Source organism: Urocampus carinirostris, chromosome 4 (assembly GCF_059441175.1).
Source record: "Urocampus carinirostris isolate Australia breed hairy pipefish chromosome 4, RoL_Ucar_1.0, whole genome shotgun sequence".
NCBI classification, from domain to species: domain Eukaryota; kingdom Metazoa; phylum Chordata; class Actinopteri; order Syngnathiformes; family Syngnathidae; genus Urocampus; species Urocampus carinirostris.
The window spans coordinates 7197180-7265037 of NC_142352.1; the positions used below are offsets into that span (position 1 = coordinate 7197180).

Below are 67858 nucleotides of genomic sequence, written 5' to 3' on the forward strand. Positions count from 1 at the left end.
ACAAAATAGTAAAAAAATGCTTTCTGTATGCCGTCAGCCACGTGCTATACGCATTCATCTTTTTGGGCCAATAGCAGGCTTTGTTTTGCCGTTCAAGCCAATGCCAGCCTGTAAATGATAAAAAGGATCCTCCCCTTGACCTCCGAATAACTTTAGCCAATAGTAATCCATTCAAATGGTGATTGACACATTGGTTAGCCAATGAAACGCCGGTATATAAATCCCAGCATACACCGCGGACTACTTGGCGTTCGCGGGAAAATCTAGTCAGCGGCTGCAAGTTAGTTGCAAGACTTTGCGAATTAATATTGATCCATAAATAAGGCGCACTGTATTATAAGGCGCATGGTCAGCTTTTGAAAAAAAGAAAGGCTTTTAGGTGCGCCTTATAGTGCGGAAAATACGGTAATTCGTTTTCACCTTAACAATCGAAAACCTTTACTGACAGTCGACATTGACAGTGAAAGAACGCCTCCTAGTGACGCGTTTCACTACCTGCCCAACACTATCGTTACCAAACTATTTTGTCTTGTTTTTTTCTTTTCTTTTTTTGGGCAATTTTGTTTTATTTTGGTGTTTTACTTGGTGAAAAATACTTGATTAAACCACAATCAAATTCAGTTTAATACACACACTTGTTTTGGTATTAAAGGCGCTCGCGTGAGACTCGCATCCAATTGGCCAGTGCGGCGTATGAGCCGACAAAAAAAAATAAACATGTCGAACCCTTTAAAACGGTGCGCCAAATGGGTGTGAAAGAACGGTACAAAAATGAGCTTTTTATGCTTAGATGTCTAGATAGATAGATGTCTAGACAGATAGATGTCTAGATAGATGTCTAGATAGATAGATCGGTAGATGGATAGGTACATAGGTCGATAGGTAGATGTCTAGATAGATGTCTAGATAGATATCTAGATAGATTTGATAGACAGACAGACGGATCGAAAGATAGATAGATAGATAGATAGATAGATAGATAGATAGATAGATAGATAGATAGATAGATAGATAGATAGATAGATAGTTGTCTAGATGGATGGGTGTCTAAATAGATGTCTAGATGGATTGAAAGCTGGGTGTCTAGATAGATGTCTGGATCGATGTATAGATGGAAAAAAATTCTAGGTGTCTAGATAGATGTCTAGGTAGATGTCTAGATAGATAGATGTCTAGATAGATAGATAGATAGATAGATAGATAGATGGATAGGTGTCTAGATAGATGTCTAGATGGGTGTCTAGATAGATGTCTGCAACGATGGATAGATGGAATAATGTCTAGATATATAGATAGCTGTCTAGATAGATGGATGGGTGTCTAGATGGATAGAAAGCTGGGTGTTTATATAGATGTCTGGATCGATTTATAGATGGAAAAAATTCTGGATGTCTAGATAGATAGATAGCTGTCTAGATAGATGACTAGATGGATAGGTGTCTAGATAGATGTATCGGTAGATAGATAGATAGCTGGGTGTCTAGATAGATGTCTAGATGGATAGGTGACTAGAAAGATAGAAAACTGGGTTTCTAGATAGATGTCTGGATCGATGGATAAATATCTAGATGTCTATGGATGTCTAGTTGGATAGATAGCTGTCTAGACAGATGTCTAGATAGATGACTAGATTAATAGGTGTCTAGATAGATGACTAGATGGATAGTTGTCTAGATAAATGTCTAGATAGATAGATAGCTGTCTAGATAGATGACTAGATTAATAGGTGTCTAGATAGATGTCTAGATAGATGACTAGATGGATAGTTGTCTAGATAAATGTCTAGACAGATAGATAGCTGTCTAGATAGATGCCTAGATCGAAAGATGCCTAGATAGATGGATAGGTGTCTAGATAAATGTCTAGATGGACAGGTGTCTAGATAGATTGATGGGTGTCTAGATAGATGACTGGATTGAGGATAAATGGGAAAATATCCAGATGTCCAGATAGATGTTGAGATAGATGTCGAGACAGATCTATGTTAATCTGATTTTCTTCTCTCTGCCGTTACTTTATACAGATTGCAGTGACTTTTGTCATGGTTTTTGGGGTGGTCCTCTACCGGATCACCATCAAAACAGCCTTAGAAATCACCCGTACCAACAACCCCGACCTAAGGTACAATGTCCGAGCCACCGTGAAAACCACTGCCGCCATCATCAACCTCATCATCATCATCGTTTTAGATGAAATCTATGGCGCAGTAGCACGCTGGCTCACTGTACTCGGTAAGGAGAAAAATCACAAAGATATACTTCAAATCTCAGATGTATAGTTCTCATTAACTACACATATTCAATTCAAGTGACATGTTTTTTTTTCCCCTTCGATCTTTCGCAGAGGTTCCCAAAACCGACAAAAGCTTTGATGAGAGGCTCATCTTCAAGACTTTTATTTTGAAGTTTGCTAACGCGTTCACACCCATCGTTTATTTGGCCTTTTTTAGGGGAAGGTAAGAAATCACACCAACCATTCCTTAGTTTCTATTTTCTTTTTCGCTCGCAACTTTACTGTGCATATGACAATAAACACTTGGAATTGAGTTTAATTCAAAAATAGACACTCCATTCCATCCATTATCTGCACCGCTTATCACAGAAACAGCGAGTTCAGTCTGAAACAAGATATATAGCCGGAGTAGCTCACCGAAGTCCTTGTGTTCATAATAATGTGCAGCCGTGGTCCTCTTATATCCGTGAGTGTAGTAAATCCAGGAGAATAAAATATTTACAAATACAGTATAGTAAAAAATGCTTTCTGTATGCCGTCAGCCACGTGCTATACACATTCATCTTTTTCGGCCAATTGCAGGCTTTGTTTTGCCGTTTAAGCCAATGCCAGCCTGGAAATGATAAAAAGGATCCGCCTCTTGACCTCCGAATAACTTTAGCCAATAGTGATCGATTCAAATGATGATTGACACATTGGTTAGCCAATGAAACGCCAGTAAATAAATCCCAGCATACACCGTGGCGTTCGCGGGAAAATCTAGTTGGCGGCTGCAAGTTAGTTGCAAGACTGCGAATTAATATTGATCCATAAATAAGGTGCACTGTATTATAAGGCGCATGGTCAGCTTTTGAAAAAAATAAAGGCTTTTAGGTGCGCCTTATAGTGCGGAAAATACAGTAGTTTAACATGTGATATTGTACATGTGTTTCGTTATATCATATATATTGTTAATTAACATTTTGTTGTGAGATCCTGAGTTGCTCGACATGAATGAGGTTTATTATAATAAGTGTTCAAAAATGAAGTCGCTTGGACGTTCACTGTAGAAGGAAAAAATACATGCAAATATAATTAAGTAGAATAATACATTTTCTTTGATTGGCTGGCAACCAGTTCAGGGTGTCCCCTGCCCACTGCCCGAAGATTGCTGGGATGGGCTCCAGCACCCGGGTGACCATACTGAGGATAAGCGGTGCAGCTAATAAGATGAGATGAGAATACATTTTCTTATTCAAATTATGAATTCATTTTCTGTATTAAATTATTGTTGGTAAAATACTGATTAAAGGGATCACCACAAATCTGTCTTTTTTCATTTTCTTATTTTATACTTCCTTTTTTTCTCAACTTCTCTATACAACATAATAATTTGTAATATAATGCATCAAAGCAAGTGAGCCGTTGGAGAGCCGGCTCTCTTTAATGAGTTGAGCCGAAAAAGCCGGTTCTCTAAAAAGAGACGGACTTCCTATCACTACATAACTACCACATGAAATCTGAGGCTGCAGACGACTGCGCACAGTAGCATCAAACCGCTGGGTTCGTTTGCAATGAAAAAAAAAAACGATACCGAGATAGAGGCTACCGCGGCGAACTCGTTTGACTTGATTTGCCGTTTCTTGATAGTCGTGTTAACTGGATGGTACCCATAATTGACAAATTTGCCTTTTTCCGTACAGATTTTCTTGTACGTCGTACACATCTTAAAATGCATAATAAACGTACTTTGTACGGCAAAAACGTACATGTTGACAGGTATGTCCTCTACATCAAGGGTCGGAAACCTATGGCCCGCGAGCCATATATGGCTCCTTTCAATTGTACTCATGCAAATGTCATTTATTAGGGTTCCAATTTTGATAAGTGCACAGTCAAGTCCAGTGCTCGCATAGTAGATGTGCCGCTATTGGCCGGACTATAAAGAGCATGCATCCCACTAAAAAATCCAGTCAAGGTCTCACACCAATAGACACCATTTTGGCTGTATGTTGCTAAGGAATCCTTTGCAAAAAAGGTTCACTCCTGAGACAGTTTATAATGAAAAGCAACAGAAAAAACTGTAATCATCCAGAACCAAGCACACAGAGCAATTTGATTGGATGAGCAGTAGGGGTGGGCAGAGCTACGGATATAGCGCACTTCTCGCTGTCCAGCGGCGTCTGTACCGAAGGTAAATACGTCAGAATTCTCATTTGCAGTATTTTGTGACATTTTTACAAAAGAACTCTGCTCGCACCTTGTTTTAAAAATATTATTTATGAAAAAAAATTAAGGTCAAAATGTGTCACGACCAGCACACAGGGTAGAACCAATCGCGTAACGTTTTCTCACAATTGTATTGAAAGACAGAGGAATGGCAGCGCCACCGATTCGATGCTCACTGGCCGCGGGAAGCAAGTCGCTCTCGTACTCGGATTGTGATCCGAACACTGAAGTGGATCATCTGTAGCGATCAATGGCGGTGTCAGGGAGGGAAAATCGGGTCGGTAGACGGGAGTGGGAGAGAAAGGCGTGGTCGGGGTCGGAAACGAGTCGTAAGGCAGAACTGGAGAGTAGACGTAGTCAGGGACAAAAGGGGTCTTAAGCTGGGACGGCAGAGCAGACGTGGTCGGGATCAAAAACGGGTCATAACCGGAGACAGACGGGAGCAAAAACGGGACAGGTGGGAGTCAGGGTCGAAAAAGGCTTGCCTAGTATACACTGAGGTTCCCAGACGGACTGACAACAGGGGACAGACAGGACTGGGTTCAAAAAGTGACAGGGAGCCAATCAGAACCCACGGCAGTTGGTGCCACATGAGCGGGCACAGGTGATTCAAATCTGTAATCATGACAAAATGAGCCTCAACGAAGAAATTGCGAAAGGGAGGCAAATGTGGTACACAGGTGTACGACTATTTTCGGTTAGTTTGACTCGGCTATTTTCAGTAAGACACCGAATTCCGTCTCGCGCATAGAAACATTTTCTGCACATATTTTTTTGTCGAATACCAATTTGGTTGAGCATTGAGGCAGTTGAGGACCGGGGTACCACTTTACTTTTCAGTTGAACTACACCATAAAGATACATCAAAACGGTAAAAATAGTACGCACTGTCCCTTTAAGGCAGGGCAACCACTCAAAAAGCAGTAGGTGTCAATGTATGTGCTTAAAACATGTTCTTGTTTCCTAGGCTTGTTGGAAGGCCAGGGAAATACTTGTATGTTGTGGAATCATACAGAATGGAAGAGGTAGTGTGATGTTTTTATTCTTATTTTATTTTACATTTTAATTGTAATATTTTTTTTGATGAATCGTTGGACTCCACCTGAGCAAAATGTTTTGTTTTCCAGTGTGCCGACGCAGGTTGTCTCATGGAGTTATGTATCCAGTTGTGCATTACCATGCTTGGGAAGCAGCTCATTCAAAACAACCTGTTTGAGATTGGGATACCGTAAGTCACATGTGTCAAACAGGCGGCCCGCGGGCCAGATCAGGCCCACCAATGCCTTAAATCCGGCCCGCAAGACAACAGTGAGAGAAGCGCAAGAGGAAAATGAGCTGTAGTTTTCAATATTTCCACCGGATGTCACCAAAGCCAGTTAACACTTGCAAAACAATTGTGGTTGTATTTCTGCATTTCTCTCTGACTCACTTCTTTTTTATTGATTTCTCCCTCTTTTTCTTTCTCCTGTTCACTCTCTTTCTCTCTCTTTTCTCTATTTCCCTCTCACTCTCTAACTCTTTTTCTCTGTCTTGCTCTCTTTCCATTTTCTCTCTCTAATTTACACTTGAATTCTTTTTCTTTCTGTTTTTCTTTCTTTCTCTCCCTCTCTCTCTCTCTCTCTCTCTCTCTCACTTCACTTTGTCTCTTTTTCTCCTACTGACTCTTTTTCTTTCTGCCTTTTCACTTCTCTTATTCTTTTTATCTTTCTCTTTTTTCACTTTCTTTTTCTCTCTATACTCATTTCCCCCTTCTTCTCCATTCATATCTCTATTCTGCTCTCTCTATTTCTCTCACTGTTACTCTATCTCCCTCGTTCTCCTTATCTGTTTATCGCTCTCTCGTTTCCTCCCTCTCTTTCTCTGTCTTTTTCTCCCTCTCTCTTTCTCTTAAATTTACTAGTCCGGCCCCCGTGAGATTTTTTTATAGCATTTGTGGCCCCCAGCTAAAACGAGTTTGACACCCCTGCCGTAAGTGCTAAACCAAGGGTGTCAAACTCATTTGAACTCGGGGGCCACACGATAGAAAAAACATTCTGTCGGGGGCCGGACTAGTAGATTAAAGAGAAAGAAAAAGAGAGATTAAAAAAATGAGAGAAAGAGGAAGGGAAAATGAGAGAGGGCGGGACAAAGAAAGAAAAACAGAGTGATAAGTTGGTCGTTTTGGTTGTGATACTTCTCAGAATTCACTGTGTGAATATAACTTGTTTTTATATCCCTAAATATAAAAGCAATCTTTCACACACACACACAAATGAAGTAACGTTTCAATAATCAGTCTAATTGCATCTCTTGTACGTTTATCAGTCTTGTACTCTTTTATTTTGAAGTCGCATTTCCGGTGTATTTTTCCTGTTTCCTGTGTGAATAAAGTAGCTTCACACACGGGAGGAGTCAGTGCTGCCGAGGTCCTGGCCCGGACGGGCCACAGGACAGTGCTCTCCCGCTTGGGAATTTTATTTACCTTAATGCTTGTTTTTATTTGAATAATTTTGCCAACAAAGAGTTTATATATAAGTTTTAACTTTAACACAGAGAGTGGGAGAGAGCGTGAGAAACAAAAGAGATAAAAAGTCATGAGAGAGGGGGAAAAGAAAGGGAGTGGAAGAAAGAAATCCAAAGGGAAATAGAAAGACAGAAGGAGAGAAAAGAGAAAAGAAAGTGCAGAGGGTATAAAGGGAGAAAGAGAAAAGAGAGAAAATGAAAAAAGGAAGTTTAGAGCAAAAGAGGTTAAAAGACACAGAGAGAGAAAGAGACAAAGAGCAACAAAGGAAGAGAAAAAGAGAGACACAGAAAGTGAAAGAGACAGAGACAGAGTGGGGGGAAAGGGGTGGAAGAGAGAGAGAGAGAGACACGATAGAACAAACATTCTGTCGGGGGCCGGACTAGTAGATTAAAGAGAAAGAAAAAGAGGGTAAAGAAATAAGAGAAAGAGGGAGAGAAAAGGAGAGAGGGCGGGACAGAGAAAGAAAAAGAGAGGGAGAGAGTGTGAGAAACAAAAGATAAAAAGTCATGAGAGAGGGGGAAAAGAAAGGAAGAGGAAGAAAGAAATCCAAAGAAAAATAGAAAGACAGAAGGAGAGAAAAGAAAGTGCGAAGGGTAGGAAGAGAGAAAGAGAAACGAGAGAAAAGGAAAAAAGGGAAGTTAGAGCAAAAGAGGTTAAAAGACACAGAGAGAGAAAGAGACAAAGAGCAACAAAGTAAGAGAAAAAGAGAGACATAGAGAGTGAAAGAGACAGAGACAGCGTGGGAGAAAAGGGGTGGAAAAGAGAGAGAGAGAAAGAGAGAGAGAGAGAAATAAATACAAGTACAGTGTATTTGTGAGAGGCACCCGGCGTTGGCAACATCAAGTTGACATATTTCAACCTGCAGCTTGTTTTTCTCTTGCGCTTCTCTGAGTGTTGTCTCGCGGGCCGGATTCAATCCCTTCACGGGCCTGATCTGGAACAAATATCACTAACGACGAAAGAAGAACATAACCAACACTTATTACGACAGTGATTTATCACTGTGCAAGGTTGTAAGCCCGATTTAGAATTGTATGTCTTTCGATGAAGACAGAAGATGACGATGTTTATCTGCAAATAGACCAAAAAGTTGTGCCGAGGCGCAACACTGGCAGCCCCGAAGTTTTCCGGGATTTGCAGTGAACTGCCACGATTGATCCTGTCTGTCCCGTCCTGTCCGGTATCCTGCTCGTGTATCCAGTATCCGGTATCGATCCCGTCTGTCCCGTCCTGTCCGGTATCTTGCTCCAGTATCCAGTATCCGGTATCGATCCCGTCTGTCCCGTCCTGTCCGGTATCTTGCTCCAGTATCCAGTTTCCGGTATCGATCCCGTCTGTCCCGTCCTGTCCGGTATCTTGCTCGTGTATCCTGTATCTGGTATTGATTCCGTCTGTCCGGTATCCTGCTCGTATATTCAGTATCTGGTATCGATCCCGTCTGGCCCGTCCTGTCCGGTATCTTGCTCGTGTATCCTGTATCTGGTATTGATTCCGTCTGTCCGGTATCCTGCTCGTATATTCAGTATCCGGTATCGATCCCGTCTGTCACGTCCTGTCCGGTATCTCGCTCGTGCATCCTCCATCAGGTATCGATCCCGTCTATTCCGTCCTGTCCGGTATCTGCTCGTGTATCATGTATCCGTCTGTTCAGATTCTGACATTTAGTTTTATTTAAATTTAAAGAAAATGTATTCATATCCAGCCATGTTTTTAGGTTAATTAATTCACTATTAATATTTGTGACTAGATTAATATAATTATAGCTGGAATAGAAAATGTTAGTGTCATCTGGAAATATGACAAATTTTAATAGTTTGGAAACATATCGTTTCTATATAAATTGAAAAGCTTTGGACCCAGGACAGAACCCTGTGGTACTCCACAACAGATGCCCATGTATCCAAATGTCAACTCTCCCATTTTCACATATTGTTGCCTCAAAAAGCTTTGAATCCATCCCAAGGATACTGTCCTGATGCCATCTAGTTAACAAATATTATCAGTTAACCACTTTGTGAACCATAAACAGTGGTTTCCTAAATGTTGCATTTCATAGAAAGTCTGTTACAGTTTTGTGAAAGTGGGCGAGTGAAAATGGCATGCACAGACACTCATTAGGTGGTGCTAAAGCTCCTGTTCCAGTGCTGCACACAAAAAAAGTGCAATCAGCCACAATAGAGCAGAAGTACATGGGAATTTCATCGTTTTCTTATTTTTTTGTTTAGAAAGCTGAAAAAAATGCTCCGCAAGAGGAAGTCTGAGCTAAATCCACACCAAAAAGAAGAGCTGGCCAAAACGTTGCAACAACACGAGAGGGATCATCTTCTTGGACCTTTTGCTGGTCTTAACCCCGAGTACATGGAAATGAGTAAGTTGAGTTGGTGTAAAGTAGGCTTAAACGTATTTACTCAAGGTGTGTATTTCTAATCAGTTTGATGTTCCTTTTGGCATCTCTTGGTCTTCCTGTCTTTGTTTGAAGGTGTTGGTACTTTTCCAGGGGGGGTGGTCTTTGGTCTTTTGTCTCAACATATCAGTACTTTTCCATGTCTTGTGATCTCAATGAAACACAGAAGTAGACGGGGGATGAGCGAGATTGAGATCGAGATTTAAGCGAAAGAGTATGGAAAGATCTCATCCCCCCGGTTGCAAAGTCTTTGACTGGTGCATTTTCTTCTACGGTTAGCCGATATTTTTTAGCTCTCCCACACTTCAGTGGTCGTTTTAGACCCGACAGTTGGGGAAAACAAATCTTGATTAGATGACTTTAAAGGTATTCACAGATTCTGCAAAATGTGAGGAAATAATACATGGCTTTTACATGAAATCTGTAGATATATTGTCTGTGTAGTCCAATAATTTTCTGAGACAACGCAGCTTGTTTCGTCTTTGATTTCCTAAGCTGTGACGTTATGTGAAGATCGGAGGCACCCGAGAAAGCCACTCACCCTATTGGTTTACGTCATCATTAGTCAAAGCCAAGTTTTGGTAGATTTTGTGCAGGATACCTAGGAGTTGTGTTGCAGGTGGAGCTAACGGGGGCTAACCCGGACTGATTAATGAAAGGGGGCCGCAGACTTTGGGAAAAAACATTTTTGGCCGACCGAAATCATCCAGTGAGCAGCCAGGGTAACGGGAAACTAACTACGAATAACAGCTACGGCAATAAACGCGAACCTAGCTGAGAATAGACCAATGGACAGGCTATCTGGCTGCTAACGGAGGCTAACCGGGACCGATTGACGAAAGGTGGAAAAACGCGAGGCTGGCCAAACAAAAAACATGCACGATTAGGAATTTCTAGAGCTGAATAATTGTCACACAAATATTCAAGATTGATAAATAGAATATATATTATATAAGCCAATATGATAATATGAGCTTAAAATTACCTATACCGTACACCTTAACATAGAATAGAAATTCAATGGTCCAGAAAGTCAATAAATCATCCAGACACAACAAAAAAGTTACAAGCAAAACGCCTACCTAAAAGGAGGCGAATGTCACAAGCCAGAAACGGAGACAGGACCCAGTAGCGTTTGTTTACTCAGTTTTATTGATAAAGAGATCCGATGATCGACGGACACGGGTAGCAGGTGGCAGGAACGCCCAAGTGGCACTTCCGTGTCGAGCGAGGCTACTCGTAGGCAGCAGGGATACTGGTCGCTAGCCGGGACGGGAGAGCAAGGGCAGTATCAAGTCCAGAAAAGAGATTCACAACAGGTATCAGGCAGGAAACAGGGCAAAACAGGTCGATGGTCGGGATGGAAGAGCAGGGCAGAAACGGGTCCAGAAACAGGTCGGGAACAGGTACCAGGCAGGAGAAAACAGTGCAGGAAAATGTCGGAAGGTATGGAGCTTGCCTAGCTGGGAGCATAGGTTCGCAAACGGTCTGACGGCTTCCTTTTGGAAGCCGGGGGTTTAAAAAGAGTCTTTGAACCAATCAGCGCTCAGGGCTGTTGGCGCCAATTGGGCAGTCACGGGTGCCACGAATCAGCAATCATGACAGCGAAGGCAAAGAAGAAACACGTGCCGTAATGGCGGGGGGTAAACGCAGATTTTGGAGGTCGAAGCAAGCAACTTGGACCAAACAGTCACAAGAGGCTAAGCAAAGTTTCAACTTCTCCAAGCAGATTTGAGCCGTCTGCAATCGCTATTCACTACAGTCTGTTTCGGAGCTGCTTCCCACGTTGTGTTAACGGGATTCGCCATGTTGAAAGTGATATATTCCTTCAATGATGTCACAGCTCTAGAGGAAATAAGCCAGATAGGTCCAGTTTGTGGGAACATTTCTCCAGTTCCTAGCGCGTAGAATATTTTAAAACATATCTGCAAAATTCTGGGGAGGAACACTAAGTGCTTTTTGTGAATACATTTAAATGTGTAAGATTGCAAAAGTCAATGGTGAGAAGATATTCCAGTAGTGTGTTTCGGAGCAGCCCTTATTGCCTTGCCCCAAAACATGAAAACGAGATGCAGGGAGATCTTGGCGGGAGAAGGAGAGCCGTTTATTTATCTTCCTCAGAGTTCAAAACAGAGTTCTCATTCGTCTAAGAGACGATCAGCTTTTTATATCCTCAGACAACATCTCATGTTACTTAGCACGTCCCCTCGCGATGACGCACTTGTTTTTCCCTCAATGTCCATGCTTTTCGGGAATTGACAATGTTTTTTCCAGAATGTTTTCGTCCTCTTTCGATTTTCCAAAGTTACACAATTTCCAAGAAACTCGTTGGGGTCGGCCTGACATCCAAATTCCTGGTTGACCGCATGTTCCACGCCAAGCAGAATGTTATTACTTGGCAGCCCAAGGCGATTAATAATAACATTCGCTGAGATTTACACTCGGGAGAAACAAGCCTGGAATTTCCCGTTTTAAACTAATGTGATCTCCTTATGTCAAGCTCGACTCTAATAAACCACAAGTAGGGGGGGGGAAACAACAAACTTAATGACACAATGTATTTTCTTATCTAAACTTTCATTCGGCTTCACGGCTCTCATATCCAACATCCATTTTATGGAATGTCATGTAACATCCTCTGTTGCTGAATCTTTTTGTTTTTTAAAAATTTCCATTCAACAAAAGCCACTTTGTTTTTTGTAGTCATTCAGTACGGGATGGTGACACTTTTTGTGGCCTCGTTTCCGCTGGCTCCTCTCTTCGCTCTTCTGAATAATATCATCGAGATACGTCTGGATGCCAAAAAGTTTGTGATGGAACTCCGAAGGCCGATTGGCGTCAGAGCCAAAAACATTGGTAGGTATTCCTCCTCACACAACAGTAATAGAAGGGCCAGTATTCTTCGTGGCGCTTGCTTTTTTCATGTCATGTTTATTTTTGACACCTTTAATCACAATGAGTATCAAAGGGCTACACAGACCACAGATTATTGCAAACTACAGTCTATTATTACACCATCCCCTGATCTAAAACCTACATGATGGCAAGGAAAAACTCAAAAACATGTAAAATAAAGTGAAGTCATGTTTATTTTTGACGCCCTCAATCACAATGAGTCTCAAAGGGCTACACAGACCACAGATAATTGCAAACTACAGACTATTATTACACCATCCCCTGATCTAAAACCTACATGATGGCAAGGAAAAACTCAAAAACATGTCAAATCAAGTCATGTTTATTTTTGACGCCCTTAATCACAATGAGTATCAAAGGGCTACACAGACCACAGATTATTGCAAACTACAGACTATTATTACACCATCCCCTGATCTAAAACCTACATGATGGCAAGGAAAAACTCAAAAACATGTCAAATCAAGTCCAGTCATGTTTACTTTTGACGCCCTTAATTACAATGAGTCTCAAAGGGCTACACAACCACAGATCATTGCAAACTACAGACTATTATTACACCATCCCCTGATCTAAAACCTACATGAGGGCAAGGAAAAACTCAAAAACGTGTCAAATCAAGTCAAGTCATGTTTATTTTTGACACCCTTAATCACAATGAGTCTCAAAGGGCTACACAGACCACAGATCAGTGAAAACTACAGACTATCATTACACCATCCCCTGGTCTAAAACCTACATGATGGAAAGGAAAAACTCAAAAACATGTCAAATCAAGTCAAGTCATGTTTATTTTTGACGCCCTTAATCACAATGAGTCTCAAAGGGCTGCACAAACGACAGATTATTGCAAACTACAGACTAATATGTCACCATCCCCTGATCTAAAACCTACATGAGGGCAAGGAAAAACTCAAAAACATGTCAAATAAAGTCAAGTCATGTTTATTTTTGACGCCCTTAATCACAAGGAGACTCAAAGGGCTGCACAGACCACAGATTATTGCAAACCACAGACTATTATGACACATTCCCCTGATCTAAAACCTACACATGGGCAAGGAAAAACTCAAAACATGTCAGATCAAATCAAGTCATGTTTATTTGTGACGCCCTTAATCACAAGGAGTCTCAAAGGACTGCTCAGATCAAAGACTATTGCAAACTACAGACTAATATTTCACCATCCCCTGATCTAAAACCTACATGAGGGCAAAAAAAAAAAAAAAAAACCTCAGCATGAGGAAAATAAAAAAAACCTTGAGAAGTTACCTTAACAAATAATACAATAAAATATAAAAGAAAATATTATATATAACAAAATGTCAAAAAATACAATAAAAATGGTTGTGGGCCCACCATTTCTGACCCAAACGAGAAAAATTTCCACTTCTCAAGTGCATCCAATGAAAAGATTGGGCAGTTCTAACCGGAGATAATAAAATCGAATCACATTTTTTTAAAAAAATACAAAATGACCAGCAAAACTAAAACAACTTTAAATACAATATATCAGTGTCTGAAATAACGTCTGCCCGGACGCCCAGGGCGTGCATCTTTTATGTCGGGCGTGCAACTCACAAAACGTCTCCGCCCGGGTGGCCGACAACTTTCTCCAGAAAAAAAAAATCAAACGTTTTCTTTATTCCGATCACATCACAGAATGAAAAGAAAAAATGGTAGAAGCCAAAGGCTTATAAGAGACCCGTCCCCAAAATAATTTTGAATACTTCTTCAATCAATCACTTGAACAAATTGTCATATCTTATATCATAATAACAATCCTTTGTTAATATAATGGTGCTTTCAAAGGCGGTATGAGCTTAATAGAATAGAATAGAATTTATCTCTTCAACAATAATTATTCAATCATTGATGATCCGCACTATAAGGCCCTCCTAAAAGTCTTAATTTTTTTCAAAAGCTGACCATGCGCCTTATAATACAGTGCGCCTTATATATGGCTCAATGGTGTGTCGCAAAGTCTTGCAACTAATGCAACAGCCGCCGACTAGATTTTCCCCCGAAGGTGAAGTAGTCCGCGGTGTATGATGGGATTTATATACCGGCGTTTCATTGGCTAACCAATGTGTCAATCATCATTTGAATCAATCACTATTGGCTAAAGTTATCCGGAGGTAAAGGGGGCGGATCCTTTTTATCATTTACAGGCTCGGATAGGCTAAAGGGGCAAAACAAACCCTGCAATTGGCCGAAAAAGATGTGTCAATCATCAGTTGAATCAATCACTATTGGCTAAAGTTATTCGGAGGTAAAGGGGGCGGATCCTTTTTTATCATTTACGGGCTTGCATTGGCCGAAAAAGATGAATGTGAATAGCAAGTTTGGTTGGTTGTCTACGTCATAGAGAAAGCATGTTTTACTATTCTGTATTTGTAAATATTTTATTCTCCTGGATTTACTACACTCACGGATATAAGAGGACCATGGTTGCACATTATTATTGAACACAACGACTTTGGTGAGCTACTCCGGCTATATATTTTCCCAGTATCTTGTTTCAGAGTGATATTGATGTTTCTGTGATGGGTCTTTTTTTAAATTAAACTCAATTCCAAGTGTTTTTTGTCATATTCACAGTAAAGTTGCGAGCGAAAAAGAAAATAGAAACTAAGGAATCGTTGGCATTTTTTGAATCCTAGACTTTAACCTTCCGAATGATATTTGGAACGATGCATTTGAGTGACATCGTACGGACACCGCATCCGCACGTATTTGCTTCTTTGCAAGCTTTGGGAATGTTAAGGGGGTAATAAGTTGGACTGAACTATCTGACTGTTTTGTCGACGTTCCCATTGTAGCGCCTTATAATCCGGTGCGCCTTATCTATGGAAGATATAGGAACAAAAACTATTTTTTCGGGGTGCGCCCTATAACCCCATGCGCCTTATAGTGCGGAAAATACGGTAATTTATTGTGTAGAGCAAATAGACCCAGCACAGAAAGGACTTTCACATTCTTTGTTTCAAATAACTCAGAACCCTGGAATGGATAAACAGTTACCGGTCGTACCAATTCCTAGTGTACCATAATTAAATCTAATAATATGAAGTTTTGAATGTCATTAAAACATTCAATGGTGTGTATTGATGTTTTCATCGTAAGCAATTATGTTGATTGAGGGACATCCTCAAGTGCAGAACATTACGCAAATTTCTCACTTATTTGGCTTTCTAACAAGTTAGGCAATTTCAAACACCGTCGCCTGATACTGAGAGTATCAGATATCTGAGACCCTGCCCATAGAGGCATTTTTTGGTTTGGTATGAACAATTTTATTGACCATAGTAACATAATTATGTCAGACAGGACAAAAGGAAGACTGAGATCACTTGCGCTCGTTTCTTGGTTTTATTGTAAGGAACGAAATGACAAGGTGGGATTCTTCGATCCGTTGGTTGGCGGATTGACGGAACTTGACAGGCGGGTGAAGGCTTGGCGGGAATGGTCGCGGACAGGCGTAATCGTAGTGTTGTTGGCCGGGGCTGGAGAAGAAGGGCGTCGTAGTATTCGGAAGAGTGATCAGGAGTCAGACAGGCAGGGGAGGTCGTAGGCAAAATCGGAAACTGGTCGGCAACGGAGATCAAGCAGAAAAACAGGAGGCAGGCAAAGAGTCGGAGGTACGGGCTTTTTGAGCAGATGGCAACAGATCGCATAGTACAATCGGACAAAGTGTTACCGGAAGCTGGGGATTTAAATGTACAGGGTGCACCAATCAGCTGTCCTGGCTGTTGGCGCCAAATCCTGAACACAGGTGTTCCCGATCCGGGTGATTGTGACAGTTGCTGTTAAAAGTGTCGATAAAAACTCATATTGTTGGGATATGATATAATGAAATTGTGTGTTTAATTTCTGTTAAAAATGTCGGAAAAAATTGTTAAAACGTCACAAAATTGTGAATATGCTTAATTGCTGTTGAGATTGTCGAGAAAAATTGTTCAAACCTCACATTGTTTATTTGCTAAAAAACAAAAAAACGAAGCCAAGAAGTATTTAATTCCTGTTAAAAGTGTCGATAAAAACTCATATTGTTTGGATATGATATAATGAAATTGTGTGTTTAATTTCTGTTAAAAATGTCGGAAAAAATTGTTAAAACTTCACAAAATTGTGAATATGCTTAATTGCTGTTGAGATTGTCGAGAAAAATTGTTCAAACCTCACAGTTTATTTGCTAAAAAACAAAAAAAACAAGCCAAGAAGTATTTAATTCCTGTTAAAAGTGTCGATAAAAACTCATATTGTTGGGATATGATATAATGAAATTGTGTGTTTAATTTCTGTTAAAAATGTCGGAAAAAAATGTTAAAACGTCACGAAATTGTGAATATGCTTAATTGCTGTTGAGATTGTCGAGAAAAATTGTTCAAACCTCACATTGTTTATTTGCTAAAAACCAAAAAAAACAGGCCAAGAAGTATTTAATTCCTGTTAAAAGTGTCGATAAAAACTCATATTGTTGGGATATGATATAATGAAATTGTGTGTTTAATTGCTGTTAAAAATGTCGGAAAAAATTGTTAAAACGTCACAAAATTGTGAATATGCTTAATTGCTGTTGAGATTGTCGAGAAAAATTGTTCAAACCTCACAGTTTATTTGCTAAAAAACAAAAAAAACAAGCCAATAAGTATTTAATTCCTGTTAAAAGTGTCGATAAAAACTCATATTGTTGGGATATGATATAATGAATTTGTGTGTTTAATTTCTGTTAAAAATGTCGGAAAAAAATGTTAAAACGTCACGAAATTGTGAATATGCTTAATTGCTGTTGAGATTGTCGAGAAAAATTGTTCAAACCTCACATTGTTTATTTGCTAAAAACCAAAAAAACCAAGCCAAGAAGTATTTAATTCTTGTTAAAAGTGTCGATAAAAACTCATATTGTTTGGATATGATATAATGAAATTGTGTGTTTAATTTCTGTTAAAAATGTCGGAAAAAATTGTTAAAACGTCACAAAAATTGTGAATATGCTTAATTGCTGTTGAGATTGTCGAGAAAAATTGTTCAAACCTCACATTGTTTATTTGCTAAAAAACAAAAAAAACAAGCCAAGAAGTATTTAATTCCTGTTAAAAGTGTCGATAAAAACTCATATTGTTTGGATATGATATCATGAAATTGTGTGTTTAATTTCTGTTAAAAATGTCGGAAAAAATTGTTAAAACGTCACAAAATTGTGAATATGCTTAATTGCTGTTGAGATTGTCGAGAAAAATTGTTCAAACCTCACAGTTTATTTGCTAAAAAACAAAAAAAACAAGCCAAGAAGTATTTAATTCCTGTTAAAAGTGTCGATAAAAACTCATATTGTTGGGATATGATATAATGAAATTGTGTGTTTAATTTCTGTTAAAAATGTCGGAAAAAAATGTTAAAACGTCACGAAATTGTGAATATGCTTAATTGCTGTTGAGATTGTCGAGAAAAATTGTTCAAACCTCACATTGTTTATTTGCTAAAAACCAAAAAAAACAGGCCAAGAAGTATTTAATTCCTGTTAAAAGTGTCGATAAAAACTCATATTGTTGGGATATGATATAATGAAATTGTGTGTTTAATTGCTGTTAAAAATGTCGGAAAAAATTGTTAAAACGTCACAAAATTGTGAATATGCTTAATTGCTGTTGAGATTGTCGAGAAAAATTGTTCAAACCTCACAGTTTATTTGCTAAAAAACAAAAAAAACAAGCCAATAAGTATTTAATTCCTGTTAAAAGTGTCGATAAAAACTCATATTGTTGGGATATGATATAATGAAATTGTGTGTTTAATTTCTGTTAAAAATGTCGGAAAAAAATGTTAAAACGTCACGAAATTGTGAATATGCTTAATTGCTGTTGAGATTGTCGAGAAAAATTGTTCAAACCTCACATTGTTTATTTGCTAAAAACCAAAAAAACCAAGCCAAGAAGTATTTAATTCTTGTTAAAAGTGTCGATAAAAACTCATATTGTTTGGATATGATATAATGAAATTGTGTGTTTAATTTCTGTTAAAAATGTCGGAAAAAATTGTTAAAACGTCACAAAAATTGTGAATATGCTTAATTGCTGTTGAGATTGTCGAGAAAAATTGTTCAAACCTCACATTGTTTATTTGCTAAAAAACAAAAAAAACAAGCCAAGAAGTATTTAATTCCTGTTAAAAGTGTCGATAAAAACTCATATTGTTTGGATATGATATCATGAAATTGTGTGTTTAATTTCTGTTAAAAATGTCGGAAAAAATTGTTAAAACGTCACAAAATTGTGAATATGCTTAATTGCTGTTGAGATTGTCGAGAAAAATTGTTCAAACCTCACAGTTTATTTGCTAAAAACCAAAAAAAACAAGCCAAGAAGTATTTAATTTCTGTTAAAAGTGTCGATAAAAACTCATATTGTTGGGATATGAAAAACAGGGCTGATTAAAAACATTTCGCTGTTCTTAAAGGGACAGTGTAAAGTGGGCTTACACTAGATGCACAAAAAGTGTGTATCTCTAAACCAGATGGTATCACGTTTCTGTTTTGAATATTGTTACCGCCCAAAGGGGCGTTTCTTTCTTTCTCTGTCTTTGCTCTGCTGAAAAATAGTCTGTGTAATATAGTGTAATAATCTGTGAAGCCCTTTGAGACTCTTTGTGATTTAAGGCTATACAAATAAAAATGACTTGACTTGACCTGACTTGTAATTTCCAGATTTTCAGCGATCCAAAACTCCCATAATCTCCGGCGCTTCCCCTCTTTTTTTTCTATTATTGATTCTGTGTTAAAAAAAATGTGTGTCCTATTTCAAACGGCCTGGTACATTGATTCAATTTTCTTGGGATCGGTAATTCATATCAGAACTCAAATAACTCAACGTGATAACGTAATGTGATTTCGTTATCAGTGTAGGAATTTCTAGAATCTTTCAGAGAAATAAAACATTTAAGGTGGCACACAAGCAACACCTAGAGGCAAATATGTTTACCGATTACTGTAAAGAATAATTTGTTTCAATCCTAACGATTTTCAAAATTAAAGCTAGAAAAATCCCCAAATTTGCTACTTAGCATATAATCATATCAACTATTTCAAGCTAACCGTAGATTGGAGCCTGGGTGAATATGGGAGTTTATCACTGAAATTACAATAACATTACAATAGCATACCTAAAATAAACGTGCAGTTGTTTTTTTGAGTAAAAATCCTTGTTTTTTTTTTGTTCTAGGTATCTGGTACAACCTGTTGAGGGGCCTCAGTAAAGTGGCCGTCATCGTAAATGTGAGTTTTCAAGTCAGTCATCAGTTCTTCTTGCAAACGATCTTACTCGCTAACAATGGTGTCCATAGCATCTCATCCAAACGTTTGAAGACAGTGCTAAAATACAGTCTTCGCTTCCCAGGCCTTTGTGATTGCCTTCACATCTGACTTCATTCCACGGCTTGTGTACCAGTATATGTACAGTCCTGATGGCAGCATGCACGGCTTTACCAATCACACGCTCTCTTACTTCAATGTGAGTGACTTTGAGCCAGGAACAGACCCTTTGCATCCACTGCTCTTTGGCCAAAAAGTCAAAGTATGCAGGTAAGATTGTTTGCAGTTGGCCAAATATTCATAAAACCCATGCTGTCCATTCAACTCATAAACCCATGATCTTTTACCAGATGATCTTAGGAAATGTTTATGTGTCTGAATTAGGTATAAAGACTACAGAGAGCCTCCTTGGTCCAGCACGCCATATGATTTCTCCAAAGAGTTCTGGGCCATTCTTGCCATTCGCTTGGGTTTTGTCGTTCTCTTTCAGGTTTGTAATGACACTTTCATGGAAGTGGGTTGTGATCTCATGAGAAGGGGGTTAGGAAGTAGCCAAAAGTGTGTACCCCTAGTTTGGTTCTGTGAGGGAACAGATGGTGAAACTTACTGAAACATCAGTATCTGAGAGTAGCTTCACTTGTAGTTCCTTTATTTTATGTCAGGAGTTAAACTGCTGAAGTTAGGGTCTGGGTGAAATCGGGCCGAATGGGGTTTTCCTGAAAAACAGGGCTGATTAAAAACATTTCGCTGTTCTTAAAGGGACAGTGTAAAGTGGGCTTACACGAGTTCCACAAAAAGTGTGTATCTCTAAACCAGATGGTATCACGTTTCTGTTTCAAATATTGGTTTCTTTCTTTCTCTGTCTTTGCTCTGCCTAAATAAAAGCAGTTTGGTGGGGGAAGGGCCCCCCTGAGTTGGGAGCGCGCCCAAGGAGATGGACGTAAGTCCTCCTCTTCTGGCCCCTCCCCCTCTCCAACTGGCAGTTGTAAAAAAAAAGTCAAATGCTTGGTGTATCTTTTCTGGCGTCAGTCACTTGTAAATAGCTCTCCCACAACACAAAGAGGTCGATTGAGATCCCACAGACAGTATTTTATATTTGTCCAGTGGATGTTACTGTAATGTGTGGTGCAACCAAAAAAGAGACTAAAAACTACAGAGAAAGTACCGTAAATTCCGGACTATAAGCCGCTACTTTTTTCCCAAACTTGCAACCCTGCGGCTTATTCAGTGATGAGGCCAATTTATGTAATTTTTCTAACGGCCGCCAGTGGCGCTCGAGTACAAGAGGTAAGATTTAGACTGCAACTTCTTAGTTTGTGCACAAATTAATTTAACCGTAGACATATCCTCATCATGCAAATTGCAAAAAGAGAGGCAGTGCGATATAGAGGGAAACAGAGCTACCGCACGTAAACTTTACTTTGCGAGCGTAATGCCAGCGTGTTTTTAAATTAGGCAGCGTGGGACGACGTCCATATGACAAAGTCTCTTTCCCATACCGAAGAAAGACGTCTTCAATGACGTCAATTATAAGGAGGAAAATGAGGACGGTTAACCATGCATACTACAAGTACCGTATGCTTTCTTAACAGAGCTGTTTACTGTGTTGCGAGCGTGTTGCTAGTGGCGTTTTGCTACCCTTCACAGGCACGGTTTGGAATGAAAGTCATAATATTATTATTAAAGCTTTGAAAACTCTCGGTGTGCCGTCTTAATATGTATTTGCAACTATATATTTTTGTAATGTATTTATTTTAGAAACTTATTCTGATATGTTTTGTACGAGCAAATGAGAAAGAAGGGGCGGGGCAAACGCGGGCTGACAGGAAGTGAAGTAAAGGTGAGACGTGTTTGTGCACGCGGCCAACAATAGTGGATATATAGTTTTCCCACCCTTAATTTTGGAAATATACACTTTTTTCCTTGGATTACTTTCAACGGGCACCCGGACTCTGCAGGTCTGCATTAAATCTTAAGTACCGGTATCATTTTCCGTTCATTTTACCGGCCGTGTTTTTTGGACTGTATCGGGTATAGGTTAATTTCATGTTGGTATTTGTTTTTTTCAATGTGGGCGCATGCGGCTAATATACAGGTGCGGCTTGTGTATGTACAAAATCGGTTTTCCTCCCGAAATGTGGTGCGTGCGGCTTATAATCAGTTCGGAATTTACGGTAAGCATATTTTCTTCTATATTTTACCCTGCCTTTCACAAAAAGAGACAAAAAGAAGGGATTTTTTTTAAAGGAATTAAAACAGGACTAAAAAGAAAAGTAGGGGAAAAGAAAGCAACAAAGGAAAATGGAGAATAAGAGAATAAAGGAATTGATAGTAATATTCAATCCCTTCTCATTTTTCTTTCTCTACAGAATGTGGTAATGGTCATGAGCGACTTTGTGGATTGGTTGATCCCAGACATACCCAAGGACATCAGCCTCCAAATCCACAAGGAGAAGGTCCTCATGGTGGAGCTATTTATGAAAGAAGAGCGCGGAAGGACCATTAGATTACGGGAGCGTCACAAGCCGAACAGTTCCTCGGACCAGAACCTGTAACCCACGTACGGATTTTAGAACATTTTCTGTAAAAATTAATAAATAAACAGACGGACAGACAGACAGAGAGACAGACAGGGAATTTATACTGTGGGTGAACAACAAGATTCCTTTTGAGCCCACTTGCTTTTTGTACAACTCATTATTATTAAGTCAAAATCCTTTAAATGCGTTTCTAGCCTCTGAAAGTTCCAAAACGTAGGGGCAAGAATACCAAAGCAGCCTTGCAGTTTTCTTTGTTTTAAAATTATTACAATTATTTTGTATACCGCACATTATACTTTACCATGTCTTACGTTTTGTGGGCGTGTGGAAAAGGGAGCAGGAACTCAAACTTAGGATGGTATTTATTGACAAAACCAGGAACAAAGTAACAAACGAACAAGGGGGCACAAAACAATTGGCATGTACAAACAAAATCAGACCTGACAAAGTCCAAACCAGAAACAAAGAACGAAACCGGAAATGAAAAATGCAAGGAACAAAGTGAGAAACTAACAAGCGGGGACTAAACTACTGACACAATGTCCCAACAAGAAACTAGAAGCAAAAGGAGGATCTGGCATGGAAGTGAAAATACAAGGAACAAAGTAACAAACAAAAACAACTAACAGAAAGTCCAAACCAGAACCAGTAAACAAAAATCAAATCAGATGTAGCAATAACAATGGAAATTACACAATCCGAGGACGTGTGCAGTCCAAAATGTCATTATAAAGGGTCAGGATATATAGGGACAGGTGTGTAGTGATCGGACATACCTGTGCCTGGTTCTAAACCAGGTTGGCGCCCTCCGGTGGAAGGAGGCATACAACACCCCAAACACAATTTACGTATACGTTCATAAAATGAATACGATGTATTAATATTCAAAACCTGGCAGTATAAGTGGTCCGGGAGTTGTAAAATTTAGTTGTGTCCTCAAGGTTAAAAGTTAGCCAGAAGCAAAGCGATAAATTTAGGAGTCTCGATTGCAAAGACAAAAATACTTTCGACATAAACCTGCCAAAATATGCAATCATGTGGCCCAACAAATATGTCCCTCATGTTATACATAAATTAAGCCCCTAAAAAACAATAAGCTAAGCGGTTTGGCAGCTAGCTTGATCAAGCTTGGCTGCTGTCTTGGCAAAGTTCTCTGGATACTTGGTCAGGACCGGCCAGGATTTGGGGTCCAGTTTTTGTTAAAATATGCCCTTTTTCCTTCTGGCTGGCCAAATTCAGTCTGCCCTTGCAAGGTGAGCGACTACCAGCTCCTGGAGGGGCGGACCCCCTGTGGTGGAGTTGTCACGGCAACCTTTGATGCGCAAATGTAAGCTAACGCCCAAATCCCCAACCTCCCATTCCACCAGTATCAGTCAGATAACATATCTATGTGATTGCCTTAAAACACCATATTCACCTCACATGTCTTGAAATTGTTTGATCATTTTCTGAGATTCGGACCCAAACGTTGAATACTCTACATAGATATAGATTTACGTGCGAGTGGCTGGCTGTGTATCCTGCTACTGACTAGCAACAAGTGTCGGGTGTATTAAAAGTCAAATGAGATTGGCCCCAGGGCAGCACGGCGGCGCAGTGGTTAGCGCTTGTGCGGCACAGTTCATGTCATGGGAACCTGTCGTGGGTTCAAATCCAGCTCCAGACTTCCTGTGCGGAGTTTGTATGTTCTCCCCGTGCTTGCGTGGGTTTCCTACGGGCACTCCGGTTTCCTCCCACGTTCCAAAAACATGCATTTCAGGTGAATTGGCCGGTCCAAATTGTCCCTAGGTGTGAATGAGCGAATGAGTTGTCTGTCCCTGTGTGCCCTGCGATTGGCTGGCAACCAGTTCAGGGTGTCCCCTGCCAACTGCCCGGAGATGGCTGGGATGGGCTCCAGCCCCCCCGCGACCCTACTGAGGATAAGCGGTGTAGCTGATGAGATGAGATGAGATGAGATTGGCCCCTACCCCTAAAAAGATGACGACTGGTACAAGGGCGTAGTTTGGGTTTGAGCGGAGGGGACTTTTCCCCACCAATATCGTGCAATCATCGTTAAGTCCCCACCAATATTAGATGATCACTTGAAAAAAATGTGCTATGTCAGCATCGATATTGAGCAACTACTGATTGAAGCTGGTAATATTATTTTTGGGGAGACTGTAGAGCAGGGAATTACAGTAATCCAATTGAGATGATATAAGAGCATGCAGCAGCGTCTCCGTGTTGGGTGGAATATTTATGATAAACCCAATTTTAGTTATATATTTGATATGTGGAATAAAATTGAGCTCAGAGTAAGAAATAACACGTTTTTTAACACACTTTAAAGGTTTAAAATCGTATAGTTTTGGTCAAAGTTTCTCCCTCTGACTTTCAGGACCGATGATGGTTAAGCTGTAGGAAGTTCTCTGCCATCCATAACTTAAGATCGAAAATGTATTAATTAAAAGGGAATCTACAGGATTCGTGCCATCAGTGGACATGGGCCTAAAATGTCAATCATTACGTTCAGGTTGGGCAGGGCTTCTCTCTTACTGACTTTCTTTTCTTTTAATTATCCGCCATTGTTCTTCTTTGTCGGTCTGCCTTCAAGTGCCGCGTGTCTTCAAGACGTACTGCTATTGAGGTTCATAGTCCAATTCTCAACCTGTCAAAATGACGGACAGGCTGAAAATTTTCCCATCAATTCTTTAAAAAAAAGTCTGTCAAAAATGAAAAAGGTTAATGTAATTTCCGTAGACGCAGGAATATAAAAAATATCAATTTTTATACCAGGGGTCTCCAACATTATGCCCCACAGGCACCAGGACAGCTGAGGAATCCGCGGACCTGTTGTGAAAAAGGCTCACCAGTGCTGGGCCATTGTGATTTCCTATCCAAACAAATGTTTTAGTGGTTGACTGAGTGCATTTGACCGTACTTCCAATAATTAATTTCGTAATAACATAGTAATAACACAAGTTATTTTAGAAACGCATATAAAACTGGATGTGCTAATTAGTAAAAAAAAAAAAGGAGCTTATAGCTTGAAAAATGTTGGAGACGCCTGGTTTAAACAGTCTTGTTTAACTTAGATTCTGTTACAAAAGACAGGCTTTTGCGCCTTTGCTTTGGGCTCAGTCCCGCAGATCAAGTGATGGGTCAGGCTACAAAGTCGTCCGACCTTTTCTCGAAAAGTGTGTCTAGAAAATGGCGTTGACAGTGAATCTGCAACCAAATCCGTTTAGGTTCCTCCTTCAGCCATTGTTGCTTGACAAAAACCCTTTAAGTCAACATTGGTGCAATCTCCTTACGCCTTCTAGCAGGCCTTGTTGTCACCACTTTGAAATCTGATTGGCTAAACCAACAGCGTTATCGACACCCATGTTATGCTACAAGGGCCTTCAGAATCGTTTGTGAAGGCCTTAGGGAAGATTACTGACCCTGGAAATGAGTATTGGCTGAAATGTGATTGGTTGAATGCTTTTATATGAAAGTACACAAACGTCTGTCTAGAAAATGGCGTTGACGGTGAATCTGCAACCAAATCCGTTTAGGTTCCTCCTTCAGCCATTGTTGCTTGACAAAAACCCTTTAAGTCAACATTGGTGCAATCTCCTTACGCCTTCTAGCAGGCCTTGTTGTCACCACTTTGAAATCTGATTGGCTAAACCAACAGCGTTATCGACACCCATGTTATGCTACAAGGGCCTTCAGAATCGTTTGTGAAGGCCTTCGGGAAGATTACTGACCCTGGAAATGAGTATTGGCTGAAATGTGATTGGTTGAATGCTTTTATATGGAAGTACACAAACGTCTGTCTAGAAAATGGCGTTGACGGTGAATCTGCAACCAAATCCCCTTAGGTTCTTCCTTCAACCATTGTGGGTTGAAAAAAAAAACTTTTAAATCAACATTGGTGCAATCTCCTTACGCCTTCTAGCAGGCCTTGTTGTCACCACTTCGAAATCTGATTGGCTAAACCAACAGCGTTATCGACACCCATGTTATACTACAAGGGCCTTCAGAATGGTTTGTGAAGGCCTTCGGGAAGATTACTGACCCTGGAAATGAGTATTGGCTGAAATGTTATTGGTTGAATGCTTTTATATGAAAGTACACAAACGTCTGTCTAGAAAATGGCGTTGACGGTGAATCTGCAACCAAATCCTTTAGGTTCCTCCTTCAGCCATTGTTGCTTGACAAAAACCCTTTAAGTCAACATTGGTGCAATCTCCTTACGCCTTCTAGCAGGCCTTGTTGTCACCACTTCGAAATCTGATTGGCTAAACCAACAGCGTTATCGACACCCATGTTATACTACGAGGGCCTTCAGAATGGTTTGTGAAGGCCTTCGGGAAGATTACTGACCCTGGAAATGAGTATTGGCTGAAATGTGAATGGGTTGAATGCTTTTATATGAAAGTACACATCTGGAAGCAGAGCAACAAGAAGAAACCAACAGATAATTTACAACTGTTTAGGATAATAAGTATTCATGGATATTATATACTTCATATCACATGATTCGGTTGTGTTTTAGGGCAGCGGAGAAGGCCTTGGGTTTTATCTTCATAACAATTTGTCCCTGAAAAATTTTGATAGTTCTGCTGTCAATTGGAGAAAATACGGGTGCCTATTTTTGATGTTACTCTCCATTCAGTTTTTCGGTTAATTTAACTTTAAAACATGGATTTAAGTTGGATTGGGAACAGGTTCCAAGAATATTTGTGTCCACCATTTAAACATACTATTTGATATGTGGATCAGCCGAACTGGGATCAGTTTTTTAATTTTTTTACAAAGTTTTGTTTATTTTTACTTGTTCAATAGCCATAGCGTTACTAAAGGTAAAACTGTTACTGTTTAAATAAAGTTATGCGTCGTGTTTGTCCAATGAAAATATTCGAATGAATATGTGGGTGTGACTATTACTTTTTAAAGGGACAGTGTGGACAGTGTGTATTATCCCGTGTTTCCTCGTGGTAAAACAAGCTTGATTAAAATGAATGGTCTATATAGCGCTTTACAATGTGCTTCACACTTACTCATTCACACACACTCACACACTGATAGTGTCAGCCATGCAAGGCAGCTACCTGCTTATTGGGGGCATGAGGGATTCAGTGTCTTGCCCAAGGACATTTTGACATATAACTCGGAAGAGACGGGAATCGAACCTGCAATCTCTTGATCCTAAATCAGGCGCTTTATCCTCTGAGCTACTGCTGCCCCAATTCATTAATAAAAAACATTCATCTATTTTCTGCAAAATGAGGGTGGAAACCGGATTGCCCGGGGGAAACCTGCACAGGGAGAACATGCAAACTCTGCACAGGGAGGCCGGTAACTGGATTTGAAGCCCGGACTTCTGAATGAGGGGCCGTCACCTTAATCACTCGACCGCCGCGCCGCCTATTGTGTCATGGCGCCCAATTGGCCCTGCCCATGTGGCGCCAGCTGCGGCTCGTTGACGGATTGGCTTCCCTTCTATTTAAGCTCAGTGCTCTCACTCACCCTTTGTCGGTCCGTCAACAAACCTCTGCACCCGGAAGACGTGGGTTTTGACTCTGTCCGGTTTCCTGCTTATGTTTCCTGTCCGGTATCGTTCCCGTCTATTTTGTCCTGTTTAATATCGAGCTCCAGTTTCGTTCCCGTCTATTTTGCCCTGTTTGTTATCGATCTCCAGTGTCTGGTAGCGTTCCCGTCTCGTTTGTCCTATTTAATTTCGTTCTCCCGTGCCTGATATCAATCTGTCGGTCCCATCCTGTCCGGTATCTACCCCATCTGTCCGATATCTGCTCATGCAATTGGTATCGATCTCGTCGGCCTCTGGCTTCCTGTCGTTCCACGCCAGACTGCTGCCTTACGTCTTCCGGCCAACGATCGCCGAATCACTGGCGTTTTGGGTTAACGTGCATGACTGCCCCATTTCCCGTAAAATAAAGCTTGTGTGAGAAACGTCACGCATCTGGGTCCTCCTCCTGTTCCGGTTCATGACATATTGATTTAAATAATAAGCAATAATACATAGAAAATACTCTTAAGTCGAGAAATATGCATTCATTTCAAAGGAAGCTGACATAATTGTCCGCCATCTTGCTGCCACATGTACCCAAAACCGCAAAAAAAGCTAAACGGGGAAAAAAAAGAGGTGGTTTGTAATCTTCCTGGTGCTTTTTAGCATTGTTTATGGTTGTACTACACCATAAAGCGAAATCTAGTGGTCAAATAATACACACTGTCCCTTTAAGGAATGTGTGGTTTTTCTGTGGAATGAAAAGTATAGTCTATTCTTTGGTCTATTTTGTTACATCTTGACTTTTATAATGTTATATCTTTTCTGATATAAGAATGTTTTGCTGTTGTCCATTCAAAAACCTGCCTTGATGCTGTTTTTGTTTACCCCAGTGTCCCTAAAACAAGCTTTTATACATGGAAAAGAAATATTGGTCATGTAAACTTACTGTTGCAGAATCCATATGAATAAAACTGCCTTGCTCAATTTTCTTGTTATACTTCTTTTGAAATAGATTACTTTCTTTTGTTGAAGATAAGACCAATTTGTTGAATCGTCTCATACATGTTCAAAGAATGCAGGAATTAAAATGACATAAGAGGGAGTTCTTTTTTATTGATACACAATTTCAACAAGAGACTCAGCAAATCAAAGATATGCGTGTGTCTTTATAGTTTTCAACATAGCACGTGTACCCGGTTTGGCCCCGTCCCTTTTCATGCCTGAAGGCGTACATGCCCAGGGTTCCGTCCTTATTTGGAAGTGTTTTTAAGTTTATGCCAGTTTATGTCACCTTGCTCTTTGCCGTTATCCGTCGTCCTCCCTTAAGGAAGATTGTTTATACTAATTCGTCCGCCGAGACCTTCCCGAGATGTAAACAACATTTCTCCCTGTAAGCAATTCTTTCTACATTTCTTTCTAAATGTATGCAAATCTATTCTACAAATGCAAGTTTATTTTCTACAACACTTCTAATTTGTTTTGAAAGGACTACAATTAGAGCAAAATAGTCCCTGTTTGAAGCACTTCATTTCTTATTTAGTTTTGAAGTATTACTGTAGATTATTTTTAGTATTTCTCAAGTCGGATTTTTATTGAAGTTCTGTAGTTTTTTGTAGTCTTACTGCAGTTTTATTTTTGAAGAATCTCTGAAGTCATTTTTATGTAGTATTTCCATAGTAGTATTTTTTTAGTTTTTATGTAGTGCTTTTTATGTATTTCGAAAGTAGATTTTTTTGTTGTATATCCGTAGTATTTTCGTTGTATTTTTGTATTATTACAGTGGATTTACGATTTTAGTATTTTTGTAGTATTACTGTAGTATAGTTTTTGGGGGTATTTTGTATACCTCTAGTATTTCTGTAGTATTTTTGTAGTACAGTGTTACTGTAGTTTTATTTTTGTAGTATTTTTGGGATATTTCCATAGGAGAATTTTTGTAGTATCGCTATAGGTGTCATTTGCAGTATTTCTGTTGTAAACCTCTTTTAGTAGTTTTGTAGTAATGTATCGATTTTTTATATGATAGTATTAATAGTAGTAGGATTGTTGTAATATTACTGTAGTAAGATTTTTTCTAGTATTTTCTCTGTTGAATTTTGTAGTATTTCCATATAAGAATGTGTATCGTATTTCTGCAGTATTTTTGTAGTACAGTGTTACTGTACATTTATTTTTGTAGTATATTTGTGATATTTCCATAGGAACATTTTTGAAGTATCACAATAGGTGTCATTTGCAATATTTCTATTGTAAACCTCTTGAAGTAGTGTTTTTGTAGTAATATTTTTTCGAGTATCTTTTTATATTAACGTGTTATGTATTTGTATTTTTTTAGTATTTCAGTAGAAGGATAATTGATGTATTTCAGAAGGGCATGACTCCAGACGGGGCAGCACGGCGGCGCAGTGGTTAGCGCTTGTGCGGCACAGTTCATGTCTTGGGAACCTCCTGCGTGGGTTCAAATCCAGCTCCAGACTTCCTGTGCGGAGTTTGTATGTTCTCCCCGTGCTTGCGTGGATTTCCTCCAGGCACTCCGGTTTCCTCCCACGTTCCAAAAACATGCATTTCAGGTGAATTGGCCAGTCCAAATTGTCCCAAGGTGTGAATGAGCGAGCGAGCTGTCTGTCCCTGTGTGCCCTGCGATTGGCTGGCAACCAGTTCAGGGTGTCCCCCTGCCCACTGCCCAGAGATGCCCCCGCGACCCTAATGAGGATAAGCGATGTGGCTAATGAGATGAGATGAGATGACTCCAGACGCTGCATCGAGCCATCAGTCAGACTCACGTTCCATCCGACCCTCGCCCGAAAGAAAGAGCCCGAGATACTTGAATTCCAGGATTTTGCTCCCAACCTGGAAAGAGCATGCCACCGTCTTTCGGATGAGAAGATTGGTCTCGGAGTTGAAGGTGCTGATCTCCATCCAGGCCACTTCACACTGGGCTGTGGACTGCTTCAGTGAAGGTCATAGCTTGAGGAACCACATCATTTGCAATAAGCTCTGCTGAGGCCCAAAAACCAGACCCCTTCCTGCCTCAAGGCCAAAAACGGAAACAGGAACCACTCGCGTAACGTTTCTTACAGTTTTATTGGGAAGAAAGGAAAGGATTGCACACACAATCCGGTGATCGCTGGTCGCGAGAAACAGGTCGCTCTGAGCGCGGAAGTGGGATTTCCGTGGCGAGCGATGGTGGTGTCGGGAACGGAAAAAACGGATCGGTAGCCGGGATGGAAGAGCAAAAACGTGGTCGGGATCGGGAACAAGTCGAAAGCCAGGAGAGGAGAGTAGACGTGGTCGAGATCAAAAAGGGATTGTTATTCGGACGGGAGAACAGACGTGGTCGAGATCAAAACAGGTCGTAATTCGGGATGGGAGAGTAGACCTGGTCGAGATCAAAACAGATCGTAGCAGGAGACAAACAGGAGCAAAAAACAGGACAGGCGAAAAAGGGATAGCCGTGTAAAAACAGAAGTTCGTAGACGGACCGACAAAAGGGGACTGACAGGACAGAGTTTAAATACTGACAGGGAGCCAATCCGACAACAAGCTGCAGCTGGCGCCACATGGGCGGGGCCAATTGGGCGCCATGGCAACCGTGACATGTGTTGAGCAGGAGCTGGCCTCAAGACAATACATGTTTGTCACATGTTCAAGAGATGGCAGGTTTGATTCCCGGCTCCTCCGTGGTATATGTCGAAGTGTCCTTGGGCAAGACACTGAACCCCTAATGCCCCCAATAAGCAGGTCAACGCCTTGCATGGCTTCATGGCCGCTGTTGGTGTGTGAGTGTATGTGTGAATGGGTAAGTGTGAAGCACATTGTAAAGCGTTTTGGGAGGTTTTCATTGACTTGAAAAGTGCTATATAAATGAATAGAATAGAATAGAATATTCTACTTATTTTTTGAACTTTTTTTATAATAAACCTCTTTCATGTCGAGCAACTCAGTATCTCACAACAAAATGTTCATAAACAATATATATGATATAACGAAACACATGTACAATACAACATGTTAAACGACATAAATAAACACGTTTGAAAAAAAAATATATGGTGTAAGATTATTTTGTATTTTGTAAGGGAAAATATAACAGTTTGTAAGCTTGACAGGCATGTAGTTGTACCATAGATATTTCTATTTACTGTATTATTCTGTTAACGCTTTCAATTGAGTTATTTGATTTTATAAATTCTACCGTATTTGAGGAACTTTTTAATTTAGAATTTGAGGAGTGGAACGGTGACGAGAATACGTGATGATAGGGGGCGGTAATGCGCCAAAATAATGTTGGCAACCGCTATTACACCTGAAGGAGAAGAAGAACCCATTCACATTCGAAGTGAAAGTAAAACGGGTTCGATGACAGTTCCAGAACTCTCGAAGCGTAAAAAAATGGACTCGTCTTTATGTTTTAAGTCACTTTTACTGGATATATCCAACAATTTAAAAAATGGTAACCTAGTCAATCTGAAGTACTTGTGTACCGACAAAATTGGAAAAAGGGAGTTGGAAAAGATCGAGAGCGGACACGAACTGTTCCAGTCACTTACCGAGAAAGGTTTACTAAGTGAAAATAACACCGAGTTGCTGTCGAAGTTGCTCGAAACAATAAAACGACAGGACCTTTTGGACAAGTTGCGCAACTTTCAGCCATCGCCAAGATTTGCTGGACCACAACTTTCCGCAGAGGAAGAAGGTAAAGTTGCATTTTATAATAGTATCATTTTTAACCTGATGGGCGAAACCAACCCGTATTTGGGGGTGGTCAGGAGCACAAATTCAACCCAAACACCCCCTAAAAATATAGCATTCTTAAAACTATTTTCCTTATTAAAGGACAGGATGGACTAAAATGATGAAAAACGCTAGAAAAATAGTGTTTCAAAAAGGTACAACCAAATGTAACGGAGAGCAACGCAGCGTTGGAAATACAGTGGAACCTCGGTTCTCGAATCATAATCCGTTCCAGAACCCTGTTCGAAAACCGATTTGTTCGATCACCGAAATCGTTTTTCCCATTAAAAGTAATGTAAAATCGTTTTAATCCGTCCCAACACCCTGAATGTTTACCATGAACGTAAACATGAAGCTAACCAAGGCTAATCGTACGTTCGCTTTAGCGTAATCTTCCGTACGAAAGATTACGCTAACATGAACGTGTAAAAATTAAAAAAAATCGGGTCGTTTACACGTCATTTAGCACCCGGGTCTCCACAACAAGTGGTGGGCGGTTAAAGGATAAAGAAAGGAATTATGAATAGGATTTCTTACCTTTGTGGTGGTCTGCAGAAGCCATGCTCTATTCCCTCGAAAGAAGGGAAACTCGCACACCTTCTTCATTTTGCTATTATTTCTTTCTTAAATGCAATAGTTGTACGCACTACTCTTCTTTTTTCACTGGTAGCAACTTTGCTGCTTGCACCCACCTTCTTCGGAGGCATAATTAGAGAGAGAGAGAGAGAGAGAGAGAGAGAGAGAGAGAGAGAGAGAGAGAGAGAGAGAGAGAAAAGGGGGGATAAATAAAGAGTGCCTAATATAGAAAAAAGAGGGGGGAAAGAAACAAAGACAAATTAGAAGTGAAAGGGAGACAGTCCAAGGGATTGAGAAAAATAGTGGTGTGAAAAAGAAAGGGAAATTGAGAGTGAAAGAGAAGGTAAGAAAGATAGAGAGAAAAAGAGAGAAAGAAAAAAGAAGATAGAAGGACTGAAATAATAAAAGAGAGAGAAACAGAGAAAAGGAGAGGCAGAGAGAAAGAAAAGGGGAAAGGTATAGAGAGAGAATAATATATAAAAAAAGGGAAAAGGGAAAAGAAACAAAGAAAAATTAGAAGTGAAAGGGAGAGAGTCGAAGAGAGAGAACAAGAGTGAGTGTGAAAAAGGGAAAGCGAGAGAGTGAAAGAAAATGAAAGAAAAGCTAAGAAAGAAAGAGAGAAAAAGAAGATAGAAGGACTGAAATAATGAATAAAGAGAGAGCGAAACAGAGAAAGAAAGAGATAGAGAGACCGAAAGAGATAGAGCTTTAGTTTCTTTACAAGTCCCGTCTGGCTTTGGCGACACCTGGCGGACATATTTAAAAACGCAGCTCGTTTTTCTCTCTCGCTTCTCTCAGTGATGTCCGGCGGGCCGGATGTTTGACACCTGTGGTTTAGCCAATCAGAATGCAGAACACAATGCACAATGGAAATCCGCAAAGTAGCGAAACAGTAATACAGCAAGGGATTACCGTACTATTCTAAACTGACGTTATTTTCCAATTGAAAATATAAAAATGCACTTGTTCTTTTTAACTTTGGTGTGCTTTACAGCCAAACTGGACATCGCCGTAGGTGTTATTGCGGAAAACTTGGGGCGAAACTGGCGAAAATTCGGACGCATCTTGGGTTTGAGCGAAAGCAAGATCGATTCCGTCTCCACGAGGCATCCGAACGATCTGGAAGAAACGGCTAGAGAACTACTCAAGGAGTGGAGAAAGAGTCGAGGAGCCGAAGCCCGTTCGAACGTGTTGATCGATGCCCTCAGAGAGTGTCAACTCAATCTCACAGCCGATAAAGTGGAGGAGAGCTTGTAACGCATTTGATGTTTCCAGCTACATAAGTACTCATCAACACAGAAACAGTTTCAGATATGTATTCAAATACCGACATAACAGCAATTAAAATCGTTTTCACCATCGCAATTTTTCCAGAGATTGTGTTTAAAACAGTGAGTCGACGGAACAGTACCAAGGTCCACACCCCAGGCTGAGAAAATCCCCCACTGTGGAGAACATGGCAGTCCTCAGGTATCCTAGGCACTCTTTAAGGAAGATACAGTGGCTTGCGAAACTATTTGGCCCCTTAAACTTTGTGACCTTTTGCCACATTTCAGACTTCAAACATTAAGATATAAAACTGTAATTTATTTTATTGGATATTTTAAACTTTTTTAACAAATAAAAATCGAAAAAGTGGGTGTGCAAAAGGATTCAGCCCCTTTACTTTCAGTGCACAAAACTCTGTCCAGAAGTTCAGTGAGGATCTCTGAATGATTCAATGTTGATTTAAATGACTAACGATGATATTTGGAATCCACCTGTGTGTAATCAAGTAATTATGCATGTCAGGTTTTCAATGTAAATCTCTTGAATTTCTGTCTCAAGGTAATTAGCTTGTTTTTATATTACTAAATATAAAAACAATGTTTCTTATACACACACACACATAAAGTAACGTTTCAACAATGAGTGTAATTATATCTCTTGTACGTTTATCAATCTTGTATTCTTTTATTTTGAAGTCATGTTCTTGTGTGTACTGATTTCTCTGACGCAAAATAAACCACACCCTCTCTCTGTTTGGACTACATCCAGAACAGACGTAAGTTCTTTCTGCCATTCATCATGTAGAATTAAACTATATACATGTATTTTATCTGTGCAAATATAGCCACTAAATAGTCTTAATGTCAATCCCTGACAATGCACCTGCACTGTGATAGTCTCAGAGGTCCGTTTAAAGCGCAGAGAGCATCATGAAGAACGAGGAACACACCAGGCAGGTCCAAGATACTGTTCTGGAGAAGTTTAAATCTGGATTTGGAGACAAAAGAGATTTCACAAGCTTAAAACATCCCAAGGAGCACTGTGCAAGCAATGATAATAAAATGGAAGTAGTATTAGACCACAGCAAATCTACCAAGATCGGGCTGTCCCCCTAAACTTTCAGCTCAAACAAGGAGAAAACTGATCCGAGATGCAGCCATGAGGCCCATGATCACTCTGGCTGGAGTGCAGAGGTCTACAGCTGAGGTGGGAGAATCTGTCCATAGGACAACAATCAGTCGTATACTGCGCAAATCTGGCCTTTATGGGAGAGTGGCAAGAAGGAAGTCATTTCTTAAAAATATCCATAAAAATTGTCGTTTAAAGTTTGCCACAAGCCACCTGGGAGACACACCAAACATGTGGAAGAAGGTGCTCTGGTCAGATGAGACCAAAATCGAACTTTTTGGCAACAATGTGAGACGTTATGTTTGGCGTAAAAGCAGCACAGCTTATCACCCTCAACACACCATCCCCACTGTCAAACATGGTGGTGGCAGCATAGAATAGAATAGAAGATGCCTTTATTGTCATTGTTACAACATGGGATATATTGTAACAACGAAATTGGACGACTCCAGTTCCACATTTTACAGTGAGGATAATGAAACAAAGAGATAAAGGAACAAAGAACATGTTTTAACTGTCTTGTTGTAAAAAGGCTCTGCTTCCTCCGGAGGGGGGAGGGGGTGATGAGGGGGCTGAGGGACAAACAGAAATGGTGGATCCAACTGGATGTTTGATCTTACAGTACACACAGTCCAGTGTTTTTTCCCGAATCATGGTTTGGGCCTGCTTTTCTTCAGCAGGGACAGGGAAGATGGTTAAAATTGATGGGAAGATGGATGGAGCCAAATACAGGACCATTCTGGAAGAAAACCTGACGGAGTCCACAAAAGACCTGAGACTGGGACAGAGATTTGTCTTCCAACAAGACAATGATCCAAAACATAAAGCAAAAGCTACAATGGAATGGTTCAACAAAAAACATATCAGGGTGTTAAAATGGCCAAGTCAAAGTCTAGACCTCAATCCAATTGAGAATCTGTGGAAAGAACTGAAAACTGCTGTTCACAAACGCTTTCCATCCAACCTTACTGAGCTCGAGCTGTTTTGCAAGGAGGAATGGGCAAAAATATCATTTTCTCGATCTGCAAAACTGATAGAGACATACCCCAAGCGACTTGCAGCTGTAATCGTAGCAAAATGCGGCGCTACAAAGTATTAACTCAATGGGGCTGAATCCTTTTGCACACCCTCTTTTTTGTTTTTTATTTGTCAAAAAAAGTTTAAAATATCCAATAAAGTGTGTTCCACTTCATGATGGTATCCCACTTATTGTAAATTACAGTTTTATATCTTTGTTTGAAGTCTGAAATGTGGCAAAAGGTCACAAATTCAAGGGGACCAAATAGTTTCGCAGGCCACTGTCTAGAGAAAAATGTTTTTTGATTAAGCTGTATTGCTGTACTTGCCCAAGACACACCACAGGAAATTGTGCCCCTACGACCCTTGTGGTTAAGGGATCCAACCAACCAACCAATTGTTTTTTAGAAGAAAACAACATTTTGGAAAAAATTCAATCTGTTTTTAAGATCAACCACAATACTGCCCTTTTGAATTGTTGAAACGATATCAGGTACAATATGGATTCTAATAAACCTACAGGTCTGGTGCTACTGGATCATGGACCATATTTTATTTTGATAGACTCAGAAACCTAGTGGGCATCTCTCGTAACTGTTTCGAATTGGTTTTATTCCTACTTTACAGACTGTCATTTATTTGAGTGTGTATGGATGCGGGTTCCTCCAGAACCCATGAAGTTAAATGTGGGACTCCCCAAGGTTCAAATTTAATTTTAATAATTATTTTCTTTATCCTTTAACTGCTCACCACTTGTGGAGATGACGTGTAAACGACCCGATTTTTTTATTTTTTCTCGTTCTTGTTAGCATAATCTTTCGTACGGAAGATTACGCTAACGCGAACGTACGATTAGCCTGGGTTAGCTTCATGTTTACTTTCGTGGTAAACATTTAGGGTGTTGGAACGGATTAAAACAATATTACATTACTTTTAACGTGAAAAAACGACTTCGGTGATCGTACAAATCGGTTTTCGTACATAGAAATGGAACGGATTATGGTCGAGAACCGAGGTTCCACTGTACTACAGATACCCTTTAAAAATGCATTTTAGATATTTCATCATGGATGGGAGAAAACCTAAACAGAGGTCTTTGTCATCGGTCCTGAAAGTCAGAGAGGGAACTGTCTACCAAAACTATAAGCTTTTAAACCTTGTTAAAAATGTAGGCGTTATTTTTTACTCTGAGCTTGATCTTATTCCACATACCAAAAATATAACTAAAATTGGGTTTATCATAAAGATTCCGCCCATTTCTCTCTCTCAGGCGAACACGGAGATGCTGATGCATGCTCTCATATCGAAATGCTGTAATTCCCTGCTCTACAGTCTTCCTTCTTGATTTGATCCCGCTCTAATTTGTACCACTAACAGTGAGTGTGTTGTGTCTGGCAGTAGCTCAGGAGGTAGAGCGCTCGTCTTGGGATCAAGGGATCCCAGTTCGAATCCCGGCTCGTCCGTGTTACATGTCGAAGTGTCCTTGGGTAAGACACTGAACCCCTAATACCCCCAATAAGCAGGTTAGCGCCTTACATGGCTGCAAGGCCGCTATTGGGAAATGTGGAGCACATTGTAAAGCGCTTTGGGAAGTCTTTGACTTGAAAAGCGCTATATATCATTTCATTTGTGGTATTTCCAAAGTAAAGGTCAACATTCATGGACGTCTAGAACTTGCAAAAATAATCATTGAAAAGAATAATGCATCATAATAGTTTTGGGTTTGTACAGTCAACAGCAGACACTGCTATTTTTGTAACACACCCTTTTTTTTCCATAACTCGTGTGTCCCAATCCTCAGAGGTTTTTTTGTTTTCGCCACACAGACTTTGGCTAATGTTTACATGCTAACACTACGGCGCTAACTTATCGCAGTTCGGTTTAATCTTTTAAACCTTCACTGAGACGTTCATTTCCTCATCTCATCTCATTAGCTACACCGCTTATCCTCAGTAGGGTCGCGGGGGTGCTGGAGCCCATCCCAACAATCATCCGGCAGTGGGCAGGGGACACCCTGAACTGGTTGCCAGCCAATCGCAGGGCCAACTCACTCGCTCATTCACACCTAGGTACAATTTGAACCGGTCAATTAACCTGACATGCATGTTTTTGGAATGTGGGAGGAAACCGGAGTGCCCGGAGGAAACCCACGCAAGCACGGGGAGAACATACAAACTCCGCACAGGAAGTCCGGAGCTGGATTTGAACCCACGCAGGAGGTTCCCAAGACATCAACTGTGGCGCACATGCGCTAACCACTGCGCCGCCGTGCTGCCCACGTTCATTTCCTTTCGGCCCCAAAGTTGAATGACTGGTGCAAGGAGAATATAGTTTACTAATACTTTACTCTGCCAAAGATGCAAAAGTTGATCTTTTTCAAGGTCATGAAAATACTTGAATTTTGGGTGAAGTGCTTGAAAATGCTTGAAATGATATCCCATGTCGTGTTTACTCGACAGACCAAGCTTTTCAATCAAGAAAAAATTTAAATGTGCGTAAAAAGGACGCCAATGGTGGCCCCAGTCCTTGTTTTCAGGTGAAGCGTTACCGCCACGTACTGTCCAAGAGGACAGTTTTATCAGACTAGTAGCTCAGGCGGTCGAGCGTCTTGGGATCAAGAGGTCGTAGGTTCGACTCCCGACTCCTCCGTGTTAAATGTCGAAGTGTCCTTGGGCAAGACCCTGAATCCCTAATGCCCCCGATAGCAGGTAGTTGCCTTGCATGGCTGACGCTGCTATCGGTTAGTTAGTGTGTTAAAGGGAAAAGTGTGAAGCACATTGTAAAGCGCTTTGGGAGGTCTTCATTGACTTGAAAAGCGCTATTTAAATGCAGACCATTTCATTTGAATTATTTGCCCCATTGCACAGCCTTAGGAGCTTAGGAGCGTGCCTACCAGGGTTGGGTAGGTTTACTTTAACTTGATTACTTTCAATTACTTTTAGATTACTCCAATACGAAATGAAATGATCTGCATTTCTATAGCGCCTTTCAAGTCAAGACTTCCTAAAGCGCTTTACAGTGTGCTTCACATTTCCCAATAGCGGCCGTGCAGCCATGTAAGGCGCTAACCTGCTTATTGGGGGCATTAGGGGTTCAGTGTCTTACCCAAGGACACTTCAACATGTAACACGGAGGAGCCGGGATTCGAACTGCGATCTCTTGATCCCAAGACAAGCGCTCTACCTCCTGATCCACTGCCAATACCAAATATGCTAATAAAAGACAAAAGAAACTAAATATGAATAAAATGACAAAATTTTGTGCAGGCTTGGGGAGTAACGGAATACATGGAAAATGATAGGTTGGTCGTTTTGGTTGTAACATTTCTCAGAATTCACTGTGTGAATATAACTTGTTTTTATATTCCTAAATATAAAAGCAATCTTTCACACACACACACACACACATGAAGTAACGTTTCAATAATCAGTCTAATTGCATCTCTTGTACGTTTATCAGTCTTGTACTCTTTTATTTTGAAGTCGCATTTCCGGTGTATTTTTCTGTTTCCTGTGTGAATAAAGTAAACTACACACACGGTAGGGGCCAGTGCTCCACAGGACAGTGCTCTCTCGCTTGGGAAATGTATTTATCTTAATGCTTGTTTTTATTTGAGTAATTCTGCCAACATAGTGTTTATATAAGTTTTAACTTTAACAAACGGCAAAAATGATGTTGGCAAGCTATTTGGATTTATTTTCATTTTGTTTCTGTCGCATTTGATGTTCGTTTTGCCGGAGATCAACGAGATCAAAGCCAGGAAAGAAAGCTTACCACCTGTTGTGAGTCATCATTTTATTCATATTTAGTTTCTTTTGTCTTTTATTAGCATATTTGGTATTGGAGTCATCCAAAAGTAATTGAAAGTAATGTAGTTAAAGTAACCCTACCCAACCCTGATTTTATGTTAGTTTTGCCGGAGATCAAAGCCAGGAGAGAAAGCTTACCACGTGTTGTGAGTCCTCATTTTATTCATATTTAGTTTCTTTTGTCTTTTATTAGCATATTTGGTATTGGAGTCATCCAAAAGTAATTGAAAGTAATCCAGTTAAAGTAACCCTACCCAACCCTGATTTTATGTTAGTTTTGCCGGAGATCAAAGCCAGGAGAGAAAGCTTACCATGTGTTGAGAGTCTTCATTTGATTCATATTTAGTTTCTTTTGTCTTTTATTAGCATATTTGGTATTGGAGTCATCCAAAAGTCATTGAAAGTAATCCAGTTAAAGTAACCCTACCCAACCCTGATTTTATGTTAGTTTTGCCGGAGATCAAAGCCAGGAGAGAAAGCTTACCACGTGTTGTGAGTCCTCATTTTATTCATGTTTAGTTTCTTCTGTCTTTTATTAGCATATTTGGTATTGGAGTCATCCAAAAGTAATTGAAAGTAATCCAGTTAAAGTAACCCTACCCAACCCTGATTTTATGTTAGTTTTGCCGGAGATCAAAGCCAGGAAAGAAAGCTTACCATGTGTTGAGAGTCTTCATTTGATTCATATTTAGTTTCTTTTGTCTTTTATTAGCATATTTGGTATTGGAGTCATCCAAAAGTCATTGAAAGTAATCCAGTTAAAGTAACCCTACCCAACCCTGACTCTAAGTAAACCAAGTAGCCAAGTTGTAAGCAGAAAAACTTTTACCCCACAGCTGAATAAATCAATTTATTGTCCTTGGTGCAGTATTTTACAGTAAATCATTGTATCATTCGGTTAAGAATCAGTCTGGAAGCGCACGGCAATAATTGACTTGGCATTTCACGCAAACATGGCAACAAACATTTCTCTTTGGGATTTATAATGCGGACACGGGAGAAAAACAAGCAAGACAAGAGCAAAGATTCTAAAATAAAACTGGAATTGTCAATCAAACAAGGTCTGGAATATTTTGCTGACGTTCATTAAAGGTAGTTACTGCATCCGTATAGAATGTTGACCCTCCGTATGTCAACGGGGCTCATTCTGTTGGCTCTACCGATGGCCACGTTATTGTCGGGGATGGGCACTATTGTTGGTTGTCGGTTTCTGGAGAAGGCGAACCTGTTGCAAACACATACAAATGTTTTCATTGTATTTTTAACATGAATTGTCGAATGCAAAAAAATAATCGTCCTCTAGGACAGTGTTTCTGAACTGGTGGGTGGCGCAGCCATTTTCGGTGGGTCACACGCTTCTCTGTTATGATTACTGATGCGACTCAGCTATGCCCGCTCATTTGGCGCCAACTGCCGCGGGTTCTGATTGGCTCCCTGTCACTATTTCAATCCTCTGTTGTCGGTCCGTCTGCGAACCTCAGTGAATACAAGGCAAGCTTTTTTTTGACCCTGACTCCCACCTGTTCCGTTTTTGCTCCCGTCTGTCTCCGGCTACGACCTGTTTTGCTCCTGATCACGTCTGTTCTCCGGTCCCGGCTTACGATCTCTTTTTGTCCCCCGACTACGTTTACTCTCCCGTTCTGGCTTAAGACTCGCTTCTGATCCCGACCACGCCCTGCTCTCCCAGTCCCGGCTACCGACCCGTTTTTCCTTCCCTGACACCGCCACCGCTCGCTACGGAGGATCCACTTCCGCGTTCGGAGCACAATCAGAGTACGAGAGCGACTTGCGTCCAGCGTCCAGCGAACACCGGATCGTGGGCGCAGCCCTTTCAAATTCCTCCAATAAAACTTGTGAAAAACGTAACGCAATTGGGTCCTGTTTCCATTCTGGTCCTGACATTATCAATCCCCATTAAATGGGAATGATCAGTTAGCAACTTAATTAAAAATGCAAAATTACAAAAAATAGCATGGGACGGCACAGTGACACAGTTTACGAGGTCATGGGATCGGATTCTCCTGTGCGGAACTTGCATGTTCTTCCCGTGCTTGTGTTGGTTTCCTCCTGGGACTCCGGTTCCCGACCACATTCCAAAAACTCGCATGTCAGGTTAATTGGCCGTTCCAAATTGTCCCTAGGTGTGAATGAGCAGGTGAGTTGTCTGTCTCTGTGGCTGGCAACCAGTTCAGGGTGTCCCCTGCCCACTGCCCATGTATGGCTGGGATGGGCCCCAGCAGTCTCGCGACCGAGGATAAGCGGTACGTAGGAGGAAACCCACACAAGCACGGGGAGGACATGCAAACTCCGCACTGGAAGGCTGGTAGCTGGATTTGAACCCATGACTTCAGAACTGTGCCGCAGACGCGCTAAGGACTGTTCTGCCGTCCTGCCTTATATATTTGTGGATCTGTAAAATACATGATTCACACCGGAATTCTTCTTTAAATGGTACTGGATGAATTGAAAAAAAAAAGGACTTGAAAAGTGTTTGAGTTTGGCCATGAAAAAGATATACAAACCCTGGCACTGATCCATATATTGATATATTATTATATATATATATACCGGAGCCATATCCCCCCTAGTGGGAGGTGGCTAGAGTCAAGAACACATTGACATTTTTGAGGAGGGGATTCCCAGCCCCCTTGCTCAACCCAACTGATGTCTTGCAACATCTCATTGGGAGTCATTAGGAGTCTTACATATAATGAGTGTTCATTTTACCTGTGAAAAGTGATGGGTCCCGGGGACTCGCATGCTCAAAAATCTATGGGTCCCGACAGAGATCTATGGGTTCCCAAATTTTATTGTTATCGAGGTTGAAATTGTAAATTGGCAACAAATATATCATTTAAACCTATATTTTCATTCAGTTTTAATCATCACACTTAATTGGTTGTACAAAGCAGTTATCACTTGAGATTTTTCAGTTCACAAAATATTTTACATTATACAAAATAATATTGCTGAAATATTAGTCTATATATTCATGCAGTTTTAATCACTTCAGATTTTTCAGTTCATATATTTTTCGTGGTTTGCTGTCCCGCCACAGTTGTAATCCAAGGTCCAATTTTTTGGTAAGATGCACCTTCATAAGCTGGTGAGAACATGTAGCCTCCATTATCGTCCTCCTCATAGCGTACCCAGGAATATAATTTAGTCCATTTTAGCAGAAAAGTCCTTTTCTTGCTAGGAGTATTCTTTTGTTTATTTTTTTTCGTCGAATCGTTCGCTTCAACACGCATGTTTTCCTTGCCTTTGCGAACTTCTGAAGACTTTCTCCGCCGTTTTTTCGTGCCGGAATTATTGCCGTTGTTACCACTTTCTGTATCATGTTTCGACTTATTACTGACACTGAAAAAATGACCAATTTTTTATTGATTTGCACTTAATACCCACTGTTTACGGAGGCATACTTCCCTTTCACTCGACAACCGCCACAACAATGACGTCAACTCGAAGCGACGAGATCTCGTTTGCCGAGATCGGCGCGAGACCAAAACAACAATGGCGGATCTGCCTGACGAAAAGTTTGGAGTGCGGTAAATCTTTGTTAAAAAAAAACAAAACTATGCGTCCCCAGCAAAAATGATGCGTCTAGGGACGCGGGCAAACGAGAACACTGTATATTAATAATATTTGAAGTATGAATATAACCTTTCTCATTTCCCTATGCTGTTGATTACCTTCCATAGTGCATGACAGAGTTGTAGTCATATGGAGTTCCAAGATTTCTCGTATTGAGCCTTCTGAAATTGCCCTCAGTTCCTGAAAGGAAATTGTTTGGAATTAACGACTAATGTTTACGTTTCTATACCAAAATCAACATATGCACATTTCTCCACCTGGAATAATATTCTGCGTGAGGATTCTAACGTGTTGGTCCCTGTCCGACCGAGTCTGCTCATGGTTGAATCCCAGGGCATGGAGCATCTCATGTTGGATGATCTGTTGGAAGACACAGCCTCGGCGACTCAAAGACACCACTTGACCACGGCCGCGACGTCCAATAAATGAATAACACCTGCAAGAGAGGACAGAAGTTCGACAAATTTTCCTTTCCAGTGCAAACGTGTGAAGTTTCGGTCAAAAATAGGGTTGTTTATTTATATCCGCCTGTCCACAAGAGGGTGCTGTAACTAATCCTGTCACAATCACCCGGATCGGGAACACCTGTGTTCAGGATTTGGCGCCAACAGCCAGGACAGCTGATTGGCGCACCCTGTACATTTAAATCCCCAGCTTCCGAAAACACTTTGTCCGATTGTACTATGCGATCTGTTGCCATCTGCTCAGAAAGCCCGTACTTCCGACTCTTTGCCTGCCTCCTGTTTTTCTACCTGATCTCCGTTGCCGACCCGTTTCCGAATTTGCCTACGACCTGCCCTGCCCGCCTGACTCCTGATCTCTCTTCCGAACACAACGACGCCCTTCTTCTCCAGCCCCGACTAACAACACGACGACTACGCCGGTCCACGACCATTCCCGCCAAGCCTTCACCCGCCTGTCAAGTCTCGACAATCCGTCAAACAACGGATCGAAGATTCACGTCTTGTCATTCCTTCCTTCCAATAAAAACCAAGAAACCAGTGCAAGTGATCTCAGTTTTCCTTCCGTCCCGCCTGACAAATCCGGCTGTGGGAAGGAAGGCCAGTCACAGGGAAGAGACCCACAACCATTTCCACGCTTAGCCAAACTTTGGGACAATTTGGACTTGCCATTAAACCTGATATGTATGTTTTGGGAGGTGGGAGGAGACTGGAGTGTCTGGAGGGAAAGAAACACTCAGGAGTTTGCATGTTCTCCCCATGCCTAACAGGATGACCAGTGGCTGTCGTTAGGTCTATTACCTTAAAACTCGGAATAAAAAAACCTAATAAGAAAGACAAGCGACACCAATTCTCATGAGGAGATGCTTCACACTAAAAGCCTGATTCACATCTGACCAAAACCACAACAGCTCCCGTCTTTAATTGCAAAAGGTTGAGTCACAAAGTCGATGTGGGAAGAGAGTTTAACATAGTATAGCGTGTCGAGATGCCATAAAACATTAAACAGACCATCGTAAGAAAAAAAACATTAAACATCAAACAGGACAAACAAAAAGAAGCATGGCAATGCAGCAGCCTCTTTGGCGAATGGTTGAGTGGTTCACAAGGTGATAAAACTCTTTGAAGCAGGGAAAACATTTTACTCAAACCCTATATAATTAAGACAATTGTAATTTGAAGTTATATACTATTTTATACGCTGTTTTATTCCACTTATACTCAAAAATACTTGTCCTAAGTTTGACCTCAGCCTTGAGTGCATTTCTCGAGAAGGGTGTCTAAACCCCTTTGCTTTGGAATGTGTTGTTAGTTTCCGTCTGTACAGATAACAATGATTTATTACCTCGCCCACGATGGTAATTTACAAGGAAGAAAGATCCGATGTGTTTAACTCTTTGATTCGGCTAATAAATTAATATGAGGACTATAATCTGCGCAATAACTTCTCCGACTTTTGGGCATGCTCCAACTGTAACGTGAAGTGTCTTCGGAGTCAGATTTTCAGTTTAAGAAATGAACCTTACAAATTCTAACATTGAAGTAAATGAACGATAAATGCATTTACAATCATTCCATTGGACCACACGTGTCAAACAGGCGGCCCGCGGGCCAGATCAGGCCCGCTAAGGGATTGAATCAGGCCCGCGAGACAACACTGAGAAGCGCAAGAGAAAAACAAGCGGCAGGTTGAAATATGTCAACTTGATGTTGCCAAAGCCAAGTGCCTCTCACAAATATATTTTACTTGTATTTATTTTTATTTCTCTCTCATTCTCTCTTTCTCTTATTCTCTCTTTCTCTTTCTCTCTTTATATCTTTCTCTCTTTCTTTTTCCCTATCTTTCTCTCTCTCTCTCTCTCTCTCTCTCCACCCCTTTTCTCCCACTCTCTGTCTTTGTCTCTTTCTCTCCCTGTGTCTTTTTAACTTCTTTTGCTCCAACTTCCTTTTCTCTCTTTTCTCTTTCTGTCTTTGTACCCTTCGCGCTTTCTTTTCTCTCCTTCTGTCTTTCTATTTCTCTTTGGATTTCTTTCTTCCTCTCCCTTTCTTTTCACCCTCTCTCATTAATTTTTATCCTTTGCTTCTCACACTCTCCTCTTTCTTTTTCTTTCTTTGTCCCCCCCCTCTCTCCTTTTTCCCTCTCTCTTTCTCTTATTTCTTTATCCCTCTTTTTCTTTCTCTTCAATCTACTAGTCCGGCCCCAGAGATAATGTTTGTTCTATCGTGTGGCCCCTGAGTTTAAATGAGTTTGACACCCCTGCATTAGACGTACTAACCAGTCAGCCATCATACCGGCTCCAAATCAGTTAGTGGGAAGTCATGAATAACCATCAGGGTTTGTACAGGTGATTAACATCCTTTAAAATAATTTAATTTGAATGCGTTTTCAAGGGTTGAAAAGTGCTTAAATTTGGAGTGAAGTGCTTGTAAATGCATAAAATTGTTGCCATGTTTCTCAATAAGTTAGCTTAAAAATACGCAGATACTGCTCTCTGGTGGCTTCCCTTTGTCACTGCATTTCTTCCCTTGTGATGAATTGCAGCTGACATTGTTTGTACGGCATTGTCCAATGAGGTGTCATCTCCCCCTAGGGGTCACGCCCAAGAAGACAGGTGTATGTTACACCTGAACGGGGCACTTTGAAATGTGCATCAGGGGAAAGGATTTCGTATCAGTTACGGACATTTATTGTGGGCTATGCAAAAATTAAGGTAGCGTAATTTTAATGGGAAGAACTTCCTGCAACTGAAAATGTAAGCTCCATATTACTGTCTTTTTTAGTTTAGCTTTATGAGGAGGGATTTGTCTTGAAAAGAAATATATTCGCGATTCATTCAAGATCTCAAAATCATATGTCTTGATAAATGCAGACGGGAGATTAAAAATCACTTGTGTAAACCGGAAATATATTTGGCTCTGCAAAATCCAATTTTTTTCTTTTAATGGTACTAGAGAAATTTAAACTTGGCTGAAAAAGTTCTTAAAAAGGTCTTGAATTTGGCTAAAAAGAAAAAACATGCATTTCAGGGTAATTGGCCGGTCCAAATTGTCCCTAGGTGTGAATGAGCGAGTGAGTTGTCTGTCCCCGTGTGCCCTGCGATTGGCTGGCAACCAGTTCAGGGTGTCCCTTGCACACTGACCGATGATTGCTGGGATGGGCTCCAGCACATAAGCGGTGTAGCTGATGAGATGAGATGAGATGAGATATGATCAAATAGTTTGACTTAGCAAAACTGCTGTTACTGAACTAAATGACCTTGTGATAAAAAATCAATTGTTTTGATCTCAATCCTATTTTGCTTTTCAAACCTGCTTTTTTTGCACTCATTAAATGAGGCGTTTTACTCAAATTAGGAGAGCCGGTGTTAGCCAATTTTTGCCATTTTCACTCAATTTTGAAGGCCTACAGAAATTGTATTTTTCTAGCTAAATAGGCATAGGACATATCAAAAGAAAGCTTGAAACCTCATTACTCATTAGAATTGAAGTATGCTTCTAGCGTCTACCATTGTGTAGTAAACATCATTGGCTAAGTTTCTTGATAAAACTTGTTTCTGAGAAAACTTTTTGTGAAAGGACGCATTTCTAGCAGAACCTTCACTTGGTGCTAAACGCCCCAACACACACACTATTTCGGTCACCATGGGGATTGCATTCCTGCGGCTGTACACGAAACGTCATCCCTCTCTGCCCCTGACAATGACGAAGGGAATTTGTCTTTTTTTTTTTAAATGAAAAAGGCGCTTTTGAAGCCTTGATTGTCTATAGTTAAGTGTCCTTTGGCAAGACACTGATCTCCTAATTCCCCCAATATGCACATACTCACCTTGCATGCCTGACTCTGCTAACTGTGTTTGTGAGAGTGGGTAAAATATGGGGTGTATTGTGAACCGCTTTGGGGGTCCTCAGTGACTGGTAAATCGCTCTATATATGCAGTGCATTTACGATTTTACTTACACTACACCTACGTGTACACACACTCATGTGCAGGATATAGGACGCAACACTAGGAAGTTGTGTGACAGTTGCCATGGCGCCCAATTGGCCCACCCTGTGGGCGCCAGCTGAATCTCGTTGACAGATTGGCTCCCTGTCAGTATTTAAACGCTGTCCTGACAGTCGCCTTTTGTCGGTCCGTCTGCGTTTTTACACAGCAAGCCCTTTTTTTGCCTTTCCTGTGTTTTTGCTCTTGTTTTTATCCCGCTACGATCTGTTTGATATCAACTTTTTCCGTTCCCGACACCGCCATCGCTCGCCACGGAAGTCCCACTTCCGCGGCTGAGCAACCTACTCCCTGTGACTGATGAGTGTGTGCTCCTTTCACTTTTCCCTAATAAAACTGTGAGTAACGTTACGCGAGTGGGTCCTGTTTCCTGTTCTGGTCCTGACAAGTCTGGCCTCCTCTATGTGAGAACAAAGATCTGATCAAAGCCACTTCTGCCATCTCATGGTGATTCATCATACTGAAATCATTCCCAGTGGCTTGATACTTACCGGTGAAACCCTTTAGGATAGTTTTTTTTTTTTTTTTTAATAAATCCTTCAGGGACAAAGCTTTTGAACATATGTTGTGACATTGATTTAGTTTCTGACACTTTAAGGTGATGATATTGGTGTTTGAATGGCTTTTTCCATACCCTGAGCGGGACTGGACGTCCACAAAGTCCCTCTGTCTGTTCAACGGGGTGAAACGAATGCAAGTGGATTCCGCAAAAGACCGCAGACCCTGAACGATGGTCTCTCTTTCTCTTGTAGCTTGAATAAAAAATCAAAAGACATACAGTGGTTTCATGAGAATGAGAATACCAAAAGTAGGAAAGGAATCCAAATTCATGAAAAGTAAGGGTGGGCGATGCCGGGATTTTTGGTATCGATCCGATCTGAGTTACAGATAGTATCGTTACCGGTCTGATACCGATACCTTTTGCTTGGAAAGCTCATGATCACCCCGCGATCCTTGTGAGGATCAACAGAAAATGGATGGATGGATGTTATGATCATTGAATAATTCCACCCTACACCCGTTGATTTACTTTAACAGTATAAAAAAAACATTTATTTTACAACTCACACCTTGCTTAATGTTCGGTGTCAGGTTGGGAAGAGCGAAGGGGAATGAATTTGGGTGAATGTGAGTGTGTTCTTGATTCCAACCACCTTCCATTAGGGGGTAATGGCTTGGATAGATAGATGGCTGGATGGATAGATAGATAGACAGATAGATAGATAGATAGATAGATAGATAGATAGATAGGTCTAGAAAGATAGATAGGTAGGTTTAGATAGATAGATAGATAGATAGATAGATAGGTAGGTTTAGATAGATAGATTGATAGATAGGTAGATAGATAGGTACATAGATAGATAGATAGATAGATAGATAGATAGTTAGAGGAAGGGAGGGAGGCATAGATAGATAGATAGATAGATAGATAGGTAGATCTAGATAGGTAGATCTAGATAGATAGATAGATAGATAGGTAGATCTTAATAGGTAGGTAAGTAGACAGGCCTAGATAGATAGATGTCTAGATAGATAGATAGATAGATAGATAGATAGATAGGTGGAACTAGATAAATAGATAGATACATAGATCAATAAATAGGTAGGTAGGTATGTAGGTCTAGATAGATAGGTAGGTCTAGATAGGTAGGTAGGTAGGACTAGATAGATAGGTAGCTAGGTAGGTCTACATAGTTAGATAGATAGGTAGGTCTAGATAAGTAGGTAGGTAGGTAGGACTAGATAGATAGATAGGTCTAGATATATAGATAGGTCTGGATATAAAGATAGGTATGTAGGTCTAGTAAGAGATAGGTCTAGACAGATAGATGGGTAAGTCTAAATAGATAGATAGGTCTTATTAGACAGATAGATTGATAGATATGTAGGTAGAACTAGATAAATAGATCGATAGATGGATAGATAGATAGATAACTGATTCAGAACAAAGGTCAAGACAGTCAAACCCCAAAAAGCAGCAATTTAAAAAAATATATATTTAATATAACACTCTTAATAAAACAATTAAAAAACCTTCCATCGCACAATATTTGGAAAATAAAGTCAAAGTGCAAATAGTGTAAACAACAGAAAGGGACAATGGCAGGTGTCATTTGTGTGGTATAGTGGTCTGCTACTGTGGCAACACCACAAATTTACATGATCACATAAAAAAGTTCCTCCTGCAGAGAGCAACCATATATGTGAAGATGTTATTGTTCCTAAACAAAAACCTGTTAATCAAAGGGGTTTTGTTCGTTACATTGCTGATTTCTTTTTTGGTTCGACTCTCTTGTTTGTTGCTCTAGAACAGTTGTAGTAGTTTTCATACTGCTAAAGGTTTTAACATTGTTTTATTTAGAGTAAGGGTCTCCAACGTGGTGCGCACGGGCAACAGGGTGCCCATATGGGCAGCTTAGGTGTCCGCAGAGCTATTCTTAAAATAGCTAACCAGTGCTGAGTCATTGTGATTTTCTGGTGAAATGATTTCTTTAGTGGTTGACTGAGTCTATTTAACCCTACTTCCGATAATTAACGTGGTAATAACATAGTAACAACGTAGTAATAACACGTTATTTTAAAACTGCATAACAAACTTGGTGGCCTTTGTACTAAAAAGTAACAAAAAATATCTCTCAGCTCAAAAAAGGTTTAAGATTCCTGGTTCACACTATTTGCACCTTCTGACTTTGTTTTCAAAATATTGTGCCATAGTTGACGAGTTGATATAGTTATATTTGTATTTTCTTTACATTTCTCCTATTTTATTTGACTTTTTTTGGCTTTTGTTTTGAAACAGTTGTAGTAGAAATAGTCCTATTTGTTTTTTCATACAGGTAAGGTTTGAATTATTCTATTACACAAAAAAGGTTTAAGTATAAGCTAACTTAAGGGAAGAGAGGTTCAATTATTCAATGATTGTGACGTCTCCAAGCAAAAAGTATCGGATCGGTATCGATCGATACCACCATGTCATGATTACTGATGCGAGGCACCTGTGCCCGCTCCTTTGGCGCCAACTGCCTCGGACTCTGATTGGCTCCCCGTCACTATTTAAACCCCCGTCTTTCTGTCACCTGTTGTCGGTCCGTCTGCGAACCTCAGCTTACGCTAGGCAAGCTTTTCGACTCTGACTCACTCCTGTTCTGGCTCCCATCTGTTTCCCGGCTTCGACCCATTTTTTGATCTCGACCACGTTTTTTTGCTCCCCGGCTACTGACCTGTTTTTTCCGCTCTTGACACCGCCACGGAAATACCACTTCCGCGTTCAGAGCAATCTGCTCCCCGCGACCGGCGATCACCGGATCGTGTGTGCAGTCCTTTCCCTTCTTCCCAATAAAACTAAGAGAAACATACGCAAGTGGGTCCTGTCTCTGTTCTGGTCCTGACACACCGAGAATCGGACCGATACTAAAATTCCCAGTATCGCCCACCACTAGGTGTTGCTTGTAGCCAGGGTTGGGTAGGGTTACTTTAACTGGATTACTTTTGGATGACTCCAATACCAAATATGCTAATAAAAGACAAAAGAAACTAAATAGGAATCAAATGACTAAATTTTGTGCAGGCTTGGGGAGTAACGGAATACATGGAAAGCCAATCTGTTAATGAGCCGCAGCTGGCGCCACGCGGGCGGGGCCAATCGAGCTCCATGGCAACCATGACATGAAAAGACTAGAGACTATTATGACACCATCCCCTGATCTAAAACCTACACGAGGGCAAGGAAAAACTCAAAAACCTCAACATGAGGAAAATAAAATAATACACTGATATTGTCACAACCAGGGTTGGGTAGGGTTACTTTATCTTGATTACTTTCAATTACTTTTGGATTACTCCAAATATGCTAATAAAAGACAAAAGAAACTAAATATGAATAGAATTATTAAATTTTGTGCAGGCTTGGGGAGTAACGGAACACATGGAACGGCAAAAATGATGTTGGCAAGCTGTTTGGATTTATTTTCATTTTGTTTCTGTCGCATATTATGTTAGTTTTGCCGGAGATCAAAGAGATCAAAGCCAGGAGAGAAAGCTTACCACGTGTTGTGAGTCATCATTTTATTCATATTTAGTTTCTTTTGTCTTTTATTAGCATATTTGGTATTGGAGTCATCCAAAAGTAATTGAAAGTAATCCAGTTAAAGTAACCCTACCCAATCCTAGATCAAAGCCAGGAGAGAAAGCTTACCACGTTTTGTGAGTCATCATTTTATTCCTATTTAGTTTCTTTTATCTTCTATTAGCATATTTGGTATCGGAGTCATCCAAAAGTAATTGAAAGTAATCCAGTTAAAGTAACCCTACCCAACCTTGGATCAAAGCCAGGAGAGAAAGCTTACCACGTGTTGTGAGTCATCATTTTATTCATATTTAGTTTATTTTGTCTTTTATTAGCATATTTGGTATTGGAGTCATCCAAAAGTCATTGAAAGTAATCCAGTTAAAGTAACCCTACCCAACCCTGGATCAAAGCCAGGAGAGAAAGCTTACCACGTGTTGTGAGTCATCATTTTATTCCTATTTAGTTTCTTTTGTCTTTTATTAGCATATTTGGTATCGGAGTAATCCAAAAGTAATTGAAAGTAATCCAGTTAAAGTAACCCTACCCAACCCTAGATCAAAGCCAGGAGAGAAAGCTTACCACGTGTTGTGAGTCATCATTTTATTCATATTTAGTTTCTTTTGTCTTTTTTTAGCATATTTGGTATTGGAGTCATCCAAAAGTCATTGAAAGTAATCCAGTTAAAGTAACCCTACCCAATCCTAGATCAAAGCCAGGAGAGAAAGCTTACCACGTTTTGTGAGTCATCATTTTATTCCTATTTAGTTTCTTTTATCTTCTATTAGCATATTTGGTATCGGAGTCATCCAAAAGTAATTGAAAGTAATCCAGTTAAAGTAACCCTACCCAACCCTGGATCAAAGCCAGGAGAGAAAGCTTACCACGTGTTGTGAGTCATCATTTTATTCATAGTTTCTTTTGTCTTTTATTAGCATATTTGCTATTGGAGTCATCCAAAAGTCATTGAAAGTAATCCAGTTAAAGTAACCCTACCCAACCCTGGATCAAAGCCAGGAGAGAAAGCTTACCACGTGTTGTGAGTCATCATTTTATTCCTATTTAGTTTCTTTTGTCTTTTATTAGCATATTTGGTATCGGAGTAATCCAAAAGTAATTGAAAGTAATCCAGTTAAAGTAACCCTACCCAACCCTAGATCAAAGCCAGGAGAGAAAGCTTACCACGTGTTGTGAGTCATCATTTTATTCATATTTAGTTTCTTTTGTCTTTTTTTAGCATATTTGGTATTGGAGTCATCCAAAAGTCATTGAAAGTAATCCAGTTAAAGTAACCCTACCCAATCCTAGATCAAAGCCAGGAGAGAAAGCTTACCACGTTTTGTGAGTCATCATTTTATTCCTATTTAGTTTCTTTTATCTTCTATTAGCATATTTGGTATCGGAGTCATCCAAAAGTAATTGAAAGTAATCCAGTTAAAGTAACCCTACCCAACCCTGGATCAAAGCCAGGAGAGAAAGCTTACCACGTGTTGTGAGTCATCATTTTATTCCTATTTAGTTTCTTTTGTCTTTTATTAGCATATTTGGTATTGGAGTCATCCAAAAGTCATTGAAAGTAATCCAGTTAAAGTAACCCTACCCAACCCTGGATCAAAGACAGGAGAGAAAGCTTACCACGTGTTGTGAGTCATCATTTTATTCATATTTAGTTTCTTTTGTCTTTTATTAGCATATTTGGTCTTGGAGTCATCCAAAAGTCATTGAAAGTAATCCAGTTAAAGTAACCCTACCCAACCCTGCTTGTAGCAATTCAAATTAGCATCTTTCTGCTTTTTTCCACTGAATGAATAGTACAACAAGGTCACGTTTTTTGTAAGAAAATTATTTTCAGTAGTCTCTAGAAATTCTGTACAGGTAAAGGAATATAACATTTTTGGAAAAATAGACGATTACTTACAGTAGTCTGCAGAAATTCTGTACGGCACATAGACAAGGCCGTCTGTTGCTTTCGGCCACAGGCACCTATCTACTGTGCATTGATCGGCGTTCTGCAGTCCACTTGGTACAGCAATGTCTCCAAACATCACGAGAGGTTCGTCTGGGTAAGAACCTGGGGAAACCCATTTTATTTATTATCATCATTGGAAATTTTTACGTTTGATGCTTAAAAAATATGGCAGAAAAGTCATATCATTCAAGTCACTGAATAATTTCTTTGTACAGTATGTTTAGCAGTTGCGTGTGCGGCACAGTTCTAAGGTCTTGGGAACCTCCTGCGTGGGTTCAAATCCAGCTCCAGACTTCCTGTGCGGAGTTTGTATGTTCTCCCCGTGCTTGCGTGGGTTTCTCCGGGCACTCCGGTTTCCTCCCACGTTCCAAAAACATGCATTTCAGGTGAATTGGCCGGTCCAAATTGTCCCTAGGTGCGTAACACTCCACTTATTGAAACATAAATATTTTGTTTGTTTGTTGTACATGATTCAATTGTTTGTTTGTTTGTACATGATTCAAATTGAATCGTTTCTCCGGCGCCGTCACGAATGGCAGCCACTCCAGCAGCTCCCGTGTTATTTTCGATTGTTCTCAGTTATTTTCGATTGTTCTCAGCTTAGGGATGCTGCTGGAAAAGTGAATTTCCCTTCGGGGATGAATAAAGTATCTATCTATCTATCTATCTATCTATCTATCTATGAGCGAGTGAGTTGTCTGTCCCCGTGTGCCCTGCGATTGGCTGGCAACCAGTTCAGGGTGTCCCCTGCCCAATGCCCGATGATTGCTGGGATGGGCTCCAGCACCCCCGCAACCCTACTGAGGATATGGCAACCAGTTCAGGGTGTCCCCTGCCCAATGCCCGATATTTGCTGGGATGGGCTCCAGCACCCCCGCGACCCTACTGAGGATAAGCGGTGTAGTTAATGAGATGAGATGAGAAGTTATGTTATGTTTAGTAGAACATCACTAACACAATGAGAAGAAGTATGTCAAAAAAGGCCGTGGCTTACTGGGAAGACATCCTCCGGTCTGGTGAGACAACCATTGATTTATCTGGCTCAGATGGTGTGAGGCATGTGTGGCGGCAACCAGGTGAGGAGTACAAAGATGTTTGTGTCAAGCATGGTGTTGGGAATATCATGGTTTGGGGCTGCATGAGTGCAACTCGAATTGGGGAGTTGCATTAAGGGAAACATGAACTCAAGCATGTGCTGTAAAATTCTAGAGCAGGGTCCCCTCCCTCCAGAAACAAGGTCGCAGGGAAATGGTCCAGCTTGACATTGACCCCAAATACACTTCTAAGTTGACCAAAGTTTTTCTAAAGGGGATAAGAGTGAACGGGATGGAGCATATCTCCAAATCTAAACTCAACAATATCTTTTGGGCAACTTCAAGCGGAAGGCGGAGAAGCACAAGATGTTAAATATCCAAAGGCAATTGTTGAAGCTCTGGTGAAATCCATGGCCTGGAGGATTAAGGTGGTTCAGCAAAAGCATGGTGGCCACACAAAATGTTGACCTTCAGGAACTTTCACTCTAGGGTTGAAGGATTTTATACATTTGACTATAAAGGATTTTGTACGATCGAATACAAACTACATTTAATGCAAAAGATATTCACTGGCAGGGCTGTGGTGCGAGGTCAGTGCAACCTAGTGGAGAATATTGTTTACAGGAATGGCGGGAACCCACTCCGCGGGTTTTGACTATCACTGGACTTTCTGGAAACCCAACCCCGTGATAAACGGGGGATTACTGTCACGGGACCGGACCAGATCGGAGGCAGGAGGCAGAAAGGATGAACTCAATCGCGTAACGACCAGTTACTTTTATTTAGCGAAATAAAAGTTGTCCAACACTCAGGGACAAAACAAAAACAGGCTTACAGGCAAACAGGAACTCAGACAAGGAATACTCACAAAACAGGCTTTTACTCAGAACGGGCAAACACAGGTTTCATCAAGTCAAACAGAACAGATTAATGCAGAACAGAAAACGCAATGAACCAGCAACCGGCAATCCCCAAAACCCGCCTTTAAGAAGCACACATGCAAATTAGACGATCTGCTACAGCCGGTGCCCAGGGGGCGGGGCCAGCCGGTCGCCACGGCGACCATGCTGGACATGACAATTACTGTAAACCCGATCAACTTCTCATAAAATTCACACTGAATAAAAAATGGACAAAACAAAACAATAAAGCAGACCTTATCCGACTAAATCCTTAGTTAAAAAGAAAACTTTAATAAACATACCAACATTGACATTTGCCTTCTCAAGCAGCGTAGAGACACTGTATTCTTCATCCTCAATGGTGTTGGCATCTTTGAGAGGAAACATACTCTGTTTATTACTTATTATAATTATTTTTAATTGCATGTATTGTTTTCTTTTATCAGAACCATACTCGTCTTACCTGTATGTCTGTCAGTTTTTCCGACATGACCCTGAAAGTACAAACATTCATGGCTTCAAATAATAACTGTACCTTTAAGAGATCTTATAGCCTTCGTTGGGAGGCCAAGGCATAAGCGAGCTAAGCGGCTGCGCAGGGCCTAGCAACCACTAGGGGGCCCCCAAGAGTTTTGGTCCCCATTGTCACTTTGTGTGTACACTCTAAAATTTTTCTTCAGAAATACAACAAAAATACTACACAATAACTACAAAACTAAATATCAAACATAGTGCTTGAAACATGGACCTCATATATTATTTTGCTTTTATTTTGAAAATAAGAAATAGTATAGAATTACTATCAAAATACTACTACAGTAATACTATATTACAAAATACTACTACATAATTATTTACTACAAAAAGAAATATGAGAAAAATACTACAAAAAAATCCACAAATATACTACTAAAATACTGCTTTGGAAATACATCAATTATACTTGTACTGAAGTACTAAAAAAATATCAATACATAATACTATAATTAAAAAAACTACTAGAGAAATATTACCACAAAAATACCCTACCTGCTACAAGATGTTTTCAATAGAAATACTACAAAAATCTACCTCTAGTCATACTACAAAAATTCTATGGAAATATCACAAAAATACTACAAAATAACTACAAAACTAAATATCAAATATAGTGCTTGAAACATGGACCTCATATATTATTTTGCTTTTATTCTGAAAATAAGAAATAGTATAGAATTACTATCAAAATACTACTACAGTAATACTATATTACAAAATACTATTACAGAATTATTTACTACAAAAAGAAATATAACAAAAATACTACAAAAAATCCACAAATATACTACTAAAATACTGCTTTGGAAATACATCAATTATACTTGTACTGAAGTACTAAAAAAATATCAATACATAATACTATAATGTGAAAAACTACTAGAGAAATATTACCACAAAAATACTTCTACAAGATGTTTACAATAGAAATACTACAAAAATCTACCTCTAGTTATACTACAAAAAAATTCTATGGAAATATCACAAAAATACTACAAAAATAAAAGTACAGTAACACCGTACTACAAAAATACTACAGAAATATAACAGATAGACAACAAACATTCTTATATGGAAATAATACAGAATACAGCAGAGATAGTACAAAAATATTAAAAAAAATAATACTATAGTAATGCAACAAAAATACTATGATCATAAAACTACTGTCTTAATACAAAAATACTATGAAAATACTACGGATATACAACAATAATCTACTTTCGAAATACAACAAAAGTACTAAAGAAATACTAAAAAGAACTACTATGGAAATACTACATACAAATGACTTCAGAAATACTACAGAAATCTAAAACTACTGTAATAATACAAAATACTATGTAAAGAATACAGATATACAATAATAATCTACTTTCGAAATGCAACAAAAGTACTAGATAAATACTAAAAACAACTACTATGGAAATACTACATACAAATGACTTCAGAAATACGACAAAAATAATACCAAAATAAAACTACAGTAACACGACACAAAAACTACAGAACTTCAATAAAAATCCGACTTGGGAAATACTAAAAGAAATAATCCAAAAATACCGTCCATTTTATTTACAGGGTTCGTACAGGTGCTTGAAATCCTTGAAAATGCTTACATTTTACCACTGTGTTTTCAAAGCTTGGAAAGTGTTTACATTTGGGGTAAAGTGCTTGTAAATGCCTGAAATCGTTGCCATGTTTCTCCAAAAGTCTGCTTAAAAATGACGCCTTGCCATTGCATTTCTTCAACGGCAACTGGCGTTAGTTTGTATGGCATTTTCCCCCCTTACAGGTCACGCCTAGGGGATAGTCGCATGCTACACCTCAACAGAGCACTGTGAAATGAGTATTGGTGTAACAAGCATTTCCCAGGGGGAAATGGTGAGGAAGGATAATGGATTCTGATTTTGTAATAAAAAAAATAAAATAAAAAAGACATTACATACATAAAAAAGCAAATATTTATCAAACAATCCTTAAATAGTAAATCAAAATTCACTAGATGCATAAAAATGGGAAATATTTATCCAGAGACCAATAATATAAAATACTAGTAAAATAAAGACTTATTTTCTTATACAGTAAATCACACAATTAAATAGAAAATGTAGTTTTAGAAAGAAAACAAACTCAAAATTTGTGCTAGGAAAGTTAGAACCACTTACTTTGATGGTGAAGGTTTGGGTGGAGGAAAGAAGGACGCTCAGTGCTGCAAGGTGGAAGATCATGACTGTTGCTCCGCGAAGCAATTTTGAACGCGCGTGCCAACGGAGTTGCTTGAACTTATATACGGGAAAGGCAACCTCTTGTTTTGCATATAAGGCGCATCTATGGGGCTCAGATTGGTTTACACGTTGGCTTTTCATGTCTGACGCCACCTGGCGGTTTTCTAGGGTACTGCAGCCTCAAATTAAAAATATATTGCGCCAATATAAATAAATGGGGCTCACAGTGGTTTACACACTTTCCCTTCATGTCTGACCCCACCTGGCGGTTTTCTAGGGTACTACAGTCTTAAATTTAAAATGTTTTGTGCCAATACAACTAATGATTGGTTTACGCATTGTCCCTTCATGTCATGCCACCTGCCGGTTTTCTAGGGTACTGCAGCCTCAAATTAAAAATACATTGGACCAATATAAATGAATGGGGCTCACAATGATTTACACACTGTCCCTTCATGTCTGACCCCACCTGGCGGTTTTCTAGGGTACTGCAGCCTCAAATTAAAAATGCTTTGTGCCAATATAAATAAATGGGGCTCATACTGGTTTACACACTGTCCCTTCATGTATGAGGGCACCTGGTGGTTTTCTAGGGTACTACAGTCTTAAATTTAAAATGTTTTGTGCCAATACAAACTAATGATTGGTTTACACATTGTCCCTTCATGTCATGCCACCTGGCGGTTTTCTAGGGTACTGCAGCCTCAAATTAAAAATACATTGCGCCAATATAAATAAATGGGGCTCACAATGGTTTACACACTGTCCCTTCATGTCTGACCCCACCAGGCGGTTTTCTAGGGTACTGCAGCCTCAAATTTAAAATACATCGGACCAATATAAATGAATGGAGCTCACCATGGTTTACACACTGTCCCTTCATGTCTGACCCCACCTGGCGGTTTTCTCGGGTACTGTAGCCTCTAATTAAAAATGTTCTCGCCAGTATAAATAGATATGGCTCACACTGGTTTACACACTGTCCCTTCATGTCTGAGGCCACCTGGCGGTTTTCTAGTGTACTGCACCTCAAATTAAAAATACATTGCGCCAGTATAAATGAATGGGGCTCACAATGATTTACACACTGCCCCTTCATGTCTGAGGCAGGCCAGCTAGGAAGAGGTGCTAGAAGCGTGCCTGTCAGTTTAACACTCAGGCATCAACTAATCTTCAATTAGACAGAGGGAAAGAACAAGAGAAGTAGAGAGTACGAGGGAAAAAAGAAAGATAATATTGGAGAGAGAAAGGAAGGGACAAAAAAGAGGGCGAGAAAGGGAGTAAATAGACTGAAAGAGAGAAAGAAAGAGACTGAGAAAGAGAGGGAGAGAGAGAGAGAGAGACAAAGTAAAAGAGAAGGAGCGAAAATAAGAAATTAAAGAAGAGAGAAATAGAGGGAGAGAGAGAGAGACAGAGAGAACACAAGAGGGAAAAAAGAGAAAACACAGAAGTAGAGAGGGAAAAAAAGAAAGAGAAGAAAGAGGGAGATGGAAAAACAGAGAGAGAGAGAGAGAGACATAATGAGAAAGAGAATGGGATCACAAAAGTGAGAGAGAGAAAAGGAAAAGAGAGCGAGAGCAAGAGAGAAGAAAAATGCAAAAAAGGAGAGAGAGAGAGAGAGAGAGAGACAATGAAAAGACAGAAAAAGACAGATCAAGAGAGAAAAAGAGAGAGAGAAAGAGTGAAAGAGGACAGAGACAGATAAAATAGAGAGAGAAAAAGTAACAGAGAGGGATAAAGAGAGAATTAAAACCAGCAACAGTGTGTTTGAGAGTGGTGCCTGGCTATGGCAACATCAAGCGGACATTATTGAAAACAGCGGCTCGTTTTCATCTTGCGCTTCTTTGGGCGGCGTCTCGCGGGCCGGATTTAATCTGTCGGCGAGCCTGATTCGGCCCGCGGGATGCATATTTGTCACCCGTGAGGTAGATCGACCTACTCATCAACAAATACTATGATTTCTTTCCCTTCTTTGATGAGTCAAGGTCGTCAAAATGACAAATGCATGTGATGAAGGCATTTCTAGCATAATGGTGCTATTGTAGTACACAACATGAGTTTTAGTGTCTGGAATTCAACAAATAATGTTTGCAAGCCAGTCATGGTCATTTATCTCTTGTGCTGCTGAAATGTTTAGCAAGACAATCTGCCGTTACTCCTTTTACAGGAACACGTTTGTGAAATATTCTGAGCTTCCGAACATAGACACGTCTAGCTTGGTTTCAAAAGAAGAAAAAAACAAAAGTGCAGTAATCCCCCGTTTATCACGGGTGTTGTGATTTATTGATTTTTTTCATACTCTATTCTAGCTTGAAACAAATAACGAACCCTTTTTGCAGTCTCAACATTTGTTTAACAAATAAATTTACTGTAAAAATGTGTTTTTTTTAATATAGTTTCACAAATGAAAATGTAAATGGTCTGCATTTAGAGTGGCTTGCGAAACTATTTGTCCCCCTTGAACGTTGTGACCTTCTGCCACATTTCAGACTTCAAACATCAAGATATAAAACTGTCATTTCTTGTGAAGAATCAACGATAAGTGGGACACAACCATGAAGTGGAACACACTTTATTGGATTTTTTAAAACTTTATTGACAAATAAAAAACGAAAATGTGTTTGTGCAAAATGATTCAGCCCCTTTACTTTAAGTGCAGCAAACTCTGTCCAGAAGTTCAGTGAGGATCTCTGAACGATTCAATGTTGATCTAAATGACTAACAATGACAAATGGAATCCACCTGTGTGTAATCAAGTCTCTGTATAAATGCACCTGCACTGCGATAGTCTCAGAGGTCTGTTTAAAGCGCAGAGAGCATCATGAAGAACGAGGAACACACCAGGCAGGTCTGAGATACTATTGTGAAGAAATTTAAAGCTGGATTACAATACAAAAATATTTCCCGAGCTTTAAACATCCCAAGGAGCACTGTGCAAGCAATAACAGTGGAATGGAAGGAGTATCAGACCACTGCAAATCTACCAAGATCAAGCCGTCCCCCTAAACTTTCAGCTCATACAAGGAGAAAAATGATCAGCGATGCAGCCAAGATGCCCATGATCACTCTGGATGAACTGCAGAGGTCTACAGCTGAGGTGGGAGAAACTGTCCTTAGGAAAACAGTCAGTCGTATGCTGCACAAATCTGGCCTTTATGAAAGAGTGGCAAGAAAGAAGCCGTTTCTTAAAGATACTCATAAAAAATGTCGTTTAAAGTATGCCACAAGCCACCTGGGAGACACACCAAACATGTGGAAGAAGGTGCTCTGGTCAGATGAGACCAAAATCGAACTTTTTTGGAAACAATGCAAGACGTTATGTTTGGCGTAAAAGCAGCACAGCTCATCACCCTCAACACACCATCCCCACAGTCAAACATGGTGGTGGCAGCATCATGATTTGGGCCTGCTTTTCTTCACCAGGGACAGGGAAGATGGTTGAAATTGATGGGAAGATGGATGGAGCCAAATACAGGACCATTCTGGAAGAAAACTTGACAGACAGAGTCCACAAAAGACCGGAGACTGGGACAGAGATTTGTCTTCCAACAAGACAATGATCCAAAACATGGTTCACCAAAAAACATATCAAGGTGTTAGAATGGCCAAGTCAAAGTCCAGACCTTAATCCAATTGAGAATCTGTGGTCACAAACACTTTCCATCCGACCTCACTGAGCTCGAGCTGTTTTGCAAGGAGGAATGGGCAAAAATATCTGTTTCTCAATGTTCAAAACTGATAGAGACATACCCCAAGCGACTTGCAGCTGTTATCGCAGCAAAAGGTGGCGCTACAAAGTATTACTCAATGGGGCTGAATCATTTTGCACACCCACTTTTTTGTTTTTTATTTGTTAAAACAGTTGAAATCATCCAATAAAGTGTGTTCCACTTCATGATTGCGTCCTACTTATTGTTAATGCTTCACAAGAAATGACAGTTTTATATCTTTGTTTGAAGTCTGAAATGTGGCAAAACGTCACAAAGTTCAAGGGGGCCAAATAGTTTTGCAAGCCACTGTATATAGCGCTTTTCAAGTCACTGATGATCTGCCAAACCCCTTTACAATATGCTTCACACTCACCCATTCACACACACACTCACACACCAATAGTGAGTCAGCCATGCAAGGCGCCGACCTGCTTTTTGGGGGCACTAGGGATTCAGTGTCTTGCCCAAGGACACTTCGATATATAACACGGAGGAGCTGGGAATTGAACCGGCAACCTCTTGATCCCAAGACGAGTGCTTTAAATGACTACTGTACCGCCAGTGGGAAGACTGTATAACCAATTGGAATGCAGAAGACGATGCACGATGCAAATCGATGAAGTAGCGAAACCGTGAAATGTAACCCGTGTTATAAGAAAGGATTACTGTTTACAATTTTAGCGCTTAAATGAGAGCATTATCTCAAATCACTCCAAAATAATTTGCTATATTTTTATAACTATTTGTAAAACAAAAAAACATTCATGTCAAGAACCAGAACAGGTTCAGGACCCAATCGCGTGACGTTCTCACACAAGCCTTTATTTTACGGAAAATGGGGAGTCATGCAATTTAGGCAGCCGGTCTGGCGTGGAAAGAAGGGAAGCCAGAGACCGACGAGATCGAAAATAAATCAGGATAATGAAAATAAACAGGAGAAACTAGACGGGAACAAAAACTGGAGAAACTAATGAACAGGACAAAAACAGACGGAAACAAAACTGGAACCCGAAATTAAACAGGACAAAAATAAACGGGAACAATACCAGACGTTGAGAAATCCAATCTCGGGCGGGGCCAATTGGACACCATGGCAACCGTGACACACACGGGCGCGGCCAATTTGGCGCCGTGACAATTTATTTACAATGGGGATCAAAGTATTTAGTCAACCAGCAATTTTGAAAGTTCTCCTACCTAAAAAGATAATAAAGGCCCAATTGTATACAGTGCCTGGCAAAAGTATTGCTACAGAAGTTGTTTGATCACTTCCGAATGATCCAATGTTGACCTAAATGACTAACAAGGATAAACAGAGTACACTTGTGTGTCAGTAGGCCTCAGTTTGAATGCACCTGAGAAGATTACGGAACTTTGTGACAGCATTGTGAAGACCGGAGAACACACCAGGCAGGTCTGAGAAAAAGTGGATAGGTTCAAAGCAGGAATGGGAAACAAGAACATTTTACAACATTTATACAACTCCCTGAGCACTGTCCAAGCAAATATATCAAAATGGAGAGAGCATAAAACCACTGTAAACCTACTAAGATCTGGCCATCCTTCCCTCTAATTCTTGGACACAAACAAGGAGAAAACTAATCAGAGAAGCAACCAAGAGGGCCATGATCACATAGGAAGACCTGCAGGCCTACACAGCAGAGGAGGGACAATCTGTTTTTATGGGAACTATTTATTGTAATCTGGATACTTGCTGTCTGTGTGAAGAATAATTTTATTTTGTTCTATTTTAATTTGTTAAAATTTATTAGCATTTTCTTACTCAATATTTGCTCAATCTTTAGTGGTCATAACAGGGTTGCTGTAAGGGTCTGGTATGCCTCCTTCCACCAGAGGGCACCAACTGGCTTTGGAACTGGGCACAGGTGTGTCCAGTCATTTAGTCAAATCATGTTTATTTGTTTGGCCCTTAATCACAAGGAGTCTCAAAGGGCTGCACTGTCAGGAACCAGAACTGGATCAGGACCCCAACGTGTGACGTTCTCACACAAGCCTTTTATGGGGTCGATACCGGACAGGACTGGACAGACAGACAGGATAGATAATGAAACAGGATATCGAAAATGAACGTGACAAACAAGACGGGAACGAAAACTGGAGAGAATAATAAACAGGACAAAAATAGACGGGAACGAAACTGGAAACCGATATTAAACAGGACAAGAATAAACTGGAAAATACCAACAGGAAAACAGGACTGAGTCAGAACCCACGTTTTGGGGGGCAGAGGTTCGTTGACGGACCAACAAACAAAGAGTGAGAACACTGAGCTTAAAAAGACGGAAAGCCAATCTGTTAATGAGCTGCAGCTGGCGCCACACGGGCGGGGCCAATCGAGCTCCATGGCAACCGTGACATGAACAGACTAGAGACTATTATGACACCATCCCCTGATCTAAAACTTACATGACGGCAAGGAAATACTCAAAAACCTCAACATGAGGAAAATGAAATAATACACTGATATTGTCACAACCAGGGTTGGGTAGGGTTACTTTAACTTGATTACTTTCAATGAATTTTGGATTACTCCAATACCAAATATGCTAATAAAAGACAAAAGAAACTAAATATGAATACAATGACTAAATTTTGTGCAGGCTTGGGGAGTAACAGAATACATGGAACGCCAAAAATGATGTTGGCAAGCTGTTAGGATTGATTTTCATTTTGTTTCTGTTGCATTTTATGTTAGTTTTGCCGGAGATCAAAGCCAGGAGAGAAAGCTTACCACGTGTTGTGAGTCATAATTCTATTCATATTTAGTTTCTTTTGTCTTTTATTAGCATATTTGGTATTGGAGTAATCCAAAAGTCATTGAAAGTAATCCAGTTAAAGTAACCCTACCCAACCCTGAGTCACAACACACCTATCCCTAATTATTTTGACCCTTCATATAATGACAGTTTGGACAGCACACGGTGTCGGGTCATTTTTATTTCCACTGTCATTGTTTTTCTTGTCTGGTTGCGAATTATGGTTTGTAGCTAAGTGCCTACTTGTTTACCACTGTGTTCATTTAATTTCCACTGCCACGCCTAGTTTTTTCTGGCTTCTTGTTTGAACATTTTGTCAGTAATTTAGTGCCCACTTGTCTGTTTGTTACTTTGTTCTTCGCGTTTTCCATTTCGGGGTTCGGTCTTTGTTTCTGGTGTGGACTTTGTCTGAATTGATTTTTTCCGAACATGCCATTTATTTTGCGCCCCCTTGTTTGTTTGTTACTTTGTTCCTGGTTCTCTTAATACCTTCCTTTTTTGAGCATCCCTACCTGCTTCCCCTTCACTTGGCTCACCCGCAAAAACCAAAAAGTTGCAAGTTCTTGCTTCCAGTTGACTTCTCTATTTGTGTTGTTGCCTGACAAAACCATCGAGCAAAGTCTTTCACAAAAGAACTATACTCTACAGCACAGGTGTCAAACAGGCGGCCCGCGGGCCAGATTAGGCCCGCTAAGGGATTGAATCTGGCCCGCGAGACAACACTCAGAGAAGCGCAAGAGAAAAACAAGCTGCAGGTTGAAATATGTCAACTTGATGTTGCCAAAGCCTGGTGGCTCTCACAAAGACACTACTTGTCTCTCTCTCTCTCTCTCTCTCTCTCTCTCTCTCTCTCTCTCTCTCTCTCTCTCTCTCTCTCTCTCTCTCTCTCTCTCTCTCTCTCTCTCTCTCTCTCTCTCTCTCTCTCTCTCTCTCTCTCTCTCTCTCTCTCTCTCTCTCTCTCTCTCTCTCTCTGTCTGTCTCTGTCTCTCTCTCTCTCTCTTTTCTCCCACTCTGCCTCTGTCTCTTTCACTCTCTGTGTCTCTTTTTCTCTTCCTTTGTTCCTTTGTTGACACTCAACTTGTATTTATTTCTCTCTCTCTCTCTCTCTCTCTCTCTCTCTCCTTTTTTTTTCCACCCCTTTTTTCCCACTCTGTCTCTGTCTCTTTCACTCTCCGTGTCTCTCTTTTTCTCTTCCTTTGTCGCTCTTTGTCTCTTTCTCTTTGTGTGTCTTTTAACCTCTTTTGCTCTAACTTCCTTTTTTCCTTTTCTCTCTTTTCTCTTTCTCTCTTCATACCCTTCGCGCTTTCTTTTCTCTTTTCTTTCCTTCTGTCTTTCTATTTCTCTTTGGATTTCTTTCTTCCTCTCCCTTTCTTTTCCCCCTCTCTCACGACTTTTTATCTTCTGTTTCTTACGCTCTCTCCCTCTCTCTCTTTTTCTTTCTTTGTCCCGCCCTCTCTCCTTTTCCCTTCCTCTTTCTCTTATTTCTTTATCTCTCTTTTTCTTTCTCTTTAATCTACTAGTCCGGCCCCCGACAGAATGTTTGTTCTATCGTGTGGCCCCCGAGTTAAAATGAGTTTGACACCCCTGCTCTACAGCCATCCATACTTTTAATACTGCTGTTTTTTTCAATATGGTTCACAATAGTATTCCTTGCTCATTTAATCCAAAGTTCTTGAGTGTAAAAAAATCATGAAAAAGAAATGGGTGCAGGATAAGTGTTATATAGTGTTGGTATAGGATTTTTCAAAAATGGTGTTACAATGTTTTAAACAAAGAAAAAAAGAAAAAGAAACTGGATAGTTGCTTGTTATTGTTTGAGTCTTGGTTTGTTGGTCTCTCTAAATCAGGGGTCTCCAATGTTGGTGCCTGCGGGCCCGCTCATTTGGCGCCAGCCACTGCGGGCTACCTGATTGGTTCCCTGTCCTTTTTAAGCCCAGTCACCTGTTGTCAGTCGGTCAGTGAACCTCTGTTTCTACAAGGCAATCACTTTGTCTCTGACTCCCGTCGGTCCCGCTTTTTGCACCCGTTTTTCCACCCGTCTGTTCCTGATATCCCCGTTTGTCTCCGGCTAAGACCTGTTTTTTGACCCTGACCACGTTTGCTTTCCCGTCCCGGCTTACGACCCGTTTTTGATCCCGACCACGTTGTTGCTCTCCCGTCCTGGCTATCGACCAGTTTTTCTGTCCTTGACACCTTCATCTCCCGCCCCGGGCATTTCCGTATTCGGAATATGATTCGATTGTGTGAGTGGCTTGCTTCCCGCGTCCAGTGAGCACCGGATCGTGGGCGCTGCCCTTCCTCTTTCTATCGATAAACTTGTGGTTAATGTGATGCATTTGGGTCCTGATTTTGTTCTGGTCGTGACAAGAGCGCCTGAGTAGCCTGCGGACAGGTTCTGAAAATAGCACACCAAAAATTTTCCCTGAGTTTT

General features: G+C 40.3%; 3 protein-coding genes across 5 annotated transcripts in view; 2 read left to right on the top strand and 1 right to left on the bottom strand.

The window, feature by feature from the left end:
• ano1a (anoctamin 1, calcium activated chloride channel a) overlaps window positions 1-22188 on the top strand; it is an 80792-nt gene extending 58604 nt beyond the window's left edge. For 2 of the 3 annotated variants that reach the window (XM_088333537.1, XM_088333538.1), the window contains 10 exons: window positions 2024-2231; window positions 2344-2455; window positions 5408-5465; window positions 5568-5668; window positions 9169-9311; window positions 12051-12203; window positions 19484-19536; window positions 19658-19842; window positions 19957-20062; window positions 21942-22188. In XM_088333537.1, coding sequence (XP_088189663.1) covers window positions 2024-2231; window positions 2344-2455; window positions 5408-5465; window positions 5568-5668; window positions 9169-9311; window positions 12051-12203; window positions 19484-19536; window positions 19658-19842; window positions 19957-20062; window positions 21942-22127 — 1305 coding nt within the window. In that variant the 3' untranslated portion in view covers window positions 22128-22188. The remainder of the gene's footprint in view (window positions 1-2023; window positions 2232-2343; window positions 2456-5407; window positions 5466-5567; window positions 5669-9168; window positions 9312-12050; window positions 12204-19483; window positions 19537-19657; window positions 19843-19956; window positions 20063-21941) is intronic. The other variant, XR_015850239.1, reaches the window with a different exon arrangement.
• A 9735-nt stretch (window positions 22189-31923) lies between these two features.
• fadd (Fas (tnfrsf6)-associated via death domain) lies at window positions 31924-34287 on the top strand. Its single transcript, XM_088333145.1, has 2 exons — window positions 31924-32308; window positions 33917-34287. Exons 1-2 carry the CDS (start codon window positions 31972-31974, stop codon window positions 34177-34179), a joined length of 600 nt encoding a protein of 199 aa, XP_088189271.1. The 5' UTR covers window positions 31924-31971; the 3' UTR covers window positions 34180-34287.
• Window positions 34288-40980: 6693 nt separating this feature from the next.
• LOC148366746 (low choriolytic enzyme-like) lies at window positions 40981-59018 on the bottom strand. The gene is made up of 8 exons (XM_088333146.1): window positions 58881-59018; window positions 56639-56669; window positions 56478-56546; window positions 54189-54341; window positions 48839-48956; window positions 43997-44175; window positions 43838-43919; window positions 40981-41370 (listed from the first exon to the last, which is right to left on the bottom strand). Exons 1-8 carry the CDS (start codon window positions 58941-58943, stop codon window positions 41232-41234), a joined length of 834 nt encoding a protein of 277 aa, XP_088189272.1. The 5' UTR covers window positions 58944-59018; the 3' UTR covers window positions 40981-41231.
• Window positions 59019-67858: the final 8840 nt, after the last annotated feature.

Excerpts from the sequence above, each read along its gene's own strand:
- fadd (XM_088333145.1), top strand. The coding sequence starts at position 31,972 with ATGACAGTTCCAGAACTCTCGAAGCGTAAAAAAATGGACTCGTCTTTA. Across the intron at positions 32,309-33,916 it reads ACTTTCCGCAGAGGAAGAAG|CCAAACTGGACATCGCCGTA; the intron begins GTAAAGTTGCAT and ends TGTGCTTTACAG.
- LOC148366746 (XM_088333146.1), bottom strand. The coding sequence starts at position 58,943 with ATGATCTTCCACCTTGCAGCACTGAGCGTCCTTCTTTCCTCCACCCAA. Across the intron at positions 56,547-56,638 it reads AAAAACTGACAGACATACAG|ATGCCAACACCATTGAGGAT; the intron begins GTAAGACGAGTA and ends TTCCTCTCAAAG. Across the intron at positions 48,957-54,188 it reads CAGAATTTCTGCAGACTACT|CTACAAGAGAAAGAGAGACC; the intron begins GTAAGTAATCGT and ends TTTTTATTCAAG.